The sequence below is a fragment of the Cyprinus carpio genome, unplaced genomic scaffold (genome assembly GCF_018340385.1).
Source record: "Cyprinus carpio isolate SPL01 unplaced genomic scaffold, ASM1834038v1 S000006615, whole genome shotgun sequence".
NCBI classification, from domain to species: domain Eukaryota; kingdom Metazoa; phylum Chordata; class Actinopteri; order Cypriniformes; family Cyprinidae; genus Cyprinus; species Cyprinus carpio.
Window position 1 is genome coordinate 1,295,031 of NW_024879254.1, and position 72,089 is coordinate 1,367,119.

The 72,089-nt window shown below is 37.7% G+C and overlaps 3 protein-coding genes across 3 annotated transcripts; all 3 read right to left on the reverse strand.

Moving 5' to 3' along the window:
* Positions 1-8,870: 8,870 nt before the first annotated feature.
* Positions 8,871-20,217, reverse strand: LOC109045570 (coiled-coil alpha-helical rod protein 1-like). The gene is given in 20 exon segments (XM_042754924.1): positions 8,871-9,031; positions 9,230-9,359; positions 10,426-10,583; positions 10,703-10,801; positions 11,144-11,276; positions 11,278-11,308; positions 13,553-13,678; positions 14,579-14,654; positions 14,732-14,844; positions 15,008-15,114; positions 15,749-15,859; positions 16,484-16,624; positions 16,738-16,848; positions 16,956-17,070; positions 17,171-17,256; positions 17,826-17,933; positions 18,042-18,117; positions 18,208-18,357; positions 18,436-18,679; positions 19,934-20,217. Coding segments are annotated over 20 exon segments (2,313 nt in total). The 5' UTR covers positions 20,004-20,217; the 3' UTR covers positions 8,871-8,903.
* Positions 20,218-21,059: 842 nt separating this feature from the next.
* LOC109045569 (cohesin subunit SA-2-like) lies at positions 21,060-37,501 on the reverse strand. The gene is made up of 34 exons (XM_042754941.1): positions 37,219-37,501; positions 36,508-36,592; positions 36,091-36,166; positions 35,230-35,364; positions 34,885-34,981; positions 34,728-34,804; positions 34,398-34,602; positions 33,261-33,412; positions 33,101-33,174; positions 32,883-33,006; positions 32,688-32,786; positions 32,493-32,572; positions 32,309-32,416; positions 32,034-32,142; positions 31,644-31,761; positions 31,446-31,549; positions 30,568-30,660; positions 30,180-30,269; positions 29,770-29,973; positions 29,624-29,694; positions 29,290-29,377; positions 28,787-28,867; positions 28,613-28,705; positions 28,360-28,531; positions 26,399-26,526; positions 26,215-26,316; positions 25,986-26,134; positions 25,611-25,739; positions 24,730-24,935; positions 24,416-24,638; positions 24,245-24,337; positions 23,025-23,151; positions 22,740-22,817; positions 21,060-22,358 (listed from the first exon to the last, which is right to left on the reverse strand). Exons 2-34 carry the CDS (start codon positions 36,543-36,545, stop codon positions 22,335-22,337), a joined length of 3,747 nt encoding a protein of 1,248 aa, XP_042610875.1. The 5' UTR covers positions 36,546-36,592; positions 37,219-37,501; the 3' UTR covers positions 21,060-22,334.
* Positions 37,502-38,624: 1,123 nt separating this feature from the next.
* LOC109045568 (long-chain-fatty-acid--CoA ligase 4-like) lies at positions 38,625-49,339 on the reverse strand. Its single transcript, XM_042754919.1, has 15 exons — positions 49,241-49,339; positions 46,982-47,215; positions 46,700-46,877; positions 45,942-46,051; positions 45,721-45,859; positions 45,487-45,637; positions 44,712-44,835; positions 44,548-44,619; positions 44,315-44,454; positions 42,803-42,972; positions 42,641-42,715; positions 42,324-42,518; positions 42,108-42,222; positions 39,383-39,540; positions 38,625-39,109 (listed from the first exon to the last, which is right to left on the reverse strand). Exons 1-15 carry the CDS (start codon positions 49,241-49,243, stop codon positions 38,952-38,954), a joined length of 2,022 nt encoding a protein of 673 aa, XP_042610853.1. The 5' UTR covers positions 49,244-49,339; the 3' UTR covers positions 38,625-38,951.
* Between the last annotated feature and the right edge of the window lie 22,750 nt (positions 49,340-72,089).

A 72,089-nucleotide genomic window follows, 5' to 3' on the forward strand; every position in this document is an offset into this window, starting at 1 on the left:
CACAAACTCTCATGAGCACTGCTTCAAGCCTGCAAATTTTCTTTTTTTAGGATTGGGATGATGCCAAACACTAGAAAAAACAGCGGCAAGTCTAAACTCCATTTGTTAGAATATATATGCTTTACATAAACAGATATTTTTAACAGGTCTGAAGTGATGCTGACCGGTCAGAAACTGGAAGAGAATTGCTGAAGCAATGAGAGGTATTTTACACCATGCAAAATGGAGTGAATACACACACACACACCACTGGGATCAAGCTGTAAATTATCTGAGTGTTGGTTATATATGTGCGTGTCTTCATACCCCTCACTCACACTGGACATTCCGTAATAGGAACCACATGTTTGACTAAGCACACAAACGCACTCAAACCCACACACCCAGCAACACAGCCTCAGCAGCCATCACTCTTTTTTCCAATTTCTTTCTCCGTCATCATTTATTCTCCGCATTTTTTCCAGGCAGAGATTCTTCAGTGCAGACCCACTGAAGCATAGAGACTCGCCCTGAGCACACACACACACACACACACACACACACGTGAGTACTAACACATTCCTTACTTGTCTCTGCAGTCCCTCTCACACACACACCTAAAAGAACAAATCATATTCACTGCAGATGAATCTCTCTGAATTCTCAAACAGGACCGCAACAGAGAGAAAAACTGATTTATTTTTCTTTATTATGTATTGCATTTTTATTACAATACGATTACTGTATATGTTATTGTAAAATAAACTTTACTAAACCACCCTTGCTAAAAGAAGCATACTTTAAAAAAATTATGGAAATATTCTTGCAAAGAATGTACTTAAGTCGAACATAGTGCACATTAACTGCAATTAAATGACAATGAATAGTGTGAACTGGATGCAGTGCTTTTGTGAACTTAAAGAGTGTTCCTTTGATGTCCATCTTTCATAATTACTTGTGTCTTTAAAATATGGTTAAAGTGTATTGTAGACTGTCCTGGCAACCATTTAGAGTAATCTAAAATATACTACATCATTTTTTTTTAACTGGTCATGTATTTTTTAATGCATGTAATGCATGTGACCATTTGCAATGATGAAATTCCAATTTGTTTGCATTTGAAAATATATTAATTTTAAATGTAATGTTTAATTCTAGAGTTAAAATGATAATCAAGAACTTTACATGTGCTATAGAATGTTAGTCAACACATCAAAATAAACATTTTTTTAAAGCATCATAACAAAAATTAAAAATTTACTTCACAGTAAAAAAATTTGACTATTATAAAGTGAACTTTTTAAAAGTGTACTTCAGTGTATTAGGAAACAGTCATGAAAGTGTACCTCTTAAAATTTACTTAAATGGCCTTTTATTTCATTACCATTTTAAAGGGATAATCCATCCCAAAATTAAAATTTTGTCATTAATCACTTACCCCCATGTCATTCCAAACCCATAAAAGCTTAGTTCGTCTTCGGAACACACAATTTAAGTTATTTTGGATGAAAACAGGGGAGGCTTGAGACTGTCCCATAGACTGCCAAATAAATAACTGACGATGCTTTTCATACTTTCCGGACCTTGACAGTGTTATATTATTTGGCAGTCTATGGGACAGTCTTAAGCTGTTTTTCATCCAAAATATCTTAAATTGTGTTCTGCAGAGGAACAAAGGCTTTTACGGGTTTGGAACGACATGGGGGTAAGTGATTAATGACAAAATTTTCATTTTTGTGGTGGAGTAACCCCTTTAATATATACAATGCATTTTGTTACAAATACAGGTGCTTGGTCATATAATTAGAATTTCATCAAAAAGTTGATTTATTTCACTAGTTCCATTCAAAAAAGTGAAACTTGTATATTATATTCATTCATTACACACAGACTGATATATTTCAAATGTTTATTTTCTTTTAGTTTTTGATGATTATAACTGACAACTAAGAAAAATCCCAAATTTCAGTATCTCAGAAAATTAGAATATTACTTAAGACCAATACAAAGAAAGGATTTTTAGAAATCTTGGCCAACTGAAAAGTATGAACATGAAAAGTATGAGCATGTACAGCACTCAATACTTAGTTGGGGCTCCTTTTGCCTGAATTACTGCAGCAATGCGGCGTGGCATGGAGTCGATCAGTCTGTGGCACTGCTCAGGTGTTATGAGAGCCCAGGTTTTGCTCTGATAGTGGCCTTCAGCTCTTCTTGCATTCTTGGGTCTGGCATATCGCATCTTCCTCTTCACAATACCCCATAGATTTTCTATGGGGTTAAGGTAGGCGAGGCGGAGTTTGCTGGCCAATTAAGAACAGGGATACCATGGTCCTTAAACCCAGGTATTGGTAGCTTTTGGCACTGCGCTTGCAGGTGCCAAGTCCTGTGAGAAAATGAAATCTGCATCTCCATAAAGTTGGTCAGCAGCAGGAAGCATGAAGTGCTCTAAAGCTTCCTGGTATATGGCTGCGTTGAACCTTGGACCTCAGAAAACAGGTCCAAACAGGTCCAAGGTCCAAGTGGACCAACACCAGCAGATGACATGGCACCCCAAACCATCACTGACTTTGGAAACTTTACACTGGACCTCAAGCAACGTGGATTGTGTGCCTCTCCTCTCTTCCTCCAGACTCTGGGACCCAGATTTCCCAAAGGAAATCAAAATTTACTTTCATCAGATAACATAACTTTGGACCACTCAGCAGCAGTCCAGTCCTTTTTGTCTTTAGCCCAGGCGAGACGTTTCTGATGCTGTCTGTTGTTCAAGAGTGGCTTGACACAAGGAATGCGACAGCTAAACCCATGTCTTGCATATGTCTGTGCGTAGGGTTCTTGAAGCACTGACTCCAGCTCCAGTCCACTCTTTGTGAATCTTCCCCACATTTTTGAATGGGTTTTGTTTCACAATCCTCTCCATGGTGCGGTTATCCCTATTGCTTGTACACTTTTTTCTACCACATCTTTTCCTTTCCCTTCACCTCTCTATTAATGTGCTTGGACACAGAGCTCTGTGAACAGCCAGCCTCTTTTGCAATGACCTTTTGTGTCTTGCCCTCCTTGTGCAAGGTGTCAATGGTCATCTTTTTGGACAACTGTCAAGTCATCAGTCTTCCCCGTGATTGTTGTAGCCTACAGAACTAGACTGAGAGACCATTTAAAGGCCTTTGCAGGTGTTTTTGAGTTAATTAGCTGATTAGAGTGTGGCACCAGGTTTCTTCAATATTGAACCTTTTCACAATATTCAAATTGTCTGAGATACTGAATTTGGGATTTTCATTAGTTGTCAGTTATAATCATCAAAATTAAAAGAAATGAACATTTGAAATATATCAGTCTCTGTGTAATGAATGAATATAATATACAAGTTTCACTTTTTGAATGGAATTAGTGAAATAAATCAACTTTTTGATGATATTCTAATTATATGACCAGCACCTGTATACTTTTAGAATTTGAAGTACACTACAAATGCACAAACAATAGTATTAAGCACATTGCTTTTTCACAAGGGTAGGCTTAGAATCCCATTAATTCAGACTGAATCACTGATTTGGATTCAGCGTTAAGCACTTTTACACTGCTTGTACACTATGACGTAAAGCACTCTGAAATCACACACACAGCTAGATGATCACTTAAAAACCAGAGCACTCACTGCTGCAGAGAAAGAGTTATCACAGGGGAGGTTTATTTATGATGTTCAAATTGTACTGCTGATGCAAACAAGCAGTAAATTCTATGCTAATATGTTAATGAACAGCCTGAAGACCATACCAGTGATGTTCAAATCAAGATTCTACATGATTCAGTTTCATGAAAACATTTAGCCAGGAGCTGCTTCCTACAAGTTAATACCACTGATCAAATTTCTTGGAAGTTCGGTATGTTATAATTAGCCGCTTCCTCAGGCACAACCCCTGCCTTCATCAGTTTTTCTCCACGAGGCTCATTCCAAACCTTGGAAGTTATCCATGGACCTGCTACGGTTTCCTCTAAAGCTTCATACGAACCTGCAAACCGCTGAGTTTATTTAATACAACTGATGAGTAAAGCTGCTTGGAGCGTGGCTTAAAGAACATCTGATGACGCTGCAGAAGAACAGCTACTCTGACGTCTGCACTGATGACATCACAGAGAGCGGGAGATCAAACGCTCCCTTTCGGCAAAAGTACACCAACACAAAGCCTTCCTCTAACACACACGGAGGACGTATTAAGAGTTCTAAGATATCAGAGGAAATAAAAGCCTCATCCATCATTAAGTTCCCCCTTGGGGGTAGCAGTGTGCCTCGATCGTTCCTGCACATTCATCTGTGTGTCCGTCCTCTAAAAGTTCCCCAGGAAACCGCTCTACCGTCCTTGGGTGGCTCACGCAAACATGCCCTGTCAGCAGCTCTCACTGTCCATCTGCTAGAGGCCTGAACCCCAACTGCAACGTGCCCAACGAGAGAGCAGAAAGTGTGTGTGGAAGAAAAAGACTGTTGGAATGTGTGTGTGTTTGTGTGTGTGTGTGTGTGTATGTGTGTATGTGTTTGTCAAGCTGAATATCTGCCCCATGGTTTTCTGTACAACTGAGGTCAGACTCGGATATAATATTACAGTTTTCATGGCTATTATCTACAGCGATCACACCAAGAACTTGTGACATTTACCGATCATTATTTATAGTCATGCATGACATCCATGAACTGTTTAGTGGGGGGGGTCACAAATCACCCTTCATTGAGGTTCTCATAGAGTTTCAGCGGGTCGTACCACCTATTACTGAAACACACACTTCTATGCATTTAGTACATATCCTTTCAAATCTTGTATGGCAGCTGCTTGCGCTTTAGGAAAAGCACACAGGCCAGCTGCAGTTCAGCGTTATGGTTACATGAGCAACGTCGCTTTTTCATTGAGGGAACTGTAGAGAGCGTGTCTTGGGGAAAATGAAAAGTTTGAGCATAAGACAGAGTTAGTGACATCACAAATAGGAAGAGAAGAGATGCAGTCAAGAGGTCAGAGTTTTAGCTGGTTAGAATGACCCTGTTTGTTTCTGGTAGATGGTGGAACTAAACTATCTGGACACAAAAAGTATCTATCGTGCGCTTTAGGAATGAGTTTTTCTTCAATACTACATCACACAGCAAGAATAGCACTTTCACAATAACTAACTCATTTGTCACTTTCCACTCCAACTCTTTTTCTCTATAAATGAAGGGATTTTTCACAAACAGGCATTTTTACGGCCTCTCGGTAACCTGTAATTTAGGGGCCCTTTTGTTGATAATACATCCCAAACGTTGGCAGTAAAAGGTGAATAAGACACAGAGAGAAGTGTCTTCCAAAACAGAAAAATACAGACATACCTGTCAGACTAGGAAGAGATGTATCAAGCTGTCAGTGAGTGATGCCTTTCTCTCCCCAGCACACAGTCTCTCTCAGCCTGAAATACAAGTAGTGCTCCAAAAGTTCTCTGAAGGTGACTTTAAATTTTAATGGATACACTCTACACTCTAAAAGCAGAGTGTATCCATTTAGGACCATATCAAAAGGAAAATATATGACAGAAAGGACAAAGTGGTATAAACACACTACACACACAGGACACACACACCACACACACACACACACACACACCACACACCACACACACACACACACACACACACACACACACCTTTTTTTTACAGGTTGTGCAGAAAAAGCTATTAAAGTCAACTTGAAACATGTTCAAAACCCATTTACTCTCATAATCTGACATATTTTAGCGTGAAACGGAATACACACGAGAGAAAGAAGTGTGGGTGTGAGGATTTTATCCTTCGAGAAATGAACAGGATAATGAAAAATGGGCATTCCATACCAGGAGCCAGGTGGCTGAAGGAGAAGGGTTGTAAAACAAGGTGGTGTTGGCCGAAAAGTAAAGTTGAAGGTTGTGTTTTTGATGAAAAATTGCAAATACATTTTTTTTCTTCTAATGTAAGATCTAGTCATTCCCATGAAAACCCAAAGGCTTGATGCAAAAACCAATGCTTTTGCGGAGTTCTGTCTTACATCCTCTCTTCACATTTACACTAAATTTTGAGGCCAGTTTGATTTTGTTTTTTAAAGAAAGGAACTTTTTTTTTTATTAATAAAATATGTACTAAATTGGTCAAAAGTCACAATAACAACACTTATAATTTTGAAAACATTAAAGGTGACATTATGCCCCTTTTTACATTATGTAATATAAGTCTCTGGTGTCCCCATAATGTGTCTGTAAAGTTTCAGCTCAAAATACCCCAAAAATCATTATATCATTTTGAAAATGCCTATTTTGAGTGGAAGCAGAAACACACTGCTTTTCGTGCCTGTCTCTTTAAATGCAAATGAACTGCGGCTCCCTGCCCCCTTTTCAGAATAGAGCTGCATACTTACAGCTAGGGACCTGCTAAAAACATCTGGAGTAGATGTCACAGTAACGTCACTTGCAGCTTGCAGCCGCATAGTGGTGGCAGAAAAACACAGGGAAAAGAGAAAATTTTTTTTGTTGTGCCTTTGGATGTCAGAATTGGAATGCAAATAATTTTTATATAATACTGTCGTCAAAGACACCATTTGAAGCTAAATGCAGATGTTTAAATGGACAGACTATGGAAACCTGCTATGATTACCCTATTTTAAAGCATAAATTTGATTTAAACAAAAGTCTATATAATATTCATACACGGGGACATATTGTATTAGCCCTACAGTTGAAATACATTCATGAAATACTATTTAAACCTATAACATTTTACATAATTATTTACATATTTTATCTCACAATTTGTTTTTTTTTTTTTTTTTTTTTGCAAATGAAAGTTTATATCTCTTAGTTCGGACTTTTATAACTTTTCTTCAAGTCAACAATTGCGAGTTTGTCAATTCTGAGGGGAAAAAAGCCAAAATTGTGGGATTATAAAACTAAAAAGAAAGAATGACGAGTTGATTTTTCTTACACGAATTGTGAAATATAATCTCAGAATCGCAAGAAAAAAAGTCAGAATTTTAAAATAAAAACTCAAAATTACATTTTTTTATTCTTTTATTCCATGGCTTGAACAGACTGCTAAGTTAAAACTGTCATTTTCTGCCACCAGATATTAGGCTCCACCCACAAAAAAATGTCATCACTGTTTGCAAACACAAATTGGCCTATTGGTTCTGATTATCATGTTTATCGTGCTGAAATCAAGCGTTTTAAACCATATTAGTTTAAGCTTCTGATTTAGGGTTTTCTGAGTGCACACATCTGAAGCACATGGACAGAAAGCTGCTGTCACAGCATGTGAGTACTTACTTTAAAAACATGCATGAGTTACAAAAACAGTCTGTTATGTCTGTAAAGGTTTTAGATCTGTGTGGCAGCAGCAATATACAGTAAATAAATCAATAAATCCACTGCACTCTAAATAGTGTTCTGTGCTTGTCTGTGCAGCCAAAGACAGAACAGTAAGCATGTTTTGCTCAAACTTTCACCATGGCATTAGAGCTGGTCCACGGTTGTCGCTTGCAAAATCAAAATGAAGGCGCCATGGGTGTAAACTTACAGATTAAGGGGATGGTAATATTATAATGAGATCCCTTTGCCACATCACCAAGGGAGCGAAATCAGACGCGCTCGTTCTCTCAGACGCTTGCAGAAAAAGGCTTACCAAAACAAAGTTACTGGGTTAAACTATTTCACTTTTTCTTGGTTGGTAGATGCACCGGGGACCTGATTATAGCACTTAAAACCTGGAAAACTCAGATCATTTCCATGATATGTCACCTTTAAATCAACATAACTGTTTTCAACACTAACAAAAAGAAATGTGCCTTGAGCACCATAAACTAAGCATATTAGAAAGGTTTATGAAGGATCATGTGACACTGAAGTAATGGCTGCTGAAAATTCAGCTTTGCCATAATGGAATTACATTTTAAAATATATTAAAATTAGAATGGAGCTTTGTTAAGCATAAGAGACTTACTTTAACAGTAAAAAATCTTACCGACCCCAGATGTTTGAACTGTATGAATGTGTTTGTGTGCCTGCTAGCACAGGATCATACACTGCAGGGGTCCACACTGGAGATGCTGAATATCCCTACAGTCCTTGTAGTACATGAACTGAGTTGCTCTGGAAAAAAGGGCCTGCTAAATAACAAAGAACTTTTTGCTATAAAATGGCAGGAGGTTTCAGTGACTCACACTGGATAATTTTTTTTTGACCAATAGCAGCTTCTCATTTTCCTCGTATTCATCTGCTCCCAAGGCTATGGGATAATTGCCACTAAATCTGAAATACAAATCAATACTAACTGATGTAAAGGCACTGACAGAAATTTGACCCTGGACCGCAAAACCAGTCATAAATAGCACTGGTATATTTGTAGCACTAGCAAACAATACATTGTATCGTCAAAATTATTGATTTTTTTTTTATGCCAAAAATCATTAGGATATTAAGTAAAGATCATGTTCCGTGAATATATTTTGTAAATTTCCAACCATAAATACATAAAAACTAAATTTTTGATTAGTAATATTCATTGCTAAGGACATAATTTGGACAACTTTTAAGGCGATTTTCTCAATTTCTTTTTCTTTTTTGCACCCTCAGATTCCAGATTTTTAAATACGGTCCTACCCTAACAATCTCATACATCAACGGAAAGCTTATTTATTCAGCTTTAAGATGATGTGTAAATGTCAATTTCAAAAACAATGTCACTGATGACTGATTTTTGTGGTCCTGGGTCACAAATGTCTAACTAATTTTGCAAACCATCTGAGATTAACTGAAAGATCTACAGGTCTAATTTTACAAAAATGTCTTTTATTAAATGATAAAACAGACATCAAACCCCATGAGAGGGGTTTGGACAGACAGCGAGCGAGTGTGTGAGAAAGAATTGATTGGTGTGTTCAGCACTATTCTTTATGTGTGTCAGCACAAGAGGGTGTTTGTGTCACAGTAAAGGCCTGACCCTCCTCCTCATCTTCTTCCTCTGAGCTGCCCATCACTGCGGCACTAAGAGCCTGCAGTGCCCCCAGCAGACCTGAGAGAAAAGCAGGATGGGGAACCAAGACAAGTGCAAAAGAACATTGAGTAGACATTAAAAAAATGAATCAATGTATGAATGAATAAATTATATAATCAAAGCTATTACAAAATTATAAATATGGATCCATATCATGGGCAATAGAAGCATCAAGCTAACTGTTGATATCATATTTGAGTGTCAGAGTATGCTTACTTTCAGGTGTTGGAGGATTTCTGCTCTCGGGCTGAGGATGATGCTTTTGTTTCAGGGTGTCAGTTGTCTGAATTGCTGATCTTCTCAGACTTTTATATTCATTCATCAAACCCTGTTCCTGAACCACTGCCTGCACACACACAAAACAATAGAAAATAAAGGACAGAGAAACAGATCTAAAAACCACACAGATCTCTGAGCCAAGCACATTTTAAATGATTTGCATCTTTGATACATTAAACCATGTTTATCTACAATGCAGTTGCAGAAACCACCCATTCACATATTTTAAACTGAAATTCATAAACTCACACCTCGTGTCACTCACGTATGATTTATTTCCCCAGCAAAATTAGTTCTGAAATTAGCTGGAAATATACAGATTATAAAATTATAGCTTCAAGTTGGATTATACAAATTGCAAAATTACAAAACTTTAAGTTAAGTATTTTTAAGTTTAAGTATTTTTATAAAATAATATGAATCCAGCCTAATTTATCAAAAAAGTGACACTAGCTAAACATTTTACACAAAAGATGCTGTTATTTTAAACTTTCTACTCACCAAAGAATCCCGGGGGGAATAAATGTAACAGTTTTGACAACAAATTACACAGGACAAGCGTTTTCAACATGGATAATAAGATAGCTGTTTTGAACAGCAAATCAGTATATCAGAATGATTTCTGAAGGATCATGTGACACTGAAGACTGGAGTAAAATGATGCTGAAAATTCAGCTTCCCATCACATGAATAAAATGCATTTAAAATACAAGCATTAAAAATATAATTCAAATAGAAAACAGTTATTTTAAATTGTTGTAATATTTCACCATATAAACGGTTTTTACTGTATTTTTGATCAAAACAAATGCAGCTTAATTCACCATCAAAAACAGCTATTTTAAAATGACTAATTAATAAAATATGGCACTTGATTCAAAATTCAATTCTGTTAAATGCTACATGTCTAAAATTCTAATTCTTAAAATTCTAAAAAAATAAATAAAATAGTTTTTACATTTTAAATAAATAAAATAAAATGTTTCATACCACAAGTTTTTGTATTATTATTTCTTGCTAAAATAGGTTGTGTCCCATCTCACTGAGGGACACCAAGTGAGCAAGGACTGTCCACTGATGCCCCCTCAATAAGAATAGAGTTTGTGTGGTGTGTGTGTGTGTGTGTGACTCACCAGTAGAAGGGTTGCGGTCTTTGGCTTTGTCTTGTCTTTCAGCTGTTTCTGCAGATGTGTGATCTGCTTGTGTGTGTGTTCTGTTCTCTCTTTCTCTACTTCTTTCATCTTTTCTTTTTCTCTCTCTCCCCTGCCTCGAACCTGTCGCAAAGCTACCACTGCATACACACACACACACACACACACACAAAAAAGAGAATGTGTTACAGTAATGCGCAGTCACTCATCTATCAAAAATACATACCATGACATTTGTATTTTTATGTCAAGTAGGTACCTGCTTTTGTGTGCTCTCTCCTCGCTGTGCTGAGTTGAGCCTCCATGTCCCTGAGCTTCTCTGCACACATGCTCTCAACTTCTGACACCTTCTGTAAAAACTACACAAAACATCCATAATTCAGCCTTTACATCTTCAAAAATAAGCAACTGTACTCCACAACGAAACCGAGCAAATATTATATGGAAACACAGAATCACAAATGATTCTTCACCAGAGTCTGTGAGCAGAGTGGAAGCAGAGCTGCATGATTTTTGCCTGAGCAATGAGCAATTGATGTCAGCAAGAATCAACCATGGGTTAAACACAGCTTTAATAGACTATTTGCAATGAGAATATGAGAATAAGATGGAATTTGTGAAGTGAATACACAATGCTTTGTGTGTGTGTGTGTGTGGGGGGTTGCCGTTACTTCACTCAAACACATTGCTTTTCACGCACCTGAGTCACACTGCTGCTGTAGTCTCTGGGCCTCAGCACGGAGCTCCCACAATGTCCCCTCATGCTCTTCACATTGTCTCTGTATCTCTATTCTGCTCGATTCTGATGCCTTCAACTCCTCCCTGCTTTGTGATTAGAGCTTCCCTCAGGTGTCCTCAGCTCTCTCTCTCCTGCAGTTTGCATTCAACACAGTTACAGTCCTCTATCTTAAAAATCTTCAGAAGACATTCACAGGGTTCCCACTCTTTCTGAACACCAGATTCAAGGACTTTAAATGACTTTTTAAAGTACCATTTATTAAATCAAGCACCTTTGAAATGTCACACCCCCAGCAAATAACATCATGAAAGTCCTTACTGTACTTACCATTTCACTTACACTTAATATTTTACATAAAGAAATGTCAGAGTAATAATGTGTTTTGAATGTGTCGGTTTTATAATTTAAACCGTTTTACACAGTCGTGTTTAAAGGAAACTTTAAATTCATTAAATTCAATACTGCTAATATTCAATGCAGTTTCTGAAATATTGATAAAAAATGCATTACACTGTTTTTTTGCTGTAGTTCTTGTACAAAATTTAAGAGTTTTTAAATTTAAGAATGTCCTCAATTTTTTTAATTAATAAAAAAAGCTGCTAAATGTTGTTATAACATTTATTAAAATTATTTTGTAAAATCTCTTTTTATTGTAAAAAAATCCCATTGGAATTTGCACTTTCCCGGCAATGAGACTGATAGCCTAATTAGCACTGCTTCTAGCGCTAGGGTTAATGCGCTAGACTTTGGGATTGGGTTCCCGCAGGACGCAAATCTCCGGTTAGGGTTAAACACCCCGCTCCAACGCGAGATTTGCCTATTTTAATACCCCGCATATTGATAGAGGCTCACTGATGTGCGAAAATTATATGCCATATACGGGAGCAGGACACACATTGCAGGAACGGTAGGGTACAACGGTGCTAAAGGCACACCTTAAGCAAAAACTGTGCTATTCACTGCGCCTAAAATATGTTATATTTCAAAACAATAGGTCTACATACAAAATAATAAATACAAAAATATGTTTGTATTGACTATTAACGGAGCAACTGATTTTGTGTGGAAAATAACAATTCAAGTTATTTTTTTTTGTTTAAAAAATCCTAAAATGTATGAGGTGGACAAGAGGGGCCTTTTACCCAACACGGGGGAAGAGGGGCCCCAGCACGGGGTAAAAGGCCCACAGAGAGGACCATAGATACAATACCTTAAGCTAAAATAATGTTGTTTTTTTTTTGTTTGTTTATTTTTTTTTAATAATAATGTTTAAGTTAATACTTGTTAAAAACATTCACTTTAGCAGAGTTTTATACTATTTTCTGCACATTTTGAAAAATATAAAATTATTTTTTGTTCAGTCTATGCATATAGGCGTTTTGTGGTATATCGCCGAAAATAACTTAAATTACACCTTCAGTTTGTTTTGATCGTACAGGTAAGAGCAATACATCAATAAAATCTATAAAGGGTCTACTTTTATTTGTATACACACATAATAAGAGAAAACTTTGGGCCATTTATAAAATAAAGAAAACAATCAGAGTGCGCTGTCTGCAGCCTTTGTCTGCGTGATCTTCATTTAGAAATACGTTATTAAAAATGAACTGAAAACTTAACAAATACTCTACAAAGAGATATGATAATATTTCTATAGAAATCTTGACATGTCTACTTTTAAAACTAAGCAAGTCTCATCGACAACAAATATTAAAGTAATAAAGTAATTCAATATGAAACCAACGCGATGTCCAGTCTTTTACGTCTCCCTTCACTAACTCTATACGACCACGCCCAAATACTGATGCGCGGGTCGGCGGTTTTTTCCAACCCGCGGGTCCCGCTTTTATGAAATTATTTGGCCCGCCCCAACCCATCCCCGCAAATAAAGTTACAATTTCTTTACCCGCCCCAACCCGAACCGGGGTAACCCGCGCATCACTACGCCCACGCGCTATAGATATATAAACCATCCATGTGAAGCGCGCGGCGCTTAAACATTATTAATATCATGTTTTTAAAAATGATGGTTTCATTCTAAACATGGTGATTATCTCCAAGAAGGACACCCAACATAATATGGTATTTAGCATCTGAATCTAACCATATCATGTCAACAAATGGAAAAGTCAGCAGTCTATTAATTATCATGTTAATCACGCTACACGTTTTTGACAGAAGCACATATCGGACAATTTTAAAAATATCTGCATAAAAAAAACTGATTTCAAATTTAATTTAAGCACTTTCAAGGACCTATGTTAGTTTTCAAGTACTTCCAGGCCTTGAATCCATATGTCTAAAATTCAAGTACTTTCAAGTACTTTCAAGAAGCGTGGGAACCCTGCATTCAGGTTGACGTTTGTGTACATACGCTGCTGCTGTAGTTCTGACAGGGAGGCCTGGATGAGCTCTGGTGTGCGTTTGAGTTCCTGTGCGAGTTTGTCTCTCTCTGCACTCAACAACACCACCTCGGCCTGGAGACTCTTAATAATACTGCAACGCAGACAGGAGATAATGGAACGGAATACTAGTATACTGCTTATTATACACAAATAACCTGGACTACTAAAAAACCTACATGTGAAAGCTGTACAAGATTGACATTCCAAACTACCTTCAAGACTCAGCTAAAAACGTATATATTTAATATGTATTTTGGATAATATGGTTATATGTGGCCTTGTGTAGTTGCAATGTGTGTGTGGGTGTGCAAATGTACTTGTATTATACTATGTAAAGCGACCTTGAGCTATGGAAAGGCGCTATATAAATAAAACTACTACTTCTACTTCAAACAGTTGTATGCTAAAGTTGTCACTCGCTGTATGTCTTGTAAATAAAAACAGCTATTTTTAATTTTTAATCTAACACAGTATCTTCTCTTAACAGAGCGATCAATTAATGTTTCAAGAAAAACTGTTAAAAAATAAAAATAACAACAGCTATTTTTTAATTTTTAATCCAACAAAGTATCTTCTCTTACAGAGTGTCAAATAATGTTTAAAAAAAAAGTATGAAAAAATTAATAAAATGAAAATAGCTATTTAAATTTTTAATCTAACATTGTATCTTCTCTTAACAAAGTGATCTATTGTTTCAAATAATTACTAGAAATAATAATGTTTAATAATTAATTTATATTTAATAATAACAATTATTATTATTTATAATTATAACAATAATATTATTGTGTGAATATTACTATGCATTTTGGGATAAAACATCTAAAACATTACAAAACTGACTTCTTTTAGGACATTTTAAATATATGATTGAGCTGAACCCCAGCTATCATTTGTTCCTGAAGCTTCCAATAATCGCAGTGGTAAAAACACCTTAAAGAAATTTTACTTCTAATATCACTGTCTTTAATTTATTCCCATGATTCTGTACCTCTCTGACACGGCTGGCTCTGGAGATCTAGTAGCTTTCTTGGTTCTCCAAAGAGCTTCTTTCCTCAGCAGCAGCCCTGCAGACAAACAGCCCATGTATATTTAATGTGAAACACACCAGTTACATACACTCACACACAGATGACACTCTCACCATGTACTGTGTCCAGACGTTTGGCAGCGAAGGCGAGTCTCTGGTTCAGCTGACTTACACTGGACTGAACTGCTTCCATCTGACCTGCCTTCATTTCTATGGCCGACATCACTCTGATGAGAGCGATAACACACAGAGAGGAGACAGATGTTTTATGGATGACCTGGCTTCAGGCTTTGGTCAGAGGAACAGTCAGCTTTAATCTAATCATGACAGTCACGTTTAAGAGACTTACAGAACACTAACAGATTCAGTGGATGTGATTGTGCGTGCTACCTGTGTGCTGTTTCACTGATATCATTCAGTGATCCCTCGGTGCACTTATTGCACTCTTTCAGCTGAGCATTTTCCTGTAGAGCACCGTCTAACTGCTGTTGTACTCCCTGAACACACACACACACACACACACACAAAGCAAGCACATGGGCTGGTCAGAAACACACACTTGCCTGCAGGCAATACAGAAGAAGAGTTTCAGTGCCGTCACTGTGTAATACAGCTGATCAGCTGGACAGCTGCTCTGAATGTGGTGAGTGAACAATGTGATGTTAAAACTGGAGATCTTCTATGAGTCAACGCTGAACAAGCTTAAAACTCTCTAAGCTCAATCCAACCGGTTCAGACTGTTAAAAAGCAAAGATAACGAAAAAGAATGAGAGAAGAGCTCACACGGTTGAAGACAGATTGCAAAAGCTGATCATGTGAATATCAATGAGCTACATTTTTAGCGAGTAACCACTTAGAATTTCAGTTCAGTTTCTCGTGAGCGTCTATCATATCACCTGGAAGACCTATTATGTAATAAACCCTTCATCACAGCATGCCTGCTTAGGAAATGTATAGCGCTGTGAAAATCTACATTGAGTTCAGAAACCCAATATCAGGAATAGAAGAACATTTTATCCATTACCAATGAGAGGAATTTCATTCTAATGGAAGGACCACAAGACCTAAACCTAACTGACCCCACAACCAGACTTAACCTTAATGTATGTGCATACTTGTATGTCAAAGTACCTGTGTGTGTACGTGCTGTAACTCCAACTGGGCTGTTTTGTCCTCTAGTTGGTGCTGAAGGACACTGTTCTGTGACTGCAAACACTCTACTTGCTGCTGCAGAGAGGAAACCTACACACGCATACAAGAAAAGTACTAAACTCAGATTTGAAAACACTAAACTTTAAGTAAACATTCCCAATAACTGAAAAACTTAAAGTTTTACTAAATGTGATGGTAGAACATAAATAGACGTGTAATCTAATGTGGAGAAACCAGACATTTTTTATGTTGACAGTCAAAATTTTACAGACTGAAAATCTATTTTAATCAATTAACTGACATTAATTATCCATTCAAAAGTTTAGAGATGTTGTATGCTTTTGAATGGTGTTAAAAATACAAAGGAACATAATATTGTGAAATATAATTACAATTAAAAAAAAAAAAAAAAAAAAAATTATATATATAATATATATATATATATATATATATATATATATATATATATATATATATATTTTAATATGTATTTTATTCCTGTGATGGCAAAGCTGAATTTGATCAGCCATTAGTCTAGCTCTCAGTATCACATGATCCTTCAGAAATCATTCTAATACTGTATGTTGATTTTGTGCTCAAGTAAAATTTCAGGGGACAAATAAAAATAAAAATGCTAATTACTGACACCAGTGGTTAGAAATGTTCATCTATCATAGTACTCTATGCATGTGCATGAGAATGCATTTGCATTACCATGTTATGCAGTTGTGTTTTCTCTGTGTGAAGTTGTAAATCTCTGGTCTGCAATTTTACAAGCAGCATGAAGACCTTTTGTCTCCAAACACTCAACATCTGCCCAGCTTTACTGCCAGAGTACAATGGGTCAGTCTGCACCTACACACATAATAAAATACCACTAAATGTATTAATGAATTCATATCTGACAAAGTGCATGGGTAATTCATCTCAAATACTACATATGCATGTCTGCATGTGTGTAATCTTACCTGTTCACCTAGCTCTTTCTCCTGAATAGCCAAAATGTCATTGGCTGCGTTAACTCGAACATTCAGCAGCTGGACTGATAAAGACAGGGCTTCCTTTTCTTTCTTTAAATGCTATAAACACATATTCATAAAATAATTACATTCATGCATTCAACATTAATTTAAAGGACCACAACTGATGCACTAATTGCAATTCAGCAGACTGTGTGTTTACACACCTGTATCTGTCGTCTAAGCTCTTCCTCTTCCTTTTCCTCTGTGATGTGGCTGCCAATGTATGTCCGCAGTTTCTGCACACACTCAGACTGTTCCAGCAATGAGCTGTTCAGGACACTGCACAAATACAAATCATGTGACATCACATAAACAAACCTGTAGATGATTTGTCATTTAGAGACAGCAGCATGAGCAACATTTGTTTCCTTGTACTCACCTCAGTTGATTTCTCAGCTCATCTCTCTCTGATATCGCTTCCTGTATTTGGGTCCTCAGTAAGGTCACTTCCTGTGCAGCATCATTCTGATATTCAAAGTGGTTGAAAATAAGATAAATAAAATATATCACATACACCATTACAATGAATCAGAGAGTGATGTCATACAAAAAAGAAAACTTTAGGACAGGAAGATTAAGTTATGATATTTTAAAATATCAGTTTTAGCTCTCTTAGACAAATTAAAAAGTCAAAAAATGCATGAATCATTCACAATAAGATCAATAACATGCATTAAGAAAAGACAGATAAATTAATAAATTGGACTGTAATTTCTTGCCGACAATTAAATGTGCACTTGGGAAAATTTCTGGGTCAAAAATGAACAACAAAATCAATTACAGAGCAAGTACATACAAAAAAAATTCACATTTTTCAAAACCGTCACCTTGCCTTATGATATCATACATTATTTGTATAATAACAACGTCAGGGTGGATTTCATGGGACAAGTCAGTTTTACGCCACTCATCTGTTCATTAGTAATGAGCTTTTTATTATCTGAGCTACAGTATCATCCATTGCTGAAACTAAGAAACCTCATTAAGACAAATAGAAACAAAATATAGCCACTCTATTGTTAATTATGTCTTACCTGTGTCTCTAGTTTTTGTTGCAGTCTCCCCATCTCCTGCTTTGAGTCCTGTAACTCTTTCTCCAAATGCTGACATTTTAATTCATACTCTCTTTTTAGGGTTGAAAGCTAGACACACAAATTCAGGCTGTATTAGAAACTAGCATTTCTGTCCCTAAAATACACATTTTCCCCCCTGTTCTGAACGATTAGGGAATAAAGTGAAAGTGTATTTACCTGGTCTTGGCTCATATTTAGTTCAGCCTTGCAGCTTTTCAGTTGACTGTGTAATTCATCACGCTCTACACACTGTCTGTAGACACACACACACACACACACACACACACATTTCAGCCCACATACTCAGCTGAAGTAACAAGTCAGTCAGTTTGAGTGTTTGTACCTGTTTATTTGGTTTTGCTGATCTGTGACCTGCTCTCTCAAACACTCTACTCTTCCTTTCAGACGCCCCATCTCTCCTCTCATCACTTCCTTGTCTTCTCTTAACCTTTCCATCTCTTGCAAGCAGGGGCTTTGAGCTGCTCCTGACATTCTTCTGGCAACCTGACGAGAGAGATGAATTTACAGACAGAGCACTAAAGTCACTGGATGTGCTGATGTGTTTGTGTACCTGTGGTCAGGGAGCCGTTGTATTACTTTCTCACTCTGTTGTTTCTGATGGACAGGCTGCCACGCTTCCACTGTAGCAGGCTCTGTCCAGCCAAACCCCTCCTCACTGAATTTAGAAGGGGGCGGAGCTCTAAACTGTGGCAGAACTTGGGTGGGAGTGGTCTGTGAAGCTGTGGGCCGGGCTAGCGGACCCCCAGTAAACTGAGCAGGTGTCATCAGAGGAGGAGTGGGGTCACAGACAGATGCTGGGAGACAAATGAAAAGATTGATATTCATGTAATAAAGACTGAAATAAAGGCAAGACCTTCAAATCTCTATTCTGAGTGTGTGTCCCCTGAGCATCTGGATTTTTTCTTTACACTGACAACATTACAGATGCCTCACATACGACACAATTTAACAGTACTGCTCATTATCTTCTTTCATTTTTAACCACCTTTTAGCTGTCACTCGTTCACTTTTAGAAGTACAAACAGTTCATGCAGCGTTGGGAAGGTTACTTTGGAAAATGTAATAGATTACAAGTTATCCTATTCAAAATGTAATGAGTAGTGTAACTTTATTTTATATTTATTAAAGTAATATAACTGATTAGATTTGATTACTTTTCTTTGATTACTAATCATTCTGAAAAAAAAAATTAAAGCAGGCAGGGTTAACCTTACAATAGTACTCAACACTGATTACTGTCAGACTTTCAAAATCCTATATCACTTGAATTAAGATTTGAAAGCACAGCCAGCACAAAATCAGAGGTTAAGTAATACACATTTAACATCATAACAACAAATATAGCTATGACATAGCTATGATACTGTTTTTAAAATCAAATCGTTGCATAGCTATGGCAAAAACCTCCCTGGCTCAAATTTGTAATTTTGCTGAAAGACAGACATGTATAGTGATGGAAGCCAAAACATTAAATGTCATGGATGAATATTGACTGAATAAGTTAATCCTCTATTTTGTAGATGAATGGCAGTGGCAATGAGATTCAGAGCTAAATTACAAGGAGTAAAAATGACTTCAGAAAGATGGCAGCATCATAATGTTATTTACACACAGAGATCGGTAGGTCTGTTAGTAAAATCTGTTGACTTTAGCAATCTTTGTTGCATTATGTGCCAATGGTAACCATTCAAAAATGAGGAAACTGCAGTTTTCAAGTTTTTTTCTCTCCTAAGTTTACATGCCTGTAACTCAAGAAGTATTAAAGATATCTTAATGCCCTTTTAGATACTGGGTCTTTTAACAAACTTTCCTTTTGGCATCTTCATTTTTAAGGCCCTGACGTCATAAGGTTCAGTTCCAGAGATATTGGAATTTCAATATGGCTTAAAATGTACACATTTTCAGCGGTGAAAAACCAAATGTCGGTCAATTTGCAAAAATATGAAACTTCTTTCAGCAGTTAAGATAATATACGAGAACTCAAATGCTGTTTAAACGGTGTTAGATGAATCTATTATATCACACTGCAGTTTATTCTGTTTGTTTACCTCCATCAGGAGCTTTCATGAAGTCCGCCGGCGCGTTCAGCCTTTCTGCTCTCCATATAACGTCATCCATAATAACGACTAAAGGCCCAGTCTTACAAAATCGGCCTTACAAAAAAAGTGTAAAATGTTTCAATCGTAATGTTTTGACGATAAGCTCACGTCAGTTTTAGAAAGTGCGCGTTCTTGCCGCCGTTCAGTTGTCATGGCAGAGATTTCCGGTCGGACTCGGAGCGAGGCACTACAGCGCCCCCTGCAGTCTCTATTCAACAACCAAATCAACTATAACATGCAGTATATTTTCCACTTTATCACATTATTGGCATATTTACACCTAAAAACTCAAATCATTTGAATCAGTTATCTTGAACCTTCGGTATTGCTCGCCTTCCTCATCTTAATGTTAGAGCTTTGTGCATTTGAAATATATATATATATATATATATATATATATATATATATATATATATATATATATATATATAAAAAAAAAAAAAAAAACACAAAATAATCTGCCGAGGAGCTCAGTGTGATCACTTTTGTGTTTATTCTTGAAACCTAACCAGTCATGTATTACATCCAGAGCATCCACCATTATTCTTAAATTCTATGTTAAGAGTTCTTTTTAAAAGAAGAATATGCTTCATATCATGTCTACAAACAACTAACCCTTCATGACGAGTTTGGTGGAGTTTTTGACCTTTAGCGCTGTTTAGCATTGATCTCTTTCATTTGTTCTGGGTGGATGTGTTTGTTCTGTCATTGACTCTTTGTGTGAATGAAGGCTTTGATCAGGCCGCTGTAGAACACTGACCTTCTTGTTCATGACCCAGAAAATGTCACAGTTGCATTCACGGTTCATAGGAACAGATCAATGGTGAAGCACAAGTGGTTTTGTAGGACAATTTTTTTTTTTTTAAATCAAATATAAAGACAAAAATAATAATTCTGAGATCTAGTATTCTTCAATAAAGCAACTGAATAAAAATTAAACAAAAATTGTATTTCTTGCATTTTAGCAAAACGTGCAGCTGCCAATGATAGCAGTGCTAAAGATCAGGAAGGTTTATTTCATATCCAAATATAAATGCAATAAACATAGTAAATGATACAACTGACATCTTGTAAATAGAATAAAAACATCTTGGTTTTTATGTACAGTCCAATACATTAAAATACACACACACTCACACACTTTTGGAAATAAGACATTGCAGGACTGAAAATTAAAATCAAAGTAGGACAAATGAATAACTATGTGTGAAACACATAAAAAGATGCTTTCTTTCCAATCCTGACCAAAAGCTCCATGCAGAAATGTATTTACCAGGCATAAAACCACCAAGACAATCTCACCACAAAGACAATCATCATAATTCACTCCTATTAACAAGCCTACCCTCCTAAACAACCCACAACCACGATGAACTACACAAAGGGGAAAGATTATAGAATGTTTCACAGTGGAGCTTTTCCAAAATGAAAGTTAATAAAACATCAGTGATTCTCTCGGGACAGATGAAATGTGAATGAGACGGCAGATTGGATACCAAACATAAAAACATTAAGTTAAATATAAATCAGCAATGATTCACATTACATTACACATTTTGTGTAAAACAAAATAATACATATATATAATTATATATTTTTTTAAGATATATAACAATATATTATAATACCTATTTCTAATATTTAAAAAGAAATCGGATATATTCTACAGAAAGAGCTTTTCTTTGAAAATAGGGGGCAATGCCCTTAATGCAGAAATACCTTTGAAATTTTAAGTTGACCAAAAAATAAAAAAAAATAATTTAACTCTTGAGGGAAGGGTGGGATTTCTATGTTTTGCCATAAAACAATACAAGTGCTAAGAGCTCTCAGAGAACCTATATAAAAGAATCAGCCACTCAGTCAAGTAAGTATTGAGGAATATCATCACAATATGAGGCTTAACCTACTTCTGAGAAGTGAAACATTGTGATTGATGAATTAAAAAGAGAGAGAGAGAGAGAGAGAGAGAAAGGTACTGTGAAAAAAACAGACACTGCAAGTCTAAACCCTTTAAAGAAAGTTGAGTTATAAATTTTAGATTTAAATCACCCTTTATAAAGTCATTTACAATTGATTGTCTTTACAAAATTACCTAAAAATCAAAACTCCTCCAGGAGTTACAAGAAAAAAAAAGAAGCTATTTTTAAACCTCCATTACAAAAGAGCATGAACAGATAAGTCTGATCTCATGTTGAAAATGTTTGTCTGTCGCCCTGTGGGCTGTTATATGTACAGATGGAAAGTTATGGTGTGTTTTCAGGAGGGAAAGATTCGCAGCACCATCGTGTGCATTTAGTTCATGGAGTGAAATCAGATGAGGAAAACATGTCACCGCTCTCATGTATCCATCTCAGAACATGGAGACATTAAGAACCTGTTAGACAAAACAAACAGAGTCACTTTAGAATGATGTTTTAAACTTCACAGATTTTTGTTTCGTTATATATCATTTTTGGCATGAATGGGTCTTTAGTACTGTGTTCTTCCTAAGCATCTCGTCTGTCAGTTTACATTGACAAGTAAATGAACAGAGAGAACAAACAAACAAATTAGATTTTTGAAGTTTTGTGGAAAAATAAAAAAGTGCCACAATGCTGTGTGGGAGCTTACTGGCACAAGATTAAAAAAAGCACATAATCCTCTGGTCCCTCCTTTAATGTAAATCTAAGGGATTTCTAAAAAGCACATCTAATCAATAAATTATAAAGTGGATTAATAAATGAATGAATAAACAGGCAGATGAAAGAAGGCTTACGGAGTCATCCATGATGGAGGCAGGGTCAAAGTAGTCTGGTTTCAGCTCTGATCTCTCCCTGCGATTTTTGGATGGAGGCCAGAAAAACAAAAAAAGGTAAAGTTAAAAACAATGACACACAAAATGTGTTTTCTCTCAACCCTGTAGCCGAAGGAAACCAGATTATGTGAAGATCTGAGCAACGCTATCATAGCGACTCTGCACCTGATTATGTGACAGTGAATCTTTGCGTTACAAAGGGTTTTCACTGGTTGATATTATGCTTTCCTGAATTCTGATTCCTACCAGATCAATGTCCATGGTGTCGAAGTCCATGCCCTCGTTAAGGTCGTCCAGTCGTTCCTCTGATGACATCATCACATCCTCTACAATCGGTTCCTCATCATCCTCCATCAACCCACTGCCACGTCGACTGCCAAACAAGCAAATTTAAAAAATGAAATAAGAGTGCAAGAATGCAAATGACCATTTGAGATTTTGAGGCCTGGTGACCACAATCAAAAATGTTCAAATCATGTCACTGCGGCAGCCCTTATTCAAAAACCATAAAACAGAACAATACTAGTTTGTCAACAAAACAGCATTAAAATGCAAAATGTGAAATTTTATCAAATCACAAGTAGTTCATTATCAGGCAAGAAAATCCATAAAGGTGCATCACTATGTGTATACACTAGAGGTCTTCACGGTCCACTAGGATGCGAAAACCCGAGGTTCAACCCGAGACCCGAGCGGAAAACTTCTATGAGTACCTCGGACACGGGTTCGGTGTTAGCGGCCTCGGGTTATTTAAAATAAACATGCTTTTTCCAAATGGACCCAATTAGACCCAAATTTTTTTAACTATCCCGATTGCGTAAGCTACTTTCACTTTCGTGTTAAGTGAGGAACGCACATAGAAAAGGAGCATACAATTGTAACCTCGCACACAGAAATATCTTATAGATATGAGATCCATCAGGAAAGTCCACTCACTTCATTATGCTGCCTGTTCATATAGGGCTTTCTTTTTTGTTTGCAGAAGCCTTTTGCTGGAGATCAGGTTGCAGACCACACTAATGAATCCATGAATTATTAGGCTATCGATTTATTTTTTATCAAACTGTCACGTTTATTTTTCAAATCCACTGGTCACAACTAAAAGCTGAGCTCAGAAATAACTTGTTTCCATCAGGCAGTCACTAATATAAAGTAGCCTAATAATAAATTGAATAAATGTTAAATAAATCAAAGTAATGGAGAAGCGGCCAAATCAGTCAGCAGGACACTGGGATTTTTCCTGACTGACTGCAGGGTCCAGTCGGGTTAGAAATTAAATGCTGACGTGTCGGACTCAAGTCTAATTTCATCGGATCTTTCTCGGGTCGGGTTTTTCTTTAAAAATAATTTTATTTATGCACGTCAGGTTCGGGTAAGAAGTGATTCAGGTCCAGTAAAGATTTTAGGACCAAAGAAGACCTCTATTGAATTCTGATCCCAATAAATGTATGTAAATGTGTACTCACATGGTGTGCTGAATGTGGCCTCTCATCTTGCTGTACTGCAGGCTTGCTCTTTCCTGCTGCTGTTTCTGGGCCATCATCCACGCGACCTGAGAACTGAAAACAAAACAGCTCTCAATCAACTTTCTACTAATAAGAGTGTGTGTTAGTTAATTTTAGTGTTTATGTGCTTACTTGTAGTCCATGTGTTGGTGCTGCTGCTGCTGCAGAGGTGTGTGTGGCGTTTCGTTGCTCATGCTGTAAACTCCCATGTACCCCTGCTCAGGGCGGAGCTTCTTTGCATCCCGCAGAACAGTAGAGACAATGTGGGGTGATGACATCATTACAGGAGTGTGCGGCCCACTATGCTCACGATTTACCCACATGCTCACATCACTGCTGCTACAGCTACTCTCCTCTGAGAGCCAGACATAGAGAGAAGACAATGAAACAGGAAGTCAGTTTTACCCTAAAGATTATAGATGAATTATGATTCAATGCATATGTACCCTCGGGTAGTTTTCTCTTGCTGGCGGCAGGTGGTTTGCTCTTGCGACTGCGGGTGGAGCTCCTGCTGCTCATACCGCTGATGACAGACAGAGTGTCATCATCAGCGCCCGTCTGCAGAGAGTTACGGTAGGAGATGAGCGGTAACCAGCAGTCGTCCCTCTGCAGCGCCATCTGAAAGGTCATAAACCGCTCTAGATACAGGTGCCTGATGGGAGAGATCGGAGGTCAAACAATAAACATAAATAAACTTCAATAGAGATACTAATTAAAAGAAAAATACACCATTAACCTTCAGAGACCCAGTGTAACAGAATTTCAACATTTGTATATTTTACAAATACTGGTAAAAACTACACATAACAACAACCAACACTGAAATTTATCACAACAACAGCTTTGTTGGGGGAAAAATGCATTTTATCTTCCAGAGTCACAAAAAAATGCCACCAACATGCTGACAGAGTTAACACTTTTCAAACCAATTTATATATTTAGAAAGTTCTTTTTTTTATTTGTTAGTGTCTAGTAACGGGAAAAGGCTTACATGCCCTGAAAATTTAAACATACATACATTTATAAACATTGTTCAAAGCATACCAAAAATGCAAAGCTGGCATCAGGTGTCCAATATTTAAATTTAAATACAGTATTTTAGTCAAATTTACTGGTTCAAATCTATTATTTTTCAAATACACTTGTGTGCTGGTTTTCACTGTTCACAAGGTGTTTTACAACCTTTATCCATATTACAATGCAAACAGTGCCTAAATGAAATGTTTTTTACAACTAATGGCTTCCTAAAAATACTGCATCATGAATATAAAAACTTGGGTCTCAGAGGGATCTGAGACAGCAGGGATTCTCAATGTGAGTGTCTTACACAGTCTTCTTGTCCTGCCTCAGTAGTTTGGAGGAAAACTCACTGAGGATGTCAAGGAATGCGAGGTTGAGAGGAGGGCTGCCCTCCCCCTGTGGACTGGGTTCTTTAAAGGCAAATTCTATTCCATCCCTAAACACAGAAAACACACTCTGTGACTCCATCTCAAAGACATATATTTGCCCCTTTTCCACTTAAATGGTTTTAATGTTAATGCTGGTGGCACAGTTAAATTCTGGCATGATGGTTTTAAGTATATAAAATACAGTTTTACACAAACAGAATAAAGAATGTGGCTGGAGCTCCCATCCAAAGATTTGAGATCAAGAACCAGAACACAGCTGGGACTTTACAACAACCGTGTTTAAATTTTCTTACTTGTGGAGCATTGCAATGGCCTCTCTGGTTTTGATTTGATCGAGTCCAAATGTGAGAGAGAAGCGTCGGGCCAGTTCTTTAATGCCACAGAATGCAGATGCGGACCGATCGAAGTTACAGCCCAGATCATTCAGCATCTCATTAAACAGCTGAAACAGAAACATCACACTTCTGTTATTCAGTGTTGCTGGGAGAGCTGGTCTGAGTAAGGAGGGAAGCATTGCCTCACCTGCTGCAAGCTGAGGATCAGAGTCTTGGCACACTGAATCTTGTCGATCTGACGTGCTTTACTCATGGTCTCTTTAATGATATCACCATAATCATTATAGTACTACACACAGACAGAGACAGGGAGTCCATGTAAGCATCAAGTAACAAACAGAGAGGAATGTTACAACACTAATGAGACTCACTCTCATGTATTGTTTGAAGATATCTGCTCCTGTCTTCATCTCTACCACATTGTAGATGATTAATTTGCAGAAGGCGGCCAGTAAATTCCTGCGTCTGTGGAGTGCCTCAATCTTACCAGCCTCGTCATCTGCAAGACACGGCCAAAAATTAATTGAATGAATTTGACTGGATAGTGAAAAACAAGCAGTCAATTGTGCAGAATAATAATGATAAATACTAATCATAATATACTGTTCAAAAAAAGAAAGTAATTTAATGACCAAACCTTTGACTGGTAGTGTATTAAGTTTTCCACAATTTTTATTTATTTATTTAATAGATTACTTCTTATCATAAAAGGTGCAGCATCTCATTTCTGTTCCAAAAGCAGCATTGTTTCCTAAGAGGTTTCTTAAAGGGGACAGTTCACCCTACCTAAAAATGAGAAATCTGTCATAATTTTCTCACCTTCATGTAATTTCCCAAAGATTTGGGTTAATTTTCAAAACACAAATTAAGATATTTTTGTTGAAACCGGATCTGTTTCTGTCCCTCCATTGAACGTACAGGTAACCAAAATTTACATGGTCTAAAAAGGTAACAGGCATCATAAAACAAATCCATATGTAGGGTTGGGTATCGTTTAAATTTTAGCGATTCCGATTCTTTTCGGTTCCCAGTTTCGATTCCAATGTTATTAAATAATTATATCAAACATTTAAGAGCTGTTTGTGTGCAAAACAGAACTGCATGATTTTGGATAAACTGAGTTTGTTTGTTCTTCCCCCAACGGAAGCTGTGGTTCTCTCATGATTCTGAAGAAAAAAGATTAGACAACTAAACACAATCACAATTTATGAATAAATGATTCAATGACTCACTCAAGATGTACTTGTGTCATTACTGGATGAATCGGCGTTCTTGAACGAATCTCTTCTATGATTCAAAGACAAATAACATTTTAACAGCACCTTTTCGCCACCTACTGGCGTAACAATGTAATCGATAAACCTTCGTTTGAAGTGTCAAATTACTTTTTAAAAGGTGATTTACTCTATTTTAATCGCTATCATACACACAGTTTATATCTGAACTATAAACTTTTATCCCAGTACTTCTGTTTTTTGAATGTTTATAACAGAAATAATGATACTGTGTGACTGAAAAGACCAATAATAGAAAAGACTGTGAAGCGGTTTCATTCATGACAGATGAGAGCTGCTCTCTTTAGGTCAGCGGCAGTGCAAACACAAATTTAAATGTTCAAATCACACTGGTGTGATCGTAAGCTGCCAAACCAAGTGATCACAACATAGATTGCACACGTCAAAGGTGATGGAATGTAATGATACATACAGACGAATAACTGTAATTTAGGAACAGAATTACGTTGGTATTTGAATTGTGTTCGCGATCTTTAACAATCTATTAAATTAAAGTGCTTTGTCATGTTGGTGGTGACACCTCTCTTGCAACATGTTCAGCTATCACAGATATTATAATTAGCTTTTTTGGCTTCTGATTGCAAATGTAGCCAAACTTTGGAGCGCTTTGATTAGCAAACAAGGTCCTGACAGATCACTAGGTCCGGTCCTCACAGATGAAGAAAAAAAAAAGAGAAGGAATCGATAGGCGGAATCGAAATTGTAATTTGACAACAAGTATCCGATTCCTGACCTTAAGTATCTGATTCTGGAATCGATTTTCGATTCCCAACCCTATCCATATGTATCAAATTCAAACAGTGTTTGATAAAACAGCAGTCCCAATCCAAACTCAAACAGTTTGATGAGCCATACTGCTATGGCAGGCTGCTGAAAAAATTATTTTGTGCTACAACTACACATTGTAAGTCAACAGCTGATCTTGTCTCTGAAGCATAGACTGCATACTTGCTGTTATACACTCAAATTCACACACAGTAGTGTGTGTGCCACCTTGAAGTGAATCAGAGCAGTCTTCTGTCCTAATTGTCATTTACCTGTGCTGCTGTCCTCGTCCTGGTCAACAAACACATGATCAAGGATGAAGTTGATTAGTTCGCTCTGTAAGGATGCATCTGGGCTGAACACCAAGGGCTCTAAAGCTTCCCGCCCCGACGCTACAATCTGATAACTGAAGATCAGGAGTGCATCGCAGAGAATGGTGAAGGCCTACAACACACAAAAACACACAGTTCATTTACCCAGAATCCCCTATACATGAAAGGGCTTGGTGTGGCAGGTCAGACTCACCTGTTCTTTCACAACAGTGCTGATACTATTCAGGTACCTCTGACACATCATACAGAAGGCTCTCACTTGTCTCCGCAACAGCACCATATCATCCTGAAACGGGACGAGAGTGTGACTAAACGCTCACAAATGACAGTCTCAACACAGGTCTGGCCGTGTATGTGTGTGTTGTACCTTACTGGCACTGCCCTCCGAGACCTTAGCCAAGTGCCAGAGTATGACATAGTGAGTACACTGGAGTGCATGAGCCACGATCTATAAAGGCAAAACAAAACTTGAATTGAATTCACTGATAATTAGTTTTAATTTAAGGGGCTTATCTGTACTTCTAGCTAAAAAGAGAATATTATATTAACATGCCCTCTGTTACATTATTTTGTAGGTCTAAATTTGTATTAATGTTCTCTTATCCAGTCAAGATCATTGAATAGTTTTTTTTCTTCTTCTTAAAAACATTAATTTTCCTTAATTATGAATTTATGTAAGTAAATGTCCTCTAAATGCATCTGGGGAACAAAAATTATAAAAGCAATGTGCTCCATTTTATGCCATTACTGGTCATTAAAGCAACATTAAGTTGTTTCAGAGCAACATTTCACTGCAGAAGAGCATGTATAAGGCATGCAACCCGGCAAATGAACTAAAATGAGTTAAGCCCCTGGATCAGTAGTCAGTACCTGCTCAGGCATATCTCCATTTTGCAGGCCAGAATTCAAAAGTTTGTAGTTGCTGGTGAATAGGTCCCATTTGGTGAGGTCATGGGCACTGCAAGGAGCATAAACACAGGCACACACACAGTTATGATGAAGAAAGTCCACTGGTCTATGAATGTGAACCTCACAAAACATGTAAAGATTTATTTATTTAACCCCAAAATCAAAAGAATTATATATATATATATATATATATATATATATATATAATATATATATATATATATATATAAAAAAAATGAAGATCTGTTGTAGGACCTTTGGAATTTCTCAGTTTTAGCTAAAAGTGTGTTCTTACTTGTGGAAGGCTGTGATTCTTTTGAGTGTTGACAAAACTTGATAGGCATCATCTTCATCAGGCTCCTCTCCCTTAAAGAAACAAAACCATTAAAGTTGAAAGGTTAAATCACAAAGAACAGTTCCAGAGAATATTACCACACACACCTCCTGCAGGACGTCCTCCAACAGACGGTGGAACTTATCAATCTGTTCATCAATCATCTGGCTGCGGACAATATCTACACGGTTATAGATGGTGAATTCCTCATTGCACAGTGCATGGAAAGTCATGGAACATGCCTCTAATACATCTGTGTCTGTGTGCTTCTCCACCACATCACGGACCTGGCGCAGCAAAGCATCCAGATGCTGCAGGACATCAGCACAAGAATTACTCATAGAACTACTACAACAAAACATTAACTATCAGTCATTTAATGACTTCATGTATTGATTCAAAAATATGTTACTACTATTGTAAACTTCCTTCATGTTAAAAGTGACTTTTATTTTATAAGCACAATATTTAGTGTACTATGTGGTACATTTTATTTTTTTTGTATGTGAATAATTACCTTCTCCAGCCGACCAGTTGTGTAGATCTCTAGATCAAAATACTGAGGAAACCGCAACAGATTAGTGACCTTCTCTGGGTCCACTGAATACTGAGAAATGAGACAGAGAGAAATATTTTTTTTTCCAGAAATCTCCTGGTTTCCATCCTTATTCAGACTGCAATCACTTATTTGGGATATCTGTATGTAGTGAGTTGTGGACCATTGCTTTATCCCCAAAAAGCCAAACAATATTGCAATGAAAATTTTCTTGCAATCCCAAAAACAAACACAAAGTGTTGAGGATTAATAACTGCAATTAAAGTGGTATTTACATTTACATAATTTACATTTGTTTGTTATTCAACTGATGCATTACACACATCTGGCAAGGCACACAATCACTCACTTTAGCCAGTAACAGGGGCAGAGCCACAGTAAATGTTTCTGTGATCTTTGTTCGATCATCCAGCTGGGTTTTCTTTTCTTTAGCTGTTAGAACCTGTGCCAGAATAAGAAACAGCATACACATTTGAAGCAACATGAAAAGGAGGAAATAATATATATTTTTTAGCTCTATTGATCATTTAACATGATTGACATGATTTTCTGCATTGAAAATATTTGTGTGTGCATGAGTTATAGGTTTGGCTACGGTTTTGTGATATCCATAGTTTTGAAAATGTCCTCACAAATATAGTAAAAATGCCAAAAAAGAAATAAATAATGTGACAACATAAGTAAGTCCTCTCTATTTGACAAGAACAATTGGCAAAATGTGTTTGCTTCAGTTGTAATGAAAGAAATAGCAACAGGTTTCTTCCATATTATCATGTACACCAGAGTGATCGGAACAGATTATCGAAAAAGAATCAATATAGAACAGGGACTTGGTTCTATCCATCAGTTTGTTGACTTGATGGAGGCCGATCTGAATGTGAGCATTTAGCCAAGTGTACGAAATATGCAGGGTTTAAGTGAACTAAATGATTAGAGTAGTCTAGCATACATTACCTGATAAACGCAAGAAAAAAAAAGTTTTAAATGAACCACATGCATGGACAAGTCATTCACCATAAGATCAATAACAAATTTATAAAATACATCGGGTGAATTTTTATTTCATGCCAAAATTTTATCCAGTAATACCTTTTTGGATAAAGTTCAGGGCCAGGAGCTTAAAAAAAATATCAAAATGTTTGCATCTATGGGACATCCTCACTAATATGGTGAAACCAAAATGTTTTTTTTTGTGTGTGTGTGTGTGTGTGTGTGTGTGTGTCTCACCCTTTTGCGTGTGTGTGTTTGTGTGGGTGGGTGACACTCACAAGTCTGTCTGACAGCACAAAGCATGATCTCAATCAGAGCAGCTTCCTGAGCATCAGTGAGAGCTGAAACACACAAATCATGGTGTTTAAATAGTTTAGGGAAGAATGATTTTTAGGCAAATTCTAATCCTAACACAAAAAACTAATAGCCATGTACCCTCCTCTCCAGGGTAAGGTTCATCCAGCAGCAGGCTGATCATACTCTCCCAGTCCTTCAGCAGCTCTGACGCACAATCCCACAAGCTGTCCACCAGGTAGGCACCGTGCTCATGCAGCTAAAACACACAAACTTTCATGATATCTTAAAAAGCCAACCTACTGTCTCACAGTTTACTATTCTATTCAGAGGAATAAATTAGGCTACATTCTTATTTTCCCTACTTTTTAAAATAATCTACCTGCCTTCGTCACAATTTGTTCTCATACAATGTGCTGCCATCTCAGAGAAGGAAAACAGACATGTGAAATACTACGACCTGCACAGCCAAAATATTTCTATAACGAGACATTAAGCAGTGACATAGCACGCTGAGCACATCAAGCACACCTCACTCTCAAGAAAGAACAAGACAGTCGTTCTGATGAGGTTAGCATTCAAACATTGTCTGCCTCTCCTGGGCCGCCCCTCATCCTCTGGACCATGATGACTGAATAACCTGGGAACACAGCACCAGCATACATGCACAGTCTTAAGAGGAATCAGTCAGTAATGGTGAGTATCAGATGCATTATGGATAAGAACTAATGTGGCAAATGTGTTTAATTACACTAGTATTTAATAAAGCACAGACTTGCTATGATGCAAAAAAGTGTGACATTTACTTTTTGTAGAGAAACTCCCCTGCTGCCACAGCAACCGGTCGGTGGGCGGAGTAAACCAAATGATAGACGCTCTCACAGTCTTCTGCCGTCAAAATCTCATCACTACTCCTGTGTGCACAAATAAACACAATCACATGGTAAAAGAACATCTTTAAAAGAAAGTAAGACTGAATGCTGAACTCACTGCAAGACCAGCGTCAGCAACTTAATGGCCTGAACAGCAACATCATATTCCTTATCCAGAGTCATGGACACAATTCGATCCTACGAGACAAAGAATAAGAGAACTGTTTGTAAGAAACTACATTTTTCAGTGATAAATAGGAATCCACACTTAGAGATGTTGTTGCCATAGCAAGAGTCCTGGTGAAAGACTCACCTTGAAGCGGCTGGTGAAGAGTTCCAATCTGGCATTGAGTTCTCTGCTATAATACAAACCCTGAAGAGCAGTAAGACACTTCAGACGAACCTCACCTTGCTGGGGAATGAAAAATAATGTAAATGGATGAGACGTGAGATGTGGTAGGTTTGACCTGTATAGAACAACCAATCTGTGTGAATGTGTTTGTGATACCTTATCATACATGGTCCAGCCCACGTACTTCAGGTAACTGTCATTAAGAAACGCCTCACTGTACATCTTCATCCACATACCAATCTCTTCAATGCAGACAACCCTGATCTCAGCAATCACATCCCTGCACACAAATACAAGAGAAAAAACAGCTCTTGGATCATTTTAAAATATGAATTTATTGAATCAGTCAGTCAATTATTGGGATGTTTGCTTACCTGTATCTGTGGATGAATACTCCTTTAAAAATGGCATTCATCATGTTCTCAATCTCATCCTGGTTTTCCTGGAGCTAATAATTACAAAAGAACATGTTTGAATCAAGGTTTTTGAGTATATGTATGTGTATGTGTGTGCACGTGTGTGTGTGTGCATCACCTCCTTGCGTTTTTGCAGCAGGAGCTCCAGGCGTTCATTGGCTCGTTTCCCAATGCTCTTGTTGCGTTCTGTCTCGTATTGTCTTTGTGTGTTGTCCAAATTAATGCTCAAATTCAGAGCAACATTCACCAAGGCGGTCATCAGTTTCATGGCTGAAATACAGTGGAAGAAAAGGTCAGAGCGTATAATTCATACCTTTATCATTAAGAACAAACTGATGGAAAACTGCATGCCAAAATTTATGACACAACAATATGTTTATGCAGTAGAAGTAGTGTGGTAGTAGGAGTGGGTGATATATCAGTTGGCAAGATTAACCGTTTTCAAATATCATCTTCATCGCGGTTACACACTCACATGGCATTGCTGTCTTATCGTTTGCATGTGTTTTTAAGCACTGCAGATTAAAACAAGTGATTTTAAGCTGATAAAAGCGCAATCAGCAGTGAAAGAGAGCTTATTTATGTGTATGTGCGTGCAGTCTGAGAGACTTTTTCTGAGCACTGTCAGAGATGCGCGCGCACGTGAAGAAAGAGCTAAGTTAGAGGTTAAATACACACCACACTTGTGGGTGACAATGCCAATTTTTGCAAGTATCCTCGTAAACACAGTAATTTAGGTCTCAGGTGAAAGCAAACAGCTGAGGAAGAAAAACACAAATGTAACAGTATATTGGATCCGGGGCAGCTCTTAAAGTGACAGCAGTCTAATATTCCCGCTGTCTGATTCAAGGGCTGCTGTCAAAAAACAAAAGAGAAAATCTCTCACTGCTCTTGTCACTTTTGTAACTTTAATAATAAGAATATATATTTAATTTACACTGTGAAGAATATGCAGAATATGCAGTGATTTTATACATTTGATTACTTTATACAATAAATATAGCTTCTTTCTTATTTGTTTATAATTTAGGCTAGTATTTGCCTGGTGACAAGAATTATGAAATTTCTATGGTAACAAAAATGTTGATATCATAAAGACCTTGTTTAAAGCAAAACTAACTATATCATGATATATATGGTTACCGTTAAATAAAATGACTCATATCTTGATATAAGAATTTAGTCATATCGCCCACACCCATGTTGTAGTATGTTATTCTGAACACTGCACAGTACCTAGCTCAAAGTCACCCACCTGCCAGGGTACTGGTGTGTCTGAACGCTCTGACCTGTGAGTCTGACAGGCCGGTGAGGAGAGAGATGACTGTGTCCATCATGTACTCATCATAGATGATGCTGTACTGGCACTGCCGGACCAGGACCGCGATGAACTCACACAAGCTTAATTTAAACTTCTTCCACACTGGACCTGTCATTGCCAGCGGATAATCACCACTGTCCTGAACACACACACACACACACACACACACTCTTTTTCCATATACATTTACAGTATCTAATCTCCTCCATCCCATCATAGATTCTACCCATGGAAACGTCTCTGGTATAAAACAGGTTAACAAACCTCATCAAACTCTTCCGTCATTTTCCTGATGATCTCAGAATTCTGCATGTGCCGAAACATCTCGGAGCTCACCGCACCTATAACAAACATACACATTCAATAAGACAAAATATACACTTGAATTATGTAAACTTATTTACACCTAGAGAACACACACCTTTACAACCAGAGCAGTGGATAAAGAAGTTGATGAGTTCCAGCAAGGCAGAGTCTCTGTCCGTCTTATAGGACTCAATCCAGTCATCAACCACTGACTACAGAAAGAGAGACAAAGCAAACACACACACACACTTGCTCAGTTAAACCTTCTTTCCTACACACACAGCCTACACAGAAAGCATACACTGCAGCTAGACCTGGATATAATAACAAACCACATAAACTGCTGATTTACTCTGATGATACATCCGAGTACTTTGAGACAGAGAGCGTGTATGTCTGTGAATGAACACAGTCTGACAGATCAGCGTTTATCTGAAGTTGTTTGTGTGTATGCTGGTACCTGTGTGGCACTCTTGCCCAATTTGACAATCTCAAACAAACTGAGATTCTCCATGTCGTTCTCCTGATGGTGTCCATTTACCCGACCTCTCACCTCTGACCCCTTCAACTTCTCTCCAAGGGTCTTTTTCCCCTTCTAGACACAAATGGCAAAAAGCAAAGCAAGAAAACTTGAATTAAACAAGCTTCTAAGGCAGCATGGCTCAAACTGTGATTTAAAAATTCCCATTGCAATTTAAAATGTGATTTTAAAAAAGGCTCCAGGTTTGCCATTTTGTGATTCTATATCAATATAATAATAATAATAATAATAATAGTAAAGACAAAATAAGGAATATAATATTATTGCAATATTTAACAGTAAAAAAAATGTAAGAACAATAACATAAGAAAAGAAAAAATATTACTATTTTACAGTACAACTGTTTTAATTTATTCCTTCTCAGATGTTAAACCATTATGATTTTATTTCAGTGGAAAACCTCAGGGAGCCCTCAAATTTTCTTTTTTGTTAACAACAGCTGGTTTAAAGACAGTTGGTGCATATTGAATTCCCAAACGTGCATTATATGCTACCCAAACTGAAAGCTCATGCAGAGATGATTTTGTGTAGAGCAGTATTTTCTTCAAACCACTGCAGATTTGTAAAAAAAAAACAAAACAAAAAAAACAATGCTGAGCTTCACTTTGAAACACAACACATTTATATATTTAAATAAAATCGCACTAAACCATATAGCAGTTTGCTTTTATGTGATCAATCGCGCAGCCTTACTCATATCTGTTTAACAGTGTATTTGAAAGCTGATTGTGTGATAAAAGAGCTGAATGCATTTCTGCAAGGTCACTGTCTGATAGGTACCTTTCCTTTTCCAGATTTGCCATTCCGACCCTCGAGATCTTCAAGATCAGTGTCCGAGAGCCGAGAGTATCCTTCCCTGAACAAACAAAATGCACCAGTGATTAGAGCAGTGTGTATGTGGAGTATTTCAGGTGCATGTATTTTATAGGTCCTTTCATTTATTGCTGGTGTTTACAGAACTCAGGTCAAATGTGTTTTGTGTGCATACAGGGCTGAAACTCCAAGATACAGTTTTATGAGCGGTTTTCCTACAATCATGAGCACAGTGTTGTTTTAGGTAGGCCTTATGCAAGCACACAGTAAGCAAGTTGCCATGTAGCAGATGCTGGATTTCTTGTTTAATGTGCACATGATGACCATAAATGCTGAACAGTTAGGTTTGGAGACACAGACACAGAGTTTGTGTCTGGTACTTACTGATGGAAGTCTGTTTGAAGGTTCTGAGCTGCTATCATTTTGTCAACATCTTCTGTTTCTTCTGGAGTTTATAAGTGTCCCCACACTGCAGTAGACAAACAGATCCACACAGCTGCAGCATCACAAAACTAAAAATATTAGCATGTAAAACAACAACCATAACGATTAATGATGCAGTTACTGAATGAGGTTATTCACGCGCGCCTGCCTGTGTGAAGGACGTGTGTATATTTATATGACTTCAATAATAAATATGCTGTCAAAAACATTACTGTACGTATAATCCAACCATAAAACACTGGATAAACTCCATTAATCACACAAAATCTCTATGTATTCGTGTAACGTGTGAAATTTTATTAATTGTGTTTTTAACGTTGAGTTCGATTTCCGTAAACACTGGCTAGCATGCTAACATGCTAACGGGCCTCTAGCTCGTCTAACAGTCATTAAAACCGCCCCAAACCCACCAAAACAATGTGAAACTCACTGCAAAACCCTATTAAAACTTTACATTTCTGCATACGACGCACATTTTAGTGTTTCGTTAATTCTCACTATTCAAACTAATGGCACAAACTGTCTTGACATATGAACGACTCTCAGAAACGAATCTCCCGAACGAAGTCATAGGAAAATGTCTTTTATTTATTTTATTTTTTTCTAAAATCACGGTTATTTATGAAGAGACGCCGCCATTTCCTTCCTCACCTCCCCTTTAGCGTGAGTCCAGCAGCATCAAACCCGCCCAGAACTGCTGCTGCTGCCGCCGAACCGAACCGAACCGAACCGGTGCTCCGTGGTTAAGACATTAAAACATGTTCCAAGTAGAACTGGCTCTGTTTTGTTTGTGTTTCAGAGCTAGAAGATGCAGTTTGCTGCTGTGGGCGGACAGGAGTAAAAAATACAGCTTCGAGAAACCCAAAACACACTTATTACGCGTCCACACACACACCCACATTGCATCCACACACAAACACACCCACACACACTGACATGTACATCATGGGACCAGCACTGCTAATTTCTGCACAATTGTTTTGTTTACAATGGTTGTATATTGAATTGAAAATACATTAGTTCTAAATGAAAATAGCTGACTGTGTGCCTAATTTGGAAAATTTAGCTTTTTTTTAAACGAGAGTGATTAACCCTAATTGTAAGTGGATGTTTTGTTTTAATACACCTGAAATGTGCAAACAAGCAAGAGAATGCAAGAAGTGTCAAAACTCTGGAATGATGATGGACAAAGGATTTGTTTATATAGAAAATGAGTGATATCAGAATAAAGCTCAGACACAAACAAAACAAAAAAAAAAGTTCACAGGTATCGAGCTTAAATACGAGTAAAAACTTATAAAATATTTGAAATGTCTCAAACAAGTAAATCGAAGCACAGACATAAAAAAAAAACAGAAAAACAATAACACAATGTTTGGTTTGTTTATGCAAATAATAAATGTATGTTGAAACGTATGATGAAAAACAGTTTATGCTGAGGAATGGTGATATAGTTATATATATATAAAAAATAAAACTATGCAGTATAATATATAGCATAACAGGAAAAATATGACTTCCCAGTTTCATCTCCTGTGCACTTTACACATTATGTATTGCCTTAAACCCATTAATCTGTGTATGCACACATGAGCAACCAAAGATAAAAATGTACAGACATAATAAAAAAGTTCTTTCCTTTCATGTCAATGGTAGACATAAGAATCATTTCCCATACATATGTAAACATAAACTCATCCCACATTATATTCTGTAGTTTACACAGTTCCCAGCTTTATTTCTACTGATCGTAAGTGACCTTTACCACTCTTGCCATCAGAAATCAGCTGGATGACTCACACTAAACAACACTGCATCAGCTTGGACTCTAACAAACAATTAAGCAAACAAACAAAAAATGTGACATTTACCAAATGCATCCCGAAAATGCTTTGAAGTAAAGGTGGCAATTTAAAAAATATTTGACATAGATATGCTTCAAGGCACCTTTATAAGTAAAAAAAAAAAAAAAAAAAAAAAAAAAATTATATATATATATATATATATATATATATATATATATATATATATATATATATATATATATATATAATTTTATTAACAGCAATGCAAACATCTTTGACTAATAATAATAATAGTAATAATAAATCTATTCCTCACAGTACTTTACTCACAAAGGAGGTACTGACCATTTACATCCAGCAGGGGGAAGAATGGTGTTTCTACTGAGATCAGCAGGATTGGCAGTGACTTTATATATGGATGAATCCCAATTGGCAGACTTTTATTCAGGCCTAGTGTATGTAGTAAGACAGTATCGTAGTAAAACTGCATTTTGATGCAATCCTATGATTAGGGGGATAGTAATCTGCAAACCATAGTACACCAATTGGGAATCAGCCTAGATGAGTGTTGCATGTGCATCATTTAGCCCCATATAACCTCTCAATGTCCTTAATATAATGATTTTTCAGCTCTTTTCTCTTTAGTTTGAAGGCATCCGTCACCAGCCCTGTTTCTGGAGTCCAAGCCTCAGAACTTAAACAGATCTTCTGTGGAACCTCGAACCTTTCCAGTTTACCTACAGTACCACACACACACACACAATTAATTTATATACAGTTTATACACAGACACACACAAAAAAATAAATGCCTTTGCTATTTTCTCACAGTATCAAACACACAAATCACTGTAGTTACAACAGACACTGTTTAAAAGTAACCAAACAGACAGTCTCCCCTAAATAGTGTTGAAAGAAACCCACTGAAAGCATTACACACTTCCACTTTCTGCAGCATATACTTAACCAAACATTATTGGGAAGTTAGTAACATTTAAAAAATGTGCTTACTTGTGACTGCAATCTCTTTGATGACTTTTAGTACTTCCTCCTCCATCTTGGTGTGGTTACAAAGCTCCTCCCACTCGCCCTCTATCCCGCTCTTTTTTGCCAGCTCAGTCATTTGCTTCTGATTGGGCACCACAAAGCTGATCAAGTAGTTCTGGTCACTGATCGGAAATAGTACAAGGACATATTAGTATTGAACTGATGCCATGGGTTTATTCTGCATTATGGTGTCTTGGAGCCTGCATGGCAAGTTTAGGTTGTATCAATACACATATTAATGTAGCCTAGTGGTTTGCTAATAACACACAAGTTGAAGGACGAGTTTTGTGGCTCTATCTGTTTGCTTTAAGGCCATGGATAAGCAATTCTAAAAGTTTTTATCAATACACTTCTGTTCAAAATATTGGGTTGCCAGAGTTCTATCTTAGTTCCATCTTAGTTCTAACACTTTGTGTTTTTTTTGTTTGTTTGATTTTTTTTCAGTTAAATTTTATTGTATCATACTGAATGTGCACTTTCATTGTTTTGCTTACCCACAATTTATTTATTTATTTGATTGATTGTATTAAGCTGATATTGTCTTTTGTTCTGTTTTGTTTTCCTCTTGGTAATATTGTCCTAAAACTCATAAAGTTTAAAACAAAAAAGATTATGTTGGTAAGATTTTTTGAAAAAAGTGACTTATGTTCACCAAAATTGCATTTATATGATCAAAAACACTGCAAAACAGTAATATTGTAAAATTACAATTAAAACAACTTTTTTTCTATTTTAATATGCTTTACATTGTTATTTATTCCTGTGATGGAAATGCTGAATTTACAGCAGCCATTACTCTCGTCTACAGTGTCACACGATCCTTCGGAAATCATTCTAATATAATGCTTTGGTATAACGATTCCTATTATTACCAACGCTGAAAGCAGTTGTGCTGCTTAAAGAGGTCATATGAAGAACATAAAAAAAGAACATTATTTTGTATATTTGGTGTAATGAAATGTGTTTATGTGGTTTAAGGTTCAAAAAACACATTATTTTCCACATACTGTACATTATTATTTCTCTTCTATGCCCCGCCTTCTGAAACGAGTCGATTTTTACAAAGATCATCGGTCTGAAAAGTGAGTTGTGCTCTGTTTGGCCAGCTATCCAGCGCATTGTGATTGGCCAAATACCTCAAGCGTGTGACGGAAATGTTACGCCTCTTATCATATTGTGATGCCTTGTCCGGCCGGAGCGATGAGGCAAAAACATAAAACCCATTGTGAATGTGATATAAACATGATTTCTAGTCGTGTCCTCTTTTGGAAGGCCAAACAAAGTAGTTTCGCTTTCTCAACGAAACTGCGTCACACACCGCGGCCTTGAGTGAGCAGAGGCGGGCGGCTTCAGAATGGCGTGGCCTTTGGATTCTATAAAGGAGCGTCTGTTGGGCTTGCGGCAACCACATGTGACGACCCCGGGCTGGATGCCGCTTCATCCATGGTGAAAGCCGATTCAGCGATCCACAGTGCAAAGTTGATGTATTTCCTCAGCGACCAGCACGGATCAGCTCCAGGCATGACGAAGCGGATATCATCCTCTTTTGGAAGGCCAAACAAAATAGTTTCGCTTTCACAACCAAACACACAGCGTCTAAACGAGATGTCGGCGGCGGCAACAACAATACTAATGAGAATAAAAGGGTTATGCAAATCTTCCCACATAGTGATGTAGAGATGTGGGGGGCGTGTTAGAACGAGCCATTTTAGGGGTGTGTGGTCAAGTCTTAACTTTTATAAAAATGATCTCTTTTAGTCTTTGCAACTTTACAGATCTTCTTTATGCACCAAGTGCTTATAACACTCCAAAGAGAAAGGAAAAATTTAAATCGCATCATATGACCCCTTTAATATTTTTTGTGGAAACTGTAATAAATTTTTCATGGTTCTTTGATGAATAGAAAGTTGAAAAGTTACAATCTTTTGTAACATTACAAAAATCTTTACTTGGATATGTGACCCTAGACCACAAAACCAGTCATAAGGGTCAAATGTTTGACATTGAGATTTCTACATCATCTGAAAGCTGAATAAATATGCTTTCCATGGATGTATGGTTTGTTAGGATAGGACAATATTTGACCGACTATTTTTACTTATATTTACAACTATACAGATTGAAAATTTGGAATCTGAGGGTGCAAAAAATCTAAATATTCAGGAAATCGCCTTGAAAGTTGTCCAAATTAAGTTCTTAACAAGGCATATAACTAATCAAAAATTTTAGATATATTTACGGTGGGAAATTTACTAAATATCTTTATGAAACATGATCTTTTACATTATCCTAATGATTTTTTGCATAAAAGAAAAATCGCTAATTTTGACCCATACAATGTATTGTTGGCTATTGCTACAAATATTACCCTTGCTACTTATGACTGCTTTTGCGGTCCAGGGTCACATATTTCATCAATTTAATTAATCTTTAAATGAAACTAAAAAAAAAAAAACACATTTTGATAGCGTCATACATGCCACTCGGTATCAGGTTAATAGCTGTGTAAATGGACAGCTGTGCAGCCCACACATAATGTTATTAAGTCAATCAGTATGAACACCTATGACCAACAAAACTGTGATATGGCGATTTTCAGTGCTAAAATTCCAGTCACATGTTAAATTTACACTTTATCCAGGTTAATCTCTAGATACAGAATATTGTGGGATATAAAGTTGTGGTGTACCTGCTGGCATAGACGCAGATGTTATCAATGAGGGGGTTGTCTTTCAGGGCAGATTCTACCTTCCCCAAAGACACATATTCACCTGCCTGCAGCTTTACCAGGTCCTTCTTACGATCTGAGAACAGGAAGTGGGGGATTGGCATGTTATGTTTGACAGAACAGCAGACGTCTTTCTGACGTAGCTTTCCTCTGTTAGATGATTCAGAACTTACTCACCCACAATCTGCAAACAACCGTCTGGATGAACTTCCCCAACATCTCCAGTACAAAACCAGCGCTGCCCTGCCTCATCCACCCAGAAGTTGTCATTTTCTCCCTCCCCCTCACTCCCAAAATATCCCATGGCAACATTCGGTCCACCAATCAGAATCTCTCCTCGTGGGTGTGGCTTGTCCTGACTGGTGTATCCACCTGATGATGAAAGAGAGAAGTCGGTGGAAGGTAAGGAGTGTAAAGTGAACCTGAGAACCCTCAATTGCTATTGTTGTTTGCACATGGGTGTGTGTGTATGTGTGAGTGTGTGTGTGTCTTACCCTCAGGCCAGTCTCTCAGTTTTATTTCGGAGCAAATGAGAGGAGCTCCAACTCGTCCTGTACTGTAATCAGAAACTGCAAACACACACAAACACAAGTTTGAACATGTTGCCACAGGAATGCAGTCATTTTAACATGCAGGAAAAATGCGTGTGCACTAACATTCTGAGATAGTTCCCGCTCCACACGTCTCTGTAAGTCCATAACCCACAGCAACAGGGCAGAAACACACGTTAATAAATCTCTGTGTGGAAGCAGACAGTGGAGCCCCTCCACTCAACATCAGACGTACACACCCTCCCAGCAGCAAATTCACACGCTTGAAAAACAACCTGAAACACACAATCATATCATATCAAGCAACACGATCTTAAAGACGGAGACCATTTTGTATAGGCAAAATCTGCCATTGTAGCACTACAGCATACAGTCACGCAAAGTTTAGAAATTTAACTATTTAACCTTTTAAAATACTGTAATACATTTTTATATCAAAGTATATATTCAATATAATAATAAAACAATATATACACCTGGCCAAAAAAAGTCGCCGTTTGGATTCAAATAAAGCAGAAAATAATGAGTCTAGACTTGGATCAGTATTGCAGTAATTAATATGTTTCTGGTATGTTACATGTTTTGTAATATTTATTTTAACCCTAACTGATCCAGCTTTTTATTTCTTTAACAACTATACTGTAAGACGTACACACATACATATTCCAGGATGAAAAGGACAAGATTTACTGGACCAAATTGTGAAATACTGGTTTAAAGAGCATGAGGAATCATTTTCATGTATGAATCGGTCACCCCAGAGTCCTAAAGGTAACCAGTTGAAAGTCTTTGGTACATGTGAGCTGATTTTACAGATTGGCTCGCCTCTCCCATTGTCAATACAAGATCTTGTCCAAACATTAATGCAACTCTGTTGTGGTGTTGTATAATGTTGTCAAATCAATGCCACAATGAAAGAACAATTTTATAAGAGCGAAAATTGGTCTAATTAAATATTACATTGTGCAACCTTTTTTTTCTTTCACAATTTGAGCCTGATGAATCTTGTCATTGTCACCCTGGGTAGGTTTTCCGACATGTTTACACACTGCTTCAGTTAGGGCTAAATGAATTGTTGCCAGACATACAATATTACATATAAATGCAATAATGATCCAATCCTAAAATCTTAAGTAATTGCTTATTTAAATCCAGACAGTGACTTTTTTTGGGGGGGCAAGTACATGTGCTGAGTTTTGTTTGTGTTTGTTTGTGTGTGTGTGTGTGTGTGTTTTTGTTTGTTTATTTATGTGACAGTCTCTCTGACCGCTGATATATATATATATATATATATATATATATATATATATATATATTTATTTATTTATTTATAGAAATAAAAAATATGTATATTATGATATGTATAATATGTCAAATACTTTTGTTTCAAAAGCATAAGAATTGTTTCAGCTGCCTGGCGCCATTCTGTGTGACTTTAGCGAGCTGTGGCAGGTAATATGCAAAGCATACTTTTTGCTATAGAATTTTACAGCTATTTGTCAATAATGCAAATAGACAGATAAGATGACTGGTTGGAAGATAGGAAGTATGGGTGGATGGGTGAATGGAGGGATGGTTGGATGATTGTTAGATACCCATCATGTTTAACTGACTCACATGTTACACACCGGAGAATCAGCTCCTTGTGACACCTTCTGTAGCTTATAGTTGTATCCCACTTTAAACAGAGTCCTCTGAACCACTGACATCTCGCTCAACTTCCCATTAACGTTTTTGCAGATACGATCCATGATCTCCTACACACACCAACAGATACATACACACAAATATTGAGTAAAAAGATGGAAACAAAAATAAAACACTCAAAGTTTTTCATTTTTAAAACTCACCGGTACTGCTGCTATCAGGGTGGGTTTAAGCACAGAGCAATCTCCCTTACCACCGATCTTTATTTTACTGGACTGCATAGACAAGTGCACAGGTCAAGCACAGAGAAGATGATATAGTAGAGGAACAGAGTATGTGTGTATATGTATGTTTTTGTGTGTGTTACCTGGTCCGTGAGTGTGTGTGGGGAGGAGTATCCGAGTCTGCAGCCATAAGACAGACAGGATATTTCTGCTGTCAGCTCCAGCACATGAGCCAGTGGGAGATAAGCTATATAAGTGTCCTGGGACCTGTACATACATAGCGATGTTGTTTAGTTTTGATGAACTAAAACTACTAAAACTTATTTTTGTTAACCGAAATGAAACTGAAATCAAATATAAATATAAATATTAGTTGATAAACTAAAGAAAAAAGAAAAAAAAAAAAACATTTATAAATTTAGAAATGTTGAATTTTTAGTTGAAGTACTAAAATTACTAAAATTAAAACAGATTTAAAAAAAAAACATAAAGCTAAATAGAAATGTTTAAAGTAGCAAATACAAAAATGATAACAAAAAAACCCCCATAAATATTAAAACTAAAAATATAAAAATGAAAGCTAATTAAAAAAATGAATGAATACCAAAATAATAAATAAATAACCCTCAAACAAAAATAAAGATTTCAGATTAGTTTGAAAGATTAGACACTAACTTTTTTTTACATGCATTTATTCATCAGTTGCTAGTTTTCCATAATTTGTGTAATTTTACACCCTCATGTCTCTGTTGTTCCCTGTATTTGCTTCACCACACACTCCTACTCCAGTTTTACACTACTGATGCATTATGTCTTAACCAGAAGTGACATGATTTACGCTGGAACTAATTTGTTTGTCCATAGTGTATGGAAAAACATGCAAATTATTGAACTGATGTTGGTGTTACTGTTGCTCACCCCAGGCCCGGGATCCGCTGGCACTGCCCAGCCATTCCTGCAATCAGATTATTGTGTTGCATCTTCACTCCTTTAGGCCTTCCTGTAGACCCGCTGGTGTACATCACCACCGCGAGATCAGATGCAGTCGGCTTCTCATACTCTTTACTTACTGAAAGAGATGGAGCATGTGTATCAGTTTATGAATCAATTCAGTTTAAATAAATATAAATAATTGTTTTGCATGTTACTCACAGTTCTCTGGCTTTGCCCCGAGCTCCGTTACTTCCTGCATGCTGTGCATGGCAAGAGACTCTGGGTAATCAGCATGACATATTTCACCACTGCCTACATAGATAACATGCCGCAACCCTGAAACTGCACTCAAAATGTTCTGAGAAAGAGAAAGAGTAATATTTTTAGCCAGACCACACCGATAAGCACAGTGACACTTGCATGTCTGTGGCTTTGTGTACCTTCAGTTTGGTCCGCAGCAGTTCTGTGCTGGTAATGAGATGAGTGGCTCCACACTGATTCAGCCCATAAGCTACAGCATCTTCACCCAGAGTTGCATACAGCGTTACCACTGCACACACACACACATACAATTGTGCTCATAAGTTAAGATAATCTTTGCAGGATCTGCAAGGTTTGTATATATAGTTTAATTATAAAAAGAACTTAATTAAATGTTCAGTATGTAATATTGCCAAAATATTGTAAAAGAAAAAGTAAGAAAAAACATTCAGGTTTTACTTTTATACAAGAGTTATACAAGTTATTACTATGTAACATTTATTTTAGGCAAAATGTTGCCAGTTGCTTTGCCTGTTTTTGTACCGTAACAAAAATAGATTATAAAATTATCTATTTTATTAGGATCTGGAAACAAATAAGGTTACATCTATGAGAAGACAGATGTTTAGAGGACATTATGGGACATAGGCTTCAGGGGCTTATGCCTCCTATAATTACAGTGTTTGGTTTATGTCTTTGTTTTAATTTTCATTCTTGTCGTTCACCATGAAAAGTGACTATGTATGACTATGTGTTATGTTAATTCCAGAGTGAATTCTGAATGAATTGTTCAGTTATTGACTGAATATCTCACTCATTAAGACATTTCCTACACCCACTGCGTTTAGTGATGTAACTGGGACAGAAACACATTTTTATGACTGTATGATTTAGATTTAAACGTGTTTAGAGTTGAAGTAAAGTGTGATTGTATTACATGGGAAGTTGCGTCTGAAGCAGGCCTGTGCTGTGATCATCCATTCTATCCGTGTCTCACAAAAGATGGCAATGGTATTACGTGGTTGCAGTTCCAAAGCTGCCAGACCACTACCAAAAGATTCCACTGCTTGATCGGTCTCTTCATAGGTCATCCAGCTGTAGTCCCCCAGGACCAACTACAAACAAAAACACATACGTTTCTGTATCAACTGTCACTATTATTTCTCACTATTTTCAACTGATTGAACTGAAACCGAATCAAATCAGTGAATTCATTTACCTTCTTAAAGATCTTCCCATTGGGTTGTTTTTCTTCTTCTTCACTAAGGACCTCTCTGGTGCCCGACAGGGGTGCCTTACTAAATTTCTTCACAGCATGTACAAAAAGTTTGTCCAGCGTGTCCACATCTTCAAAGTCCTGTGTAACGAGAGCATCTGCGCTTTCTACCGCCCGATATGGCCCTTCTGGACGTCCACTTATACTCCTTGCTCTCTCACACTGCGGCAACATGACCTGCACACAGACCAACATATTTCCATATGAATCAACTGTGCTGAAAGAGTGACAACACATGGTCAAAAACTTCAATCCTCTCTTTGTATCGTACACCCAGAACTAGACTGAAACCACTCTTGGACGCTTTAGAACAAGACACAGAAAAACAGGCATCCAATACACATGACTGATAGTATGTGGTCATTAAATGTGGATAGCAGAAGTGAGAAAGAGGAAGAGTAAGAAAGATTTAGATGTGCGTGTGATTTAAAGGCTTATTAAGGAACTAACGTTACTTCACCACAAACCTACCACTAACGTTAAAGAAACCCTGAAGAAACATCAAGAAACCCCGTGTTTTGTGGTCAACTAAAGGCAGGGAACCAACAGACTAAATCATGTTTATTCTGTGCAACACACACATCCCCACAAGCAAAAGACATAAGATCAAACTGAAGTGGATGTGTAGCCAGGCCCGTATCCAGCTATGAGGCCCACCGAGATCCAGACATGGTCAATTTTTCATGTTCAAAAATAAAATTTGTTCTACAATTGACTCTATCAAAAACAGTAGTATTTATCTCTAGTACACAGATCTGTAGAACAAGTAGGTCACAGAATGAAATGAAATAGCACTGAAAAAAAGGCCTGGGAAAAAAAAAACACCAACACCAGTTTCAGAAGCATCAGTTGCACAATCTGCTGGCTGCAAAAAACAGATCATATCAACATACACAGACACACATGCTGCTCCAGCTTAAGTAACAGCAGCACTATCCGGTTAGGCTGCTGTTTCCTAACTGATGACATCACAGTTCGGCGGGATTTGAACAGCAAGTTCAGGAAGTCAGATGACACACTTTAAACTTTTGGAAAAACTATTCAACTGTCAAACAAACACACATCCTGTATATCGTGATATTAATGGCAGGTATATTGTGTATATCTGGCATGATATGTAGCCCTCATGCATATCATGCAATAAATGAGCTGAAAGGGAAAGTAAAGACTTGTAACATTGTTACAAATGCATATTTCAAATAAATGTTGTTCTTTTAAACTTTCTATTAAACTGGAAAAAAAAGCACTGTTTCCACAAAAAAAATATTGAGCAGCACAGAAATTTTTGAATATTTACAATGAGATGTTTTTTTAAAAAGCAAATCAGTAATATTAGAAAGATTTATGAAGGATCATGTGACAAGACTGGAGTAATGGCTGCTGAAAATTCAGTTTTGAATCACAGGAATAAATAAACATTTTAAAATATATTAAAGTAGAAAACAGTCAGACCACTGTACGTGTATATATATATATATATATATATAGGTATAACAACCAGGATTTTGCCTGTTAGCATTAATTTGCATTATTAACATAAACTAACAACGGAACAAGTCTACAGCATATCGGAATGTTCATTTAACAGTTACTCATAAAATCAAAAGTTGCTTGTTTACATTAGTTTACTGCACTGTGAACTAACATGAAGAGCTATATTTTCAACACATTAATAAACTGTAACAAATGCAGTATATATATATATATATATATATATATGTTAGTTCATATTACACACTATATTTATGAAGGGACCTATTAAGGTTTATAAATCAAAAGTAAATAAAAAACTTTTATAAAATGTATTATTATTAAACATAATACCTTATATTACTTTTGAACTGATTAAAAAAGGGTTAAAGTAAAATAAATATATATAATGCATTTTAATATATGACCATTTAGACCAATCTGGGGAAAAAAAAAAAAACTTCCATCAAACGCTTAAAAAGAAGTATAATCACACTGATCCACTTATTCAGATATATTCTCACACACTGAAAATCTTTATCTACATTAATTTCTATAATTGGTTACATTAGTGTAAACACATCTCTCAACACTCCACTTCAGAAACATCGTCTGCAGACTAACAGTAGAACGTTACTGTAAACAACCAAAAAACAAAGCCATCATCATTCAGTCAAATTTGAAACCTGAGGCAAAAATACTTTTAAAGTGCACGGGAAGCTGAAATCTTACCATCAAATAAACACTGTGCACAGCAGTTCTTCTTTTCCTTTCTCAGACAGACGGCCAACTGCAACAGGAGGTTTGGACTTCATATTTTTCTCACTCTCTCTATCTGTCCCCGTCTCAGGCTCTCAGGCTCTCTTAGCTGATTGGATGTCTTTTGTAAAGTCATAGTTCTGGTGAAGACTCCTTTAGAGCCCTCTCGCTGGCCTCAGCCAATCAGAAGACAGTCTGAGCAGGAAGTTCTGAGGTAACTTCAGAGTTTTTCGAGGGAATATTAGGAAGTCTTGACAAACAGTTGTTCCATTACCTCACTTGCACAATCAGACACGTCAGAGCTAAGCACTTTCTCATAGTTTAAAGAACATATAGTCTATTAGTCAAACACCCACTCGGCCTGCTGATGCACATTTACTGGTAGGGGAAAGAAACTCTAAGCTAAGAAAATGTGAGAAACCACGTAAGAATAGCTGTGGGTAATTGGTCATGAATCACACAGTTGCCAACCTGTAACCGGTCTGACCTGGAAATGTGCGGTAGATGTAGCTGTTCATTCACTCTTACCACATAAATACATCACTGACTGATCTTCTGATGTAGCCCTCTCCATGCCTACCACAAGCTTTAGCTCTCGGTAAAGGCCCGTTTCTTTTCTATCAGGACATCTAATCGCATCCTCACGGCTGGTTTTCTTTCTCCACGCAAACAGTTGGGACCTACTAATTTTAGACAAACTGTCCATAGAGAGCCACAGTACTGATTCTATATACAGTCTTTCAAAGAAATTCAGGCTAAACAGAAAAGGATGGGTTTCCTCTGTTCAGCTTGATTTCTCACAAGGTATATTTGTTACATTAATGGAGTTTTTCTATGAAACTGTTGACGTGTTCTCGCTCGCTGGAGGGTTTAGGCATGTTACTTTGTATGGTTGCTTTGAGACAAATCACTACCTGTCAAAAGTCCTATGCACTAAATAAAGCTGAATTGAATGGAGAGAATAATGCATGTTAAGAATAAATGATCAAATTCAGCAAAGGAGCAGAATAGAAAGCCCTTGTGAAAGGGACGCAGGTCAGGTTGTACTCGGCCAGATCTGCTCTACTGATTCAGAGCGGGTCTGCTTCAGTAACTCAAGAAGGCACCAAAAAAAAAAAGTCTGACCTGACCTGAAAGTATGGAAACGTGACTGAACCTGTAAAGGATTTATTTCTTTTATGAATGTAATAAGGACCAAACAGGGCAATTTTGGACTAAAAATAAAAATAAGATCAAAAGGTAAGTCACAAACTGGCAGGACAAGTGAATGTTATAAAGCATGACTTAAGACAACTGGATCATATACAGTAGAATTGCCACACCAGAGAAATTAATAAGCATTCCTACTTTTTATTTTTCTTTTTATTGGTACACTTCTTTTACAGACCCCACTACTGACGGGGCAGCACATACAGATTTAAAAGACAAAATGAAGCCCACATACGAATGCTATTTTGCTAAAAAGAAAAAATATTTTAAACAAACTGCTGAAATACAGTTCTATAACAAGACAATTATTTAACATCTTTTCTCCATGAATTTCTTATGGAATTCAGAGCGCAGGGTGTCATTAATGAAAGCGTTTTCTCTCTACGCGATTCATCCACTCCTTTAGCCACAGTTTTTTTAAACACGACATCATCGTCACACCTGCCCCAAAAAACAGAACGTAACATTCGGGTTTGACATATGTTGCCAGTAGCATATATGTGAGCTCTTGTTTTACAAATTTGCCAATTCAAAGACAAAGCAAATTTTGTAACATTCAAGGGAGACACAAAAAAACAAAAAAGGCCATAGTCCAACTATATCTGTTTTATTAAAATTATTGAATTCTAAGAATCTTTTTGGACCAAAATTACATTTACAGCTCTGCATGATGTTGTTGGTCCTCAAGAGTAATATAATATATAAAAGCTATAGAAGTAGCAAAAACAAAGCAAAAAAGATATTAAAAGGAAAAAATAAATTTGGTACAAGCACTTATGCATTTCATACTATAACTACCTCGAACAATGATGTACTATTCTTCTACAGCACACTTCTATTCATGTCAATATATGATGATAATTCATCACACAATGTAACCTATAAAGTAGCTGGATGGAATGGTTTTATTATCAGATGGGGCATTACTTTAATTTAAAATGAGTGTTTCCATCATTTTGCAATTAAAGCACCATGGATTGTCCAGAGGTCTTTTTTTACATGCTCTGCTTTAATTCTTCAAAGGGATAGTTCACTATAAAATGTAGAAATTACTCTGAGGTTTTCCCGCTGGCACTACGCACTTTCAGGTGGGGGGCCAATACAACAGTTAAGGGAAGCTAGAGACTATGGGTTTATAAACTTTTTAAATATGGATATTTTTTCTTTACCACAAACACATAGCTGCACTTCAGCAGGCATCTTTTAACACCCTTGAGCCATGTGGTCCCACAGTACTTTTTAATAGTTTCGTATGGACACAGTTTTTTGGCCTTTTGAAAACCCCATCACTGCCATTATAAAGCTCGAAAGAGCCAGGCTTGTTTTTTTTTTTTCTACCTCCCCTTGAACACGTCTGATCTGTATAGTCTGAAAGAAGAATAGTCATATTCACTTGTAGGATGGCTTGAGGGTGAGGTAACTGATGGGTTCATTTCATTATTATGTTTGGGTGAAACCATGCAACTTAAGTAGTAACTTATGCAAGAAGACAGAAAACCATATAATCTTGTTGGTACTTATTTTCGCCACCACATGAACTTACTTCTCACTTCACCCTGAAGTGCATTCTGGCTCTGTGTTGTTTAAGTTGTTGTTGCTGTTGCTGCTGTTGCTGCTGGCCAGCCAGATTGAGCAGTGGATTCCCGCTCAGAATGTTCTCCATACTGGGTTATCCTCTCCTCCTCTGCTTTCTGTTCCCTTTCCTTATATAAACACCACCACCCCCAAAAAAAAAAAAAAACAGCAATGACCTTACGTCAGTAAGATATCAAGCACCCAAGTAAGGAATAAATGCAGAATCAAGGCATTTTGAAGAGCTTTATTTTGCGATAATGATCAAGGGGATCCAATGTTGTAAATGGTCAGTGGGTTTAACCTTCCTCTCTGTCCTCCTCAGCTCGCTCATTTTTGATCTTCCTCCAGTTCAGCCAGCAGGGCGGCAGTGTCATCATCACTGTCAGAGCCGGAGTCAGAATCATCTTCATCCTCAAAACACACACAGACACATTCTTCAAACTGCGTCAAAAAATCAAACCTGCATGCCTAAGCCATCTATAAGACAGTGTATGTACAATCAGTGAGGGGATCATCCGCAATCCCAGGTTGGCAGCAGGAATCTGATCCTAGACGTGGGCGCTTGGAGGGAGGAGGATGAAGATGACGAGGAAGTTGTGTGCTCTACAAAGAAACGAAGTCAACACTGTCAATGAACATCTTGATATCAAGTCACAATACTTGAGGGCTGTGCAAAAATCGAATACGATTTTCATAGCGCATCTTATCAGTAAAGACGCTCCTGTAATTAGACCTAGTATATGCCTCCAGCACGTGCGTTCAGGATCAGGTTTGCCAGGTTTTCACAACAAATCCTGCCCAGAATTGCTTCTCAAAAACTAGTCCAAAAACTAGCCAATCCACGGATCGTCCGTTTTCATTCCCAGGTTCCCCGATAAAAATTGCATCCCCGGGGTTAAAATGGATACGTTTTTCGGGCAGGGTTCCCTTGGTACTATTCACATTTTAGGGGCTAAATATCACGTTCTTGCCGTATTGGGGTCGGCTACTCGCTTCAACCCAGGCGAACATGAAAAAAAACAACCACAAGACTTGGCAACACTGGTTGGCATTTACTACACAGAGCCGTTTTTCAATAAGTCACCGACAGTCTACACAAAACTCGATTTAAAATCGCAGGCGATTCTTTGTCGATTCTGAAAGCGATGTTTTGCTGTAGCTTGTCGGGGGACTACGGCTCTGTGTAGTAAATGCCGCTCCACCTGAAACCAGTGTGGCCAAGGTCTGACGCGTTGTTTTTTCATGGTCCGCAGAGGTTCTTGACGTGAAGTGACCACAATACCAAGCAACGTGATATTTAGCACCCTAAAATTAGACTTTTTACCAAGGCAACCCTGCCCAAAAAAAAACGTAATATTTTAACCCCGGGATGGCAACTTTTATCGGGAACCTCCTGGCGAAACCGCGATTGCGGCTAGTTTTGGACTAATTTTGAGAAGCAACTGGGCAGGATTTGTTGTGAAAACCTGTCAACCCTGATCTGGAACGCACACGTGCCTGAAGATTATACTACTGAATTACAGGAGCGCCTTACTGATGAGATGCGCATGAAAATCGTATTCGACTTTTTGACAACGAGCTCTACAAAAAAACATTCACATAAAAAAACATGCCCTCAACCTCTTGCTCCTCTCTGTCTCTAGACTGCTCTTAACAGCAACTCTCTCTCTCTCATCCCTCCTCCAGCTCACGTCTGAAATCACGAGCTCTACACTTCAGTTTCTTCTGGAGCATCCTGAGGGGGCTGCCTGCAGGGGACACACATGTATCAGGATAAGTTTTAGCTTAAAGGATTTTTTGTTTATACACTTATAAAAAGCGGCGAATTAAACCAGTTTTGGTTTAACCAAAATTTTAATTCTGTCATCTTAATTCACTCACTCATGTCGTTTCCAAACCCGTAAGACCCTTCATTTATCTTAACACAAATTAAGATATTTTTGATGAAATCTGAGAGCTCTCAGACCCCTGCACAGACAGCATGATGACAACAGAAATGTTCCCAGGTCCAGAAAGCAAGGACATCGGCTAAAAAAGTCCATGTTGGCATCAGTGGTTCAACCGTTATTTTACAAAGCTATGAGAATGCATTGTTTACATGAAGCGAAAGGCAAGTGCATATGTCATGACACTCTCCACAATTGCAGCGTGCCACTTCAGATCAGGATCGAAGAGGAGTCAAATTGTTGAATAAAGTCTTTATATTTGTGTTTTTTCTTTGCACACAAAAAGTATTCTCATAGCTAGTAAAATTATGGGGTTGAACCACTGATGTCACAGTGACCGACTATTTAACGATTGCTATTTACTCCTCAGATTTCACAACCAAAACATCTTCATTTGTGATCCGAAGATGAAAGCAGGTCTTATGGGTTTGGAACAACATAAGGATCGTGAGTAATTAATGACAATTTTCATTTTTGGGTAAACTATCCCTTTAAGACGTTAGCACACAAACTGTATTTCATCACTTTAAAGCTCCTAAATGATCCAATTGAAATGTTATTTTCAATGTGATGACCAAAATACCTGCAGTGAAACAAACACTTACGCTTAAAAAAAAAAAAATAAAACATACATCAAATCACTAGATGCCAGCAGGAGGATACTTATTGGCTTATTAGTCATCCATTTATACTTTTTCCTTTATATTTTGAAATTATAAATCTCTATTATAAAATCATCAAATCGTCAAGAAAGTTTTTCAGAGTTTTTTTTTCAGAGCTTTCACTGTTTTTTTTTTTTTTTTGCGTTTCGAAGTAAAAAATGTCACAAAGTGCATTGGAAAAAAAAACAAACTTTTTCTTTAATTGCGACTACAATCACACACAATCACTTGTTGGTTGAGTTTCATATAAAGACTATAGGAGAAGTAATGGAACATTTAATAAGAGTACAATATACCTACCTTTTCTTCTATACAAAATTTGACTTTGCATGTTACTTGTTGTTAATAAAATATGCCCTTAAACAAAAACCATAGTCAACTATCTATATCTATATATTTGTCATCTCTCTCTGAAATTTAAAGAATACTGCACATTGTAATCTCCGCGCGGTCCCTGTGAGTCTATCCCTTATATATCAAAGCACTTGTCATTAATACAGTTAAAAATGGGGAAAAATCTGCTCGAACAATTGCAATTGTGGGCTGATTTAGAGGTGTGCCCCTCAAACTTTTCTTTTCTGCTTATGCTCTTAAAAAACCTTACAGTATCAGGGGCTGACAGTGCTCTCCTAGTAAAAACCGTTAGTCTGGAGCCCCCTGCCTAAAAGTACGGAGATGGCAAACTTGGTTGTGACCCCAAATTTTGCAGCTCGCTTCTTTAAATGCATTAGGTATTTTACCCAATTTTGTGGCACTAATCCACTGATTGATTTGCCCGCAAAGAGATTTTTTGTAAATAACAGCAGCTTGAACCTGTATTTGCTCTTGGTGTGTCCCTGGCAGGTCTCTGCTGGAGTCCTGTTTAGTGGACAGAGCACCTCCAGATCAAAACCCTCCCTCCTCTTGGGCCCCGTCCTTTGCCCAACCAGGAGTTTCTCTCATTGCGGGCCCTCAAACGTTGGCCTTGGCGGGCGTGGTCATCACCTCGGGGTTTACCCTGAAACGAATGCGCGTTGTAAACCACCCCACCAAATGCCCCCCCTCATAGTTTCTGGGCTATAGCAGAGGTTATTTAAAGGAATATTTCTCATTTTCCAACACCGTGTTATGATGAAGAATTCATCAATAACCTGCCAACGTTTTAATACTGCAAAAATCTATTTTTAGACAGAGTACTCTTTTGATCTTATCTTTTTTTCTTACAGTACAACAAGACTTTTATTTTATCTGTTTTGGTTATTGAATGGTCCTGTTGGTTCATCTAATATCTTCATTGTATTGGGGCCCTTAGATGGGTTTAACAACCCGATGGACATGTAAGAAATAATGTTTGTAAATCCGTCAAATTTTAATCCAACTTGATATTCAAGTGAAATTGCTATTTAAAAAAAAAAAAAGGACTCAGGTGGGCATTTTTATATCCCTTTTTTCTTGTTACTAGAGATTGTGTAAAATTCTCTCATAAGTGTAAGTAGTATTACGAGTGATAAGTAATATTCAATTTTGATTTCAAAAATCAATTTCTCCTGTAAAAATTGTTTTATTCTAACAATTTCTCTAAAATACAAAGAAGTTGGGAGTGTACTAATTTAATGACTGTTATGAAAAAACAGGTGTTAAATTTCCTTTAAAAAAAAATCTTTTTTTTCCCATTCTTTGAAGGTATTGGTATGTTTTCAATAAATAACATGCTTTGCTTTAAAAAAAACGTTCCTTTATTTTGAAACGCACCTGCAGCAGTACGATATGAAGCCAACTCTATATACTCTCCCAAACGTATCAAACGAGAAACCACGTGCTGAATTCACAGCACTAACGCGACCTGAAAAAAAACTAAATAGAATTAAAGTTAGTTTTTATTACTTTTGTGCTAACGTTAAACAAGCCGTGGTGTTCTCCACACTGGTATCCACCAAATCAACCACCCGCGACAACGCATATCCAGTCACGTGTGCTGGGGGGGTTTACGGGGGGTTTACGGTGGCGGCAGAGCCACAGAGAGGGACAAACATTGCCCAAACGAAACCAAACGACGGGGCGGGCCCGACTACCAACGGCCCGACGCCGCGGTCTAACAAGATACCAGATACCCTGACATGAAAAGCGACAAAAATAAGGCAGTAGTTTTTCTTATATTTATTCTAAATAACCCAGCGCCTTAAATCAAATAATCCACCACAAAAGTACATATAAAAGTACAAAGTTTGGTGTAAATGCAGAAACAAGTACAGATCAACGATTGATTTATATTCGCCTGTTGCGCAGGGCAAGTTGCAATTCCTAGCGGCCTTGAATGCAAAATGTTTCCTTTTAACGATGCTAATTGCAGAATACTACGGTCCATGTGGCGACAGCCGCTGGTAAATGTGGTTTACATGCTCAAACAAAATACAAAAGAAAAAGAAGAAAACCACAACATGGTAAGCATGGGCTTTAATCAGCCTTTTTTATATACTTCAGCTAGTCTTCATAGTTTAAATATATTTAAATCAAAAATTTAGAGAGAGTATTTTTTTTAACCATAAAGCCAGAAAAAAAAAAACATCCCTGCCTGCCTACTCCCTCCGGTTGGGGTGGTAATGATGAATCCAGTTGCAAAAATGATCTTGAAAATAATGTCCAATATTATATAGTTATATAATATAGTATATATATATATATATATCGTATAGATTATATATCTGATATATATATATCTATATATATATATTTTTTTTTATATTTTTTTTTTTGTGACTAATTGGTCCTTAGACTTTTCCAATAAATCATAAAATGAGTGAACGTTGAAATTTAATCCATAAACTAAAATGCAAGAGTATTGTTTTAAGAAAAAAAAGGAAACAAGGGAATTTAACAAACAAATATGAAAAATGCAAAAAGCGCATAATCACTTTACACCACTGTTCCCACAACTTTCAGTACATCCAATCATAACTACACCAAAACTTGGTGAGGGTTTTGTACTTTGTTCTTTAGCTATTATTTGAAAACGGCCGTGGTCTTTTTTCAGAACAAAGAAAAAACAGTACAAAAAAGTACAAAACATTTAACACATTATAATAGCTGGGAAGGGTTTTGGGTTGGGGGTCTGGGGGGGGGGGGGGGGGGTGGGGGGGGGGGGGGGGGGGGGGGGCACTTAAGCGAGCCCTCACTCCACTAAAACAGCAGTGTCTCATTACATGCCCTGCAAAAGGCTAACTCAATCACTCCGAAACTATTAACTATTACCAAAGCAATAACAATTAATCCGATTATTACACAAAACGGTGCAACACGTTGACCCAGTGCCCGGTTAAGGATCATGCATTAATATGCAGGTCTTTGCCATGAGTCGATGAGAGAAAAGGAGAGAGAGAGCAAAAAAGGGAAGAGAGGCACAATGAATTTAGCTAGGGCTATAAAAACTACCATTTGTCCACATACATTTGATTTTGTTGACGAAGGGGCTTAGGGGGATTCTGCTTCCATTCAAATGCGGTTTTTGCAGAAGTTCTGAGACGTTTTGGCATATGAGATCTGAGGGCTGGGTTCAGGTCGGCTCGGTGGCTGCCTGTAATGGCTCTGTAGCTATTTGTCTGTTTTGTAAATACACTGTGATTTACTACAACCGCTGAGTGGAACAGGAGCCGCTTAAGAATAATAAAACGCATTCTAATAATAAATTGAGATTTTTTGCTATGTGAGCAATCATCAGAAATATATTAAAACGCAACACGGCAGATAAGCTGCTATGTCAAATGGACGGCCATAGAAGCTATCCTCACATGAATGTGACTGAAGCGCAGATAAACGTGTGCGGGGGGGTGGTCGGGAGGGGGGGGAGGGGGCTCCCCTGTATTGGCATGCGGGTCCTTTTGCTATGGTAACAGCATTGAACTATCTGGCTTGCTGGGCGGGAGTCACACCGGCTCTTCGCGCCGCCTCATCTTTCAGACTTCTTTCCCTTTCAACTCTAATTGTCATGTGCAATTCATCAATTCCATCATGTTCTGTTCTTTCGTCTGAAGAGACAAACAAACGCAATCTAAAAACACAGCTGGTCAATAAATTTGAATCGACTTAACAGTTAAAACGTTGCTAAAGTATCTGGCAAGGATGCATTAAATTGATCATAGGTTGAACCTGATAACATTTTAAACAAAGGCTAACCTTTCTATTCATCAACAGAACGGGCTTGAAAAGTATTGACAAACGCCCATCAAACATAACATAATACCACTCGCATGAATAATGCCATTTATAACGATGTTTCTTAAGTTAAAGGGGCATTCAAATCATCATATTAGAATGATTTCTTAAGGGAGAGGCGAGGGTTGGATACTGAAGGCTAAAGTAATAGATGCTGGAAAATTCAGGCTCTTTAGCGCATCACAGGAATAAACTACATGTTAAAATATATTCAAATAGAACACTGTTATTTAAAACTATGTAATATCATTTTCACACTATTACGTAATTGTATGGTAATTTTGATAAAATGCAAGGCTTTGGTGAGCACAGTGGTAGATCTTCCTTCAAAAACTGGAATTCTTAATCCAACCCCCAAACCTTTAAAGGATGTAGTTCACAAGACAAAAAACACAATGATATATTCTGTCATTAATATACTCACCCTTGTGTTGTTCCAGAACCTAGTAAGACCGTTCGTATGGGGCAGCTTTGAAACCACGAAATTCAGATATTTTCTTATTAAATGAAATCGTGCGAAGCTTTCCTACCCGAACTCAGGGGCTCATGTGAAGTGCATAAAAATTATTCCTCGTGAGCTTCATTAATTTGTAAAAATAATGGAAACCACTGATGTCTGCATGGACTATTATTAGGGATGATGTCTTTACTACGTTTTCTTCTGGGGTCCTGGGAACCCCACTAGTTGTGGTGGCTGTCTATGAGGGGTCATGAGCCTCTGCAGATTTTAATCTAAAATATCTTAAATATTGTTTTCCACACAGATGAATGGAGGTCGGAACGCACATGATGGTGAGTAATTAATTGACCCTACTAGACTAAGAATTATAAAGTAAAAATAAATAATTGGTTTATTTTGTCTTGTTTTCACTTAAAATTATGATGATATTATGATAGTGTGTATGAATGGAGTGTAGTCTGTGTAAGTGGACGCTGTTGTTGCTCCATGGCCTCTTTGGTGGGCTCGGTGCTTCCTCGCTGTCTCTCGCATGTTTGTGATATACTTACCACATACAGCCGCATATTTTAGGACGGTCCTGATAGCTGAAAGTCCTGGTTGCCTTCAGCTGCCGAGTGCAGCTGAAACAGTTAACACAAACTTATGAAGATTATCTTATTCCAGAAATTTATCAAGAACAAGAAGTCATGTTTATTTTCTGTTCACAAGTGATTGCTGTTGATGTCATCTATGGCAATGAAACCAGTTTCCACGTTGTGTTTCATGACCAAACAAACCCAACACAAGAACTAAACATGACTTCTAACAAATGCGAGCGACCTTATCACTAACAGCCTATAGAGCAGGGCCCACCTCCAGAACTACCTATTGTTTTACTAGGAGCACTTTAGCCTAATTTCTATTGTAGAAAAGATATATTTGTACTCTTATGTAAATGTATCATTACTCTCCGATAATCGTCTTATTTATAAAATCTGACCAACAACCTGTCACCAACAAGTAACTTGTGTATCGATTAATCACAAAATTGAAGAAAAGCTTTTTTTTTTTTCAAGCAACTCTGCGTGACTTTTTTTTACTTCAATAGACACAAAAAGAGTTGAAGCTCTGAAAACGAGAGGTATTGAGTCTTTGTGTGGTTTTTTTTTTCCACTTCAATATATTGTTAATGTCATCACGTTATTTGTAAAGAAAACAAAGCAAAGAACCAAGACAATGTGTCCTTATTTATCACATTCCACTTGGTGTTGATGTCGAGTGCGTAATGTTTGTACGACAGCTGTTTCTTCTTCGGCTGTGTTGCTCCGTGGTACGCTGCGGGATTTACCAAGCAACATGCCCATGTCCTCTCTTATCACCACTATGCTTGCGTCACTGCTCTTCTGTATTAATCCACGCCACAACGGATGTGCTGTTTTCTTCACAAACATCAAAGTTAAATAACATGTAATAAAAACAGTGCATCCTTGTGCCGCTAGAATGATCAGAGAAGAGCATACGGTGATATGAGAAGGAGAGCCCGAGTGAGCACTGTTGACAAAGGAATTGTTGAATAAAGTCATTATTTTTGTTTTCTTTCTGTCCTTTCGCTTACAAAACAGTGTTCCCTGTCGATTCATATAACCCAGATTGCACATTTGGATCCTGTCGGGGTGGGCTAGACTGCTAGATATTCTGACGAGAACTTTTTCATACGGCTTTTATGCGACCTTGACAAACGTGGTCTATATAGTATGGCAGTCTATAGGACAGTCACAAGCCTCTGCCGGTTTATCGATCCAAAATATCTCTAAATTGTGTTCCGAAGACAAACGAAGCTTGTGTACGTGGTTTGGCACGACATGGATGGTTAAGGTGATTAATGACGAAATTTTCATTTTGGGGTGGAGGTATCCCTTTAAGGCTGTTGGGAGCTACAGTCAAACCAGCAGTCACGAGGCATTATCCAGATATGTGAGAAAACTTGGCTTATCAGTTGTGTGAACCTCCTCAGGAGTGGTATCGCGCTAAGTCACCAAATTACTCTCAAGAGACGCAATGATACTCATCAGAGGCAGTCATTTCATAATAAGAAACCCAGACCACTCCCTATTCTACAGACAACTATGGATGGCCTTTTGGGCAAATCATTCTAGTGACGATGTGAGCGAGACAAAAGCTTGAACTTTTTGAAGGGGGTAGTCGTTTCTCGTTACATCTGTGTAGATAAACCTAACACAGTTCACGACCACTTTCTATTAAAAAGAGACACGATCATGAACGACATTACCAACAGTTCAAAACATGTGGTTGGAATTTGGTAGTGTGGATAGAGTCTGGAAGGCATCGGTCGTTTCCAGACTTCATGTAAATCATGGGACCATATTCACAACGAACACACATATGAAAAAAGGCTAAGACTGTCTGAGCGTCGATGAATCTGCTATGCCCACGTGACGATTCTAGACTACATCTTTCACTAATAACCCTGTAAAATGGAGCGTGCTAGGTCCTGGACGGTGTGTAGGACTCGATAAAATTTTGTTCTATGAGTATTTCACATAAGCGGTTTGATTGTGAGCGCTAAATATAGCACTCTTGTGCTCCTAAATTTCCTGTTGGGGGGGGGGGGGGAGGGGGTGAGGAGTAGCGTAAGATCGACTCCTGTGGAATCGACACATAGCACAACAAATCTGAATATTCACTAATGCTGATGCGCTGCCTTGCCAGCAACGTGCTAGGCTGCGAAAACTATAACCACAATGAAATGACGATATAATGAGCTTTTTAAAAAATGAATATCGGGCATAAAACATTGAGTTGTGGATTGTCACATGATTCAACTCCACACTCCTCTGTTGATAAAATTCCTAATATATAGCTGTTTACTCGCGTCCAGTGTTGGTTTTCTTTTATGTTTTTGCATGTCTTACTATCAGCCATGATTACTTCTGCTAATTAAAAGGCTGTTTATATGCATTGTTGTTACCCAAATTGTATTGTTGCAGCACAGAAAAAAAAATCCACATGAAGTGGCAAAATCCCTCAGTCTGTGCAGAACCAAACCTTAATGGATGGTCTACTGTGGTAAGTACATGGGAACCAAGGACATCCATATGCTCACTTAACAGGTGATCGACCTTAAATATGGCTTTATCAACTGAGATAAATGTATGTAGTAGCCAACTTTAATTTAAACTCAAATCTAATGTTACCTAGATGAGAAAAGTGTTTGCTGTTTGTTGTGGAGTGTGGACTGAAAAGATACGCACTTGGGCTACTGCCAGGCAGCATGAGAGGGTTCCGCTGCAATCATTTGCTCTTAAAATGCTCGCGTAATTTTTGGTCAACAGTTCATGAGTAAATGCATCCTTGGTCATCTGTGAAAGACTATGTATTATTAGTGTGAACTCAAGAATAGCAACAAAATTTTTGACGCTTTTTGTAAAATAATTAAAGCAAACATGATGCCGACTTTCCTGCCGTGTCTCGGACGTCTGTGAACTTGAGCATGTCACTGTCGAAGCTCCATGAGATCTCTCGCCTTATTACAAGAAATGAAAAATATAGCTATAGGAGAGTGAAAACTTTTCAATAAACCATTTCAAATAGGAAAACAAAAATCTCACTTTATGTATACATTATGAAACATGCATAAAGGTGCTGCGGAAGATAAGTCAGTATCACCCAAACATAATCTCTTAAACCGGAAAAACCAGGAAAGCACTAGAGGTAACAAATAAATAACAGTTACGATATATATTAAACATCATTTTAAGCAATGGTACTTGCTGTTTGTTTCCCTAACAAATTCATATTATCATATTTGCCGTGTGCAGTGCTGTGGCAAGCCTTTTTTTTTGTGGCATGCGCTTGAGCGGCTTCTTAGGCCTATGTAGGCAAAAAAAAAAAATTAAAGGCTCATTCTTATTGTGATTTATAAATGTTAATAAAAGTTGTGAACTATTAGTCGACTCGACTAATGCTTCCATATAAAAATGACTCAATGACTCGGGCTACTAGTTGACCCAGACACAAAAATCTTTAACGTCGAGTGTCTAAAGAGGCAAAGCAGACAAAACACTAAGAAAAGCATATTGACTAATTGTTTACGAGAGAAGCATACAGCCTATAAGAGGGCTCACAATTAGCTGAATATATAGCCCCCTACTTGTTTAATTAGTGGACACTTAGTCCTGCATCATTTTTAATATCTTTATTTTGAATTCTTGGCAATTAATGATTGTATGTATTCTTAAAACCTGTTATTTGAAGAAAATAGGCACAACCATAATAACTAGCCACACTACAATATTTCAATTGAATAAATTCGTCTGACAAAGGGAGACTATCAGCCAAGCACAAATATGAGGTGCACTAGTTAAGTAACGTATGCCTGACCAAAAGAAATGACATACCATGAAGCAACGACTCCACAAGAGCAATATCTGTGTTAAAACTTATACTCTTACCTCCAACTCACCAACACTGGCAAAGGGTGTAAAATTTAGCTAAATATTAGACATTATTTGTCGCACAGAGTAGAGTATGGTGCGTGAATTTCCTGCGCAATGTAGAGGAGTTGTTGTTACAAAATAACATTCAAATTGGAACATTTAGGAGCTTTTTAAAATGCTGTGAAAACAGATTGGGTGGTGAAATGCTGGTATGTGAATCATTGAAATTTGGCTTGAATTTTCTCTCAAAAGCTCTGGAACAAACCCCTGAAATGTAATTACTGTAATAACATGTTGACTATTTCTGCTTACAACACCATAGTTTATAGACAGCTGTTCTACTGCTGGTTTTCTACATACAGCGCTGTCTGACGCTGTTTATAACAGGAGGATTTCTATGCAGAATTTGAAATGCTTCTCAGTAAATCTATGCCGAGCAACCCCTTTATTTCATTCTGTGGCTGAATTCAAACGACTTATCTCAGCAATCGGATGTCACAGCACTGCAGTAACAGTTGTCGCAGTAATCAACTTTGGTTCCCTAATAACAACTGTTTGCTGAGGTTTTTTGACCAGTTTGTTTGCCGTTACAGCGGCCCGTGCTAGCGCAGCTCAAATGAGTATTGGGATTTTATTATGCTTTGTGTTTTGTTTGCCCGTTTTACTGTTTTTCTCATATGTAGACAGAAATGGCAACGAGAGGGTTGAACAGCCATTTACTCGCACCGGCAGAAAATAGGTCCGCACGATCCTGTGAGCCCCTGCTCTAGACAATTTTTCCCTCAATATTTTATTTTAAAAAATCATAACATCATTTCGCTTCATTAGTTTTGGAATTTGTACTGAAAAATGGCCTCACCTGCATAGAAAGCTTAAATCTGGAACTGGAATACACCACATTTGCACAACAAATGAAAAATTCACAATCAATGAAATCTTGCTTTATCTTATACTTATTAGACTTCTAGTAAAAACAGACTTCAAACATTTGAGCATTACATTATCTACCTTTTTCCCGGCAGCAAATGGACTGTAAAGTGGGCGGCTGGCTGATTCAGCACAACAGGAGGGTGCTTGAGAGATACAAGTCTATTTGAATATGTTAATGCACACACTTATGGCACCCATCAATCTCTATGTGCTCTATTTCCTGGCATCTGATTTCAGTTGTTGTTATCCCTTTAATGAAAATATGAGGACTTGTTTGAGTCACAGGGATTATCTGATTACCGTGAGTCATGGGCTTAGTAGCCCCAAAAAGAGCTGTAGCTACAAAATGGGAACAATTTCATGTGCACGGCTGCCTGGCACCATAAGCCAAGGAAGTAACATCTGAAGTTACCTTCCTGTCCTTTCTCAATGGCATGGTCTGGCTCTCTCTGCGGGAGCATCGCGCATTACAATGACATCACTCCACGCTCTTTTCAGCTGAACAATAATCAAGATAAAGTTATCCGTAAAGCCGAATCCAGATATCCATTGACTGAGTGATTGAACTTGCTTGGAACGGACAAAAAAAAAAGTTTAAAACATTTTAGGAGAGAATGTGGGACGAGCCTGCCATTGGAAGGCCAGAGACAGAGACCAGAGTATAGACGATTTTACATGGAAGAAGTTTAATAATTACCTGTCTCCATTGGATGGCTTTTTTGTCTCTAGTTTGGGTTTTTTTTTCTTTGGCGTTTTACCTTCTGAAAAAAAAAAAAATGCCTGCACAAGAGAAGAGAAATTAGGAGTCAATACACTTCAACACACCCATCCATCTCAACAGCATGCCAAAATAACAGGGGGGGACTGATTCATCCCTAAATAATTAAACCCCTGTAGTTCGAATACAAACTACTGCATGCCCTTCCAGTATCTATGTAAAAAGATGCATCTCACCTCTTGCTTTTACCCACAGTCCCTGATCCTAGCTCCTGGGAACTTTTAAAAAGTACCACTTATTCTGTAACACACAGCATACACAGGACAGCATTTTTTTTTGTAAGGATTTTTTCAATAAAAACAAGTTTGTGTTCGTGTTGTTGTTGAACCCTTGTACCTGGATGCACGGTATATATTATGCTTTTTGAATGTGTAAAAACATTAGATGTATGTACTTTATTTATTATTATATCCATGCTACTGATGGTGCCTCTTTATACCTTGTGAAAGTAGCCCGGAACGTTCCATGTCCTGGTGGTCGGAAGGCCCACGATGATGAATGGTGTTCCACCCCCCCCCCCCCCCTTCCTGATTGTTTCCTTTTTCTCATCTTGGGGGTGAAGGGGGAAGAAGGAAAGTGTTTTTAGGGGGGGGGGGGGTGGGGGAAGAGCCAAGCCCTTTGACCGAACCGCTGACGAAGCTCTTGTCGTTGTCGTTTTTTCGCTGTAGAAACAAGCACCGATATGAAACAGTGTGGGGCAGAGCCCACCAAACAAGATCTTCCCATCCACCCTGGAGAAAAATAGAATTGACATGCATATATAGTGCTCATGAATCTTATTTTATTCTCCACCACAGCCACGACACCTGCTGATAATACTGTGCCCGTAAAGCTGCCTGAATCGCAGTATGGTTTTAAATTGTGGGAAGTAGTGGGGCTTTTAATATAATTCCCAGCTCTGTGTTTTTTTGTGCTTGGTGGCCCTAACCCAACAGCTTTTGTTTTGTGCAACTGGTCCCCGCAGTAAAATTAAAGACAGACTTTGTTTTGAGCTGCGCCGATTTGATGGCTGAACAGAAGATCCTATAAGCCTCATGCTTGGTTTTTTCAATGTGGCTTGAAATCTGGAAACAGTGTGACTGTCAAAATCTGCAATTCAGGCCCATAGCGGAGAAGTGAATCACATCAAACCCTAACACACATGCAGCGTGGGAAGTGGGGTGTGGGTGGGAGTGAACACAGGCAGGTGGTTGTTGTGGATTAGTAATAAGAACGTAGCGTGATGTGACGAATGTGGCCTACTGACCACCTGGTACCGCTTTCATCCGCCTTTCACCTCCCTCCCCGGTTCCCTATACTTTCCTGTCCGAAGGCACAACCTGGCCTGCTTGCACTGGTCGTAGGTCCCCAGCTAGGTACCTGTGGAGGGGGCGTAAAGGAACTTCCTCTGCATGAGTTTTTTGGTGGCAAAGGCATGGCGCTGACATTTTGGTTGGTCCCCCCCCCAATGTAAAGCGTGCAATTATGTTACAAGTCAACTGACATATTGGAAGTCGTCGGCCTAAATGGTTTAGAAGAGTCGGAAAACGTATCTCCCAATCGAATGGGTTTGTGTGTAGTTCGAGGTCTCGGGCCGGCAGGAATTGTGTGGTGGGGGATGTGCATGTACAGTTTTTCTCTCTTCCCACCTTTCACAATACCATGACCTTAGGTTGTCCTTGAGGCCACGGCCACATCGAACCCCAACTGCTCCCCCCCGGGTCGCCCGCAGCATAAAAAAAAAATTGGCCCTGCCCACTGCTCCGGGGTGGTGTGTGTTCACAGTTGATGTGGTTTGTTGGGGTGTGTTTCCAACACTTTCACTGCTCTGTTGTTGTGTGCAACTTTTGGATGGGTTAAATGCTTAGAGCATGAAATTCTGAGTATGGGGTCAACATAAACTTGGCTGAATTGTCCACTTCACTTGTTTCACCTTTCACTTTCACATGGGCTTTCGGCTTAAGGAAAATAAATAAAAAAAACAGAGAAAAAGATGTGGTTAGTGCACACAGTCCCTGCGGGATTTCCAGTTATTTTTTTTAACCATATACAACCTAATCAAGTTGAATCTTACCGTCCCAAAACTGTTTGACATCTTCTGTGCGCATTTTCTTTTACAGAGAGAGTGTTGGTTTTGCTGGAAGAAAAAAAACAATAAAAAAAGGTTATGTTTTTCATTAGCACAGAATGGAGAAAGATATTATTTTTTCACCCCAAGCAGGGGTTTGTGTGAACCCCCTGTGGCCTTGGTCTTACCTCTCCTGCTGAAAACTACTCTTCCCTGCAGTAAAGTTTGGTGCATTTTCACTATAGCGCGTGGTGTGCGGGATCCCGACTAAACTCCCAATCGTGCGCAGGCAAAAAACTTAAATCAATGGTGACGTCCTATAAAACGTCCTTACTTTTTAAAATGGTGGGGGCTCTTTAAGAACCTCCGTCGGTACTCACAACCCTGGTGGCGTCTTAGTTAGATTGTGTTCTAATAATTTTTGACTGTGTGTACACGGCAGCAACCAACGTATTTTCAACCAGCTTTTAAAACATGGTTTTTTTTTTAAGTCATTTTTCTATATTTTGCTGTTTTTTTGTTGGGGGTCCAGTCAGTACGAAAATTATCACAGTTTGTTTAAACACACTTCAAAACAAACGTTCATTTGTTTTTTCCATTAATTGTAATGAAATCCAGTGAGGTTTTTTGTTTTTTTTTTGGTGTCCTGACAACAGCCGAGAAACTGCCGCCCACTAATCTTGGATTTTTTTCCATCATCACATGCGCCTAGTCCCTGCTCCCTGGAATGAACATGAAAGAAACAGAGCAAACTGAGAATAACTAAGAAACTTAAGGCATCGTCTTTTCAAGATGCTTTCAAGAGACCTACCTGCAAAGCTACCTAGTGGCACCTAGGGCAAAAGCCGCTTTAAAACACAAAGGACGATCACACCCAATGTTTTTTGATTTTTTCAATTAGTTTAGTTATTGAAAATGAAAAACTATTTTTGACAGCAGCCTCATCTTACACCGCATTTTTTTTTACCCTAAAAAACTTTTTTAAACAGTACTGTAAGCTTGTTCTTTCTCTTTTGAAGCATCTTTGTAGACGATGCCACATTTTCTTCTCAGTTTGTTCTAGTTTCTTCCAATGTCATTTCCAGAAAAAAACTGGATGAATGATGATCAGATCAAGGATATCTTTGTGGAGCTCTCTGGCGGTTGTCAGACAAAAATCTCACTGGATTATTCACAAGTAATGGCTAATTTCCCACCTGATTACACTAAAGCAAAAGATGAGAAATACAATCCGTTTTCTAGCAGGTGAAAAATACCAATCGGCTCAGACTGATGTAGATGCCCCCCCACTTGGGCCGTGTGTTGTAGTGGGATGTGCATACTTATAGGCCTATCCCGACAGGCCCCGCATGAAATTAGCGTGCGACAAGACAGCGGCGAGGCAGTTTTTTTTTAATGGTTAAAGATTATCCTTTCAATGTATGACTGGAGGTCTGTAATCGTAAAAGACAGCCAGTCGTGTTTTAAAGCTTTTAACTACTAAATGTGTTTTGTCCTTCTCTGCTCTGCGGTTCACATTTCACGCTTAACACAGCTCTCTGACTCCTGTCCCCCCTTTACACAGTGACATCACTCCTTTGGTAAACAGTTGTGCGTGTGGTGCGGGCTCGCCTGCGCCTGTCAATCCACCTATCAGACCCTGCCTTGTCCCCCCTGCGACAACTCCTCGAACGGAACCCGAATTACGCTTTTTGTCTTGGTTGCAGGCCGTAACACTGGGCCGAATGTGTTGGCAATCATCCCCCACGCCCACCCACAAAACCACACACACTTACCGCTTACTGAAAATGTAAAACTTCTAAATACACATTTTCTAACGCGCTATGATGACGGAACCTTAACACAACGTTAGTAATGGTGAGATCTGATAGACCCTGCACCAGTCATTTTCCCCAATCCCCCATTAAGTTAACTAAAACTGCACTTAATTTCCCCCGGATAAAATAAAAAAAACGGATCCAACGCCAAATGCCCTAAGTACTGCCTTCCTCACCGATATAAACACTATTTATAAAAACCTGGATTAGTGGCTTAAAACTCATGATAGCGCCGCATAAACTACATATAAGCCTTGATATATCGCTATACGGACGTGAAGAAAGACTAATGACTAAAAAACCTGATTTTTCATTTTCCCTCGTTTTGTTTTTTTTTTTTCGGCTCCTGGTGAGGTATTTTTTTTTTTTGCTTTTTTTCCCCCCCCTCCTCCTTTCCGAAACGTTCGACGGCACACGATACCGGAATGGCGGGCCTGTTGGACTAATTAAACCAAAGTAAAAGAACCACTCAAGAGCCAATTCAGATGCCAGCGACCGATTTGGGCGGGAACAACGGGTTTTTTTTTTTTTTTTTGAAAAATCAGCACCAATCAAAGAGCTCATCCCGCCCTTATTAAAAAAAAAAACTACGTATTTTTTCTGTGACGAACCGGGGGTGTTTGTGATGTGTAAGGATCTCACACCTTTTTTGTGTTTCTTGTTTCCATTCTAGTGAAACTGGCAACAGTACGGACCTTGTACCGGGCTCCATTTTGGCTCAGACCGGAAAATTCTGAATTTTCTTTAAACTAAACACAAAAGGTGACAGATGCGTATAGAACCTAGTTGTGACCTAGAAATATTTTTTGAGTGATTCTATAATTAATTCGAATTACAGTGGTGATATTTTAGCGGGCCATATTTAATGTGACAACTAGTGATTTCCAGAGCAGCATAATCTATTAAATTACTTAAAGCTGTAGATAGCACTGAAGATGAACAAGAAAAAAATAAAAAAGAATTTCCGCAGGCTTATGTCGATAAAGATTTTCCAATAAATACCAACAAAAATATTTTTAGATAACACAATTATACACACTTTGTCATTAAAAAAAAATCATAAGTATTACGTTCCTTTGCCTATTTAAAATGTACTCTGCTTCATTGTGCCTTTAGTATTGATTTTATTAAATTGGCTCTTACATGAACCAGATACATCCCAACCAATTTGTTAGAAGAGCCCCCATCACTGTAATACTTAAACTAAACATGGAATTATGTTATTTGTATTATTTTTTATTATTATTTTTTGAGTATTTCCTTATTATTATTTTTTTTTTTTTCCTTCCTTAATTTTTTTTCAAATTGACATTTGACAGTAAATAAGCAATATAAAAACCATACGTTTTAAATTAAGATTTTCATCTAAATGTCGAATTTAGCTCAACATTTTGATCGCAGGATTTATTTAATTTATTTGTTATTATTTTATTATTATTTATTTTTTTGTAAATGACACAAAAAAGGATTTAAATCACTATATAAACAGTGTATTATATAGTAGCCCGTATTGCCTAAAATAATTGTATCAGTTATAGTTAGGGCGTCACTCAAGGCAAAATCACACGCGTTGGTTTTTCGCTGGCAGCGCGGTGCACTCTCTTCTGTGCGCCTGATAAAAAATATGGCGGATCAGTCGGTGGGTAATGGAGAGACGGTTGTTTTCATATGTGGTCTTGGTGGGGGTTTAAATGAAATTTGTTCTGTCTGTGTTGGTCGATGTTCATTTGTAATCGCGTTATGTGTCCTCATAGGTTGACCATTACTGAGGGCTGTCGACCTTCCCGTGCTGCGAAAAAATCAAGAAAATGAAAGACGAATGGCGTAAGTATCAATAGCATCAGCCTGACAGCGGCGTATGTACACAACAACACTAGCAGCTCCTCTGCCTTAATGTCAGTGCTCGTGTATACAAAAAAACAGCTACATGCGAATAGCAGTAAAATACTGATGGATATATATTATCTATATACGTAGATATTTACGAATTTAACGGTTTGCTTGTTAATTAGTAATTTCTAATTTCGTCCCTTCATAGCTTTGGCTGAAATTCGCTCAGTGTGTTAAAAGACATCTCTGGAAAAAATCTCTACTATGTCCACTATATTGACTGTGAGTATTAATTATTAGCTTTGGTCACTTACCTCTTTTTTTTGCCTTCAGAGTGTGAATGATTCCATATTGAGCTTTTAATTTCAAAGCACAAAACTTTGCTAAATTTGTTTTTTGGTTTTTTTTGTAAGTCAATAAGCCGCCTGGATGAATGGGTTACTCCGAGACCGACTGGATATTAAGAAAGCTCCAGTTTCCCAAGAAGGAGGCAAAGACTTCCTATGAAGAATGGGCTGCCTGGGTCCTCGCCCGAGCTCCCCAGAGAGAGACGTGGTAAGAGAATCTGTTCTGTGAAATCTGTGGCTATAGACGTAGAAACAACACTGGGCCCCACGTCAGTGGCAGAAATATACATATACATATATATCTACACACAGCTGTTTCAGATTTGCATGCTGTTCCGTCCGTTTATCATCTCTCACTTTCTGTTCAAATTTAGAAGAAGAGTCTAGATCTCCATGTTCAGTCTGCTTCAGCTCCTTCAAGAGGCAAAACCCTCCCCACACTGGTACAGAAGCACCCCTGACCCTGCCCGCTCTTTTTTTTGCCAATCAATCTGTACAGGAGAGTTTTTTAAACGACTAATTTGAATAAGCTCCTTATCCACTTTTCAAAGTGTGAGGGATGCAGTTTTTGCCTCATCTCGATTTTAAAAACTGCAG

Coding starts and splice junctions, on each gene's coding strand:
- LOC109045569 (XM_042754941.1), bottom strand. CDS start 36,545: ATGATAGCAGCTCAGAACCTTCAAACAGACTTCCATCA. Junction 35,365..36,090: donor GCAAATCTGGAAAAGGAAAG/GTACCTATCAGA, acceptor ATTTGTGTCTAG/AAGGGGAAAAAGACCCTTGG. Junction 29,974..30,179: donor CAACTGGTCGGCTGGAGAAG/GTAATTATTCAC, acceptor GATGTCCTGCAG/CATCTGGATGCTTTGCTGCG.
- LOC109045568 (XM_042754919.1), bottom strand. Junction 46,052..46,699: donor CTTCAGACGCAACTTCCCAT/GTAATACAATCA, acceptor GTGTGTGTGCAG/TGGTAACGCTGTATGCAACT. Junction 39,541..42,107: donor ATCTGCGTCTATGCCAGCAG/GTACACCACAAC, acceptor ATTTCCGATCAG/TGACCAGAACTACTTGATCA.